Genomic DNA, 71,323 nt, shown 5'->3' on the forward strand with positions numbered 1-71,323 from the left:
CGCAGTCCTGATTCAGATCCATCACCGCCACCATAATAAGCCTATTTGACTGGTATGCCTCATTTTAAGAAATGATTAAAAACCCATTTCTCCTTTCTTGCTTTTATCTCTTGGTGCACTGTTTGGCTTCTCTTTCTTTTTTCTCATTGTTGTTGTCTTTACACTTTTTCTTTCTTTCTCTCCCAGTCAGTTTCTTCTCCCTTCTGCTCCAACTCCTCTCTTCATGTGTCATGTTTTTTAGATGGTGAGTCTGCAGGGGTTTCTATTCTTTTACAGCACCTAGCACATTTTAGGGGCTTTTATACACATTAAATGATGGCAGTGATTTCAAGAAAAACCACAGATCTCGTCCTCTCTTGCCTAGTTTGGTCCAACTAAAACAGGGAGCACAGCAGAAACAACAATTATTGTGGCATTTGAGAAAATAAGATACTCTTTATCTTGTCACAGTATTACAAAGAACGATGAACAATGTCCCGTATTTACAGATACAGATATCTATCTATAGATTAAAAAAACAAAACACCAGCATTGCAAGTACATAAGTTGGTCCAGCTCCTTCTACACAGGTGAACCTCAAGGGCTGCCTAGTCAGATTCTAGACCTGCATCAGAGTGCAGGCCTGGAGTTCCATCAGGTACAGTTACATGTACTTCATTATGCATGAGAAGAGCTGACCTCTCTCTTTCTCTTGCAGGCAAGAGCTTGCAACAGCATCAGCGTCTTCAACAAGATCAAGATTAGCTCTATTTGTCATGCTCTCCTGCAAGTATTTAAATAAATATAATTTGGGGTGGGGTGGGGGTCGGGACAAACCTGGCAAGAGGTAACTATGATCTCTCAAGTGCCCTGATAACCTCCCTCCCCTCCCCTCCCCTCCCCTCCCCCCACCTCAGCAGGGCACTCTGGGTGGGTCTGGCTTAGATCCTGTCCTGCTTCTGCTGCCTCAGAGCCTGTAGGAAGATCTCCTTCACCTGGCCCATTGTTTCCTGGTACACCCGGAAGTCTTCCTCTTTTGTTTTCATAGTAGTCTGTAAAGCGCTCTTCAGGCTTTCATTCTCCTCCACTTGGATGGCAAGCCTATGTGGACACAAGCAGTCAGTCTGGCCTTGTTGTATTAGAACAAACACACACACACACACACACACACACACACACACACACACACACACACGTGTAATGCAGCATGACCTCCTCTAAGCATTTTATGGAGGAACAAGACATACAGGTTTTCCCCAATATACAAAGCTGCATGAATTCCTGTGACATTGCATAGCAGCACACAGCTGGGAGAATTTCAGTTTTCATTGCTGTCCAGTGGAAGTCTCTAGCCCTCATGGTTGCAGGGGGAAATGGGAGATGTGCAAAAAGTGCCTACTGAAGACTCCGAAACAATGGAAGATTTGGGCTGATCCTCTAAAAGTATTTGTGCACAGTTGTGGTGGTACATGTTGGCACTACAGCCCTGCAGTCAGGCATCTATAGATCCACTTGCCAGGTCGCCAGTGACGCGTGCCCCCAGCCCTTTTTGGCACTCACACCAGGGAGCTCATTTCCATGGCCAATTCTGAAATGGCAAGAAACAGCAGGAAGCCTCTTTGAGCAGGAGGAGAGGGCTCCCAGTGTTCCCTCTAACCGGGATTCTCAGAATCCATGTTGACTCCAACTCCCAGAATCCCTAGCTGCAATGGCTTTTGCTTGGGGATTCTGGGAATTGTAGTCAAAAAAAATCTTGGAATCCCTGTGAGAGGGATCACTGGAGGGGCTCCCCCTGTTTCTTACCATCTCCATCCATTTCCCAGTACAAGTGACAGAAGACCCACTTCACTCCTAAGCCTTCTGCCGCTGTGCCAGAAAAAGGATCCAAGGGGATTAGTGGTGACCACAAATAGTGGCTGGCGAGCGAGCTAAGCCTACGTGTGTGGCTCCCCGACTGCAGTGCCCTTTTGCCACGGCCACGAGGAGCACTGGGGCTGCATGCAGGCACCTCACCTTGGCTCAAAGCAAGAGGCATCTTGCCCAACTGCCACAACATCCCCAATGGTTAGAAAGAGAGCCACTGTGCCCCATAAGGCAAGGGTAGCTGTCACAGAACGTCAACCACAGCGTGGATGGCACATGCTGCCCTGCAGGCAAAGTGACCTGGGGGTTCCTACATCACTGGCGCAATGCCACTCATTTTGCTACCACTCTGCTGCCAATGGCAGCACCAGAAAAACAAATGGCGGGCCGTGGGGGAGGAGCCAAGATGACAGCATCTGGCTCTGCTAGCTCTCTTTCGTGGAAACCTTTTCTGCTTATCTGCTTGGATTTTAAATTTTGTTTTTACTTTTCCCTTGGTCTGCCTATGTCGCTTTATGTTTGGACTCTTTTGGAAGAGGAGATACTCTGTTCTGGTCTCTCGCTCTTCAATTTTGACTTTTCTTTTCCCCATTTGCCCTTCGGAGGAGTAACTGTATTCTAATCAGCTGAAGCATTGCTTGGACAGTTGGTTGGCTGGCTGACTGGCTGGTTAGACTTTGTTCATCAGAACAGTTTTGGATAATTTTGCTGTTTTTAAATGGCAACAGATTACTTTCCTTCAGAAAACAACCAACTTAACTATAAACAATGGGATCTAAAAAAAAAAGGCAGTGTTCCAGCCCAGAAGGGCAAGGACAGGGGGAAATATCAAGGTAAATGACTTTGGACAAATTTATGACAACAAAAGAGATTGTAAATACGAGTTATTCTATTCCTACATTGAATAAATTTACACTCTTGGAGCAAGAGGAGCTTGAGCAAATTGAAGCAGCTACAGTTATTAAAGAGAGACAGTTACAAGGAGATGACACCCTGCTGAATGATAAAGAGCCTTCAATGAGCAAATCTCCAACACAAGTTGAAGGATTGAGTCCAGGTGGTTGCCCTGAATTATCTGTTGATTTGATCAAAGATCAAGGTTTGCTCACAGCACAGACAGTCATCTTCATATACATTTAATTAGTCTTAATTATGACTTCTGTTGATGCCCTTGTGCAAAAGCAGCCAATTAGCACTAGTTCTAAGGCAAAGAACATAATATACACCCAGAGTGGCGAGATACCACTGCCAAACCACATAGCACGAACATAAGAACAGCCCTGCTGGATCAGGCCCAAGGCCCATCTAGTCCAGCATCCTGTTTCACTCAGTGACCAGATGCCTCTGGAGGGCCCACAGGCAAGAGGTATACGCATGCCCTCTCTCCAGTTGTTGGTCTCCTGCAACTGGTATTGAGAGGCATCGTGCCTCTGAGGCTGGAGGCAGCCCACTGCCACCCACCATTGATGTCACCTGTCCTCCATGAATTTGTCTAAGCCCCTTTTAAAGCCATCCAAGCTAGTGCCCATCACCATATCCCATGGCAAAGAATTCCATAGATTAATTATGCACTGTGTGAAAAAGTATATTAAATGTAGCTTATCAACAAGATATTGGGCTAGCCTCTGACCAGATTACGTCACGGAGATTGACTGACTGTTTGTGCCCGGCTGATTATTTCTTTATGCTTGACGTACCTAAACACCAAAGACTATTCTCTATGGCCAGATTTAATGTGCTCCCATCAGCACTTCTGGAGCGTAAGTTTAATAAAACATCATACATCAAACATGTCTGTCCCTGTTGTGATACTGAAATTTTTACATACAACTTCACAGTAAGCTAATTAACCCATTTCTCTCACAGTTGCCAGGCCACTAATAAGAATTATGTGTCATTTTTATAACCAGTGATAACTTACTTAGTGGGAAAATTCTGCGCTATGGCTAGCCAAGTGTGTTGTGAATTATCACAGAACTCCCCCAATCTATAATCGGGTGAACTGAACAATGATAAACGACTGGATTTAAATGGTAACTGTGCATATTCTGTTTCAACTGATTATACTTCATTCTATCATTATTTTTGAGAAACATGTTCTTTACTGTTATATTGCTGGTACATATATTGTTTTATATATGGTCTATATTTTCTACTGTTACATCACATCTGGCATTATATTACCATTACCACTGTTATATTATGTAAAGTAAAGTGTGCCGTTGATTTCGGCTCCTGGTGCCCACAGATCCCTGTGGTTTTCTTTTGGTAGGAGGGGTTTACCTTTGCCTCCTTCAACACAGTATGAGATGATGCCTTTCAGCATCTTCCTATACCACTGCTGCCCGATATAGGTGTTTTCCCATAATCTGGGAAACATACCAGCGGTGATTCGAACCTGCAACCTTCTGCTTGTTAGTCAAGCATTTCCCCGCTGCGCCATTAGGTGGCTTACTGTTATATTACATCTGGTCAAATACCATAATAAAAGATGTATTTACTTACTTACTTATAAACTGGGGGCGGGGGAGCACAGAAGGGGCGAAATGCATTAATGGGTGGGTGAGCTGTGTCTTGCATATTAGATTTCTGAAACAGAAATGGCGGGGGGGGGAGGGACAGGTGTGGGGCCAAGCTACTTGTCTGGGGGTCACTTGTCCCCTCCTGTCTCCTCTCTGGAGCCACCCTTGTCTGATGCATTTTACACAACACATTTGTTGATAGAGAAACAGGTCTTTAGCAGAAGTCACCCATTCTTGTTCAGGTTTTCCTCCTCAACGCAGAACTAGAATTTTGATCTTTCACAAACTGATTAAAAAAATAATCGTGGTGGTGGTGGTGGATAGATGTGGAGGTGAGGAGTTCCTACCTTGTGGACACTTCTTCTATTTGGGACTCCAGGGGCACTTCTGAGAGAAGATCTTTCTGATCACCTGCATTCCAGCTGAGCCTGGTGTTACTGAGGGGCTGAACTGCAGATGCAGAGCCTGCTGTTAAAAGGGAAGGTTAGCACACAGGTTTACCCAAATTTCAAACCTAAGTTTCCACATTCACAATCGCTGCATCCAAAGGTTGTGGGGAAATCGCATTTTGGTCACCACCCGAGAATGCGTGTTCCCTGGCTTTCTGGTCAGTTGGCTTCTAGGTGTAGGGGAGTCCTGGAGCCAGGCTGCAAGCCCATAACAATGGAGCAAAAAGGAGGATGTAGACATTGCTCTCTGGGCTTTTCCAGATGGCAATTTATTCTAACAAGAATACAGATTTCTACAAGATTTTGTCCCACAAAGCCACATTACATCAAGGGATATCATGCTTTTTTTTAGCACCATCTGCTGACCATCAGTGAAAGAAAAACTGAAAAACCTGTCCCTTCTTAATACTACAAATGGCCAGCAGATGGACACAGTTCATCCTTTATGCTGCCATGGCTTGACACCATCCATGGACAGAAGTACAAATGCTCCATGCAAGGCCTGTGGGCAACATCCCTTTTCATGACACTCTAGACTAGGTTACCTGCTTTGCCTTTTGAGTGGATTTTCTGTGTGCTGGATGTCTTCCCTGCCTCCATTTTCAGTTTTTCAAACTGCTGTTCTAGAACAACGTATCTCTGCTGCTGATCTTGAAACTTCTTCTCAGCTTCCCAAATCTTAGTGGTGCTTTCATCCACCCTAGCATTCAAAACAGAAAGATTCTTTTAAAATACATTACTACGAAGATTTTAGTGCTGAATCTGGTGTTTTCTATTTCTAAGGCTCCCCCCAAAACTTATTAAAGTGCACACACGTACGTATACACACACACACACACACACACACCCTTCATTCCTCCTCTGTAAACTATATAGTGACTGAACTTACTGGATTGTTATGGGGTGGGGGTAGGGGACAGAAACAGACAGAAAAACAATAGAATTTCTTAGCAAGTTAAAAATGCTGCCTGACATCCAGACTAATGGTGGAGATGCTGCTAGGGAGGGAACTTGGAACCTAGATGCTCTTCCCAGAGCAGCTCCATCCCCTAAGGGGAATATCTTACAGTGCTCACACATCAAGCCTCCCATTCAAATGCAACCAGGGTGGACCCTGCTTACCTAAGGGGACAAGTCATGCTGGCTACCATTAGCTCTTGCAGCAGCCAATGCACCAGCTGGGAACACTGGTGCCTCAGCAAAGAGGTCATCTGGATGTCAGCTGCTGCGTAAACATTATAGGGTGCCCTTTTGGATGCCCCCAGCACTTTTTACACCTCACACTATCGTGCTGTGTGAAGAAGTGAGCTTTGAAACAAGCAGAAGCATGAAAACTGCTACAGAGCTTTCCTGGAATAGCCCTGAGCAAGCTCTTCCACTCGTGCTTATGCAAGGTTTTTTGGAACAGAGCAACGGGCTCTATTTTCCTGCCACTCACACAGCTCACTAGTTTCTACCCCACTGTAATGAACCAAGTACTCTCACATCCTTTCACGTGGTGCCTTGTCTCTCTCGCCTTCTCTCCATTTCCAACCACTCCTTTCAGTGGGCACAGGCTCACTGAGGACTAGTCTATTCTTCTAGATAACAAATAAGTCCCAATCTGCCCTTGTAGCAGTGCCTTATAGCTATTGGTTTCCAAAGACATGAATGGCTTGGAGAGGGGAAAGCAGAGGCCTTTTCCAAAGTAGCTCAGTGCTTAACACTCAGGAACCTTCTTCACCTTTTCTGCAGGATGCTGACCAGCTCTATCAGTCTGTCCCGCTCCACTTGAGCTGCCTGACTGAGAGCTTTGTATTCCACGATCTGGACCTTCAGGGTTTTCATGTCAGGGGTGTCAGGTTCAACAGTCCTAAAACGGAAGAACGGCGAAGAGAGCAGGTTGAACTTGCTGCCAATGAATGAATGAATGAATGAATATCTGACCAGCAAAAGAAGAGCCCTGTTGGATCAGAATAAGGGCCCACCCGATCCAGCACCCTGTTCTCACAGTGGCCAACCTGAAAACTCAAGGAAGGTTTGAAGACGACAATGCCCCGCTTGCTGTCTGTGCCCTGGAACTGGTGTCCAGGGGCATCCTGCCTCTGAACCGGGAAGCATCTCTGAGCTATCACTGTCACTCATTAATAGTGTCAACCACCCAGCGTCGGAAGTTTGGGACGGTGTACAAATACCATTCATTAAATAAATAATGAAAATTGACCCATCAGCTATCAATTTGTCTGATCATCACCACATCTTGTGGTGGAGGCAGCTGATTCCATCAATTAATGACTTGATGTGTGAAGCAAGCTAGGGCCAACAATGCATAGGGTGGCTTATTAGCCCAGGATCAAGACAAACTAGCTTGTTTACTTGTAGGATATTGTGCTTCCACTTCCTTTTAAAAGCATTTGTGCAAAGAGGACTAGCAAACAGAGCTTGGGTATGGCGCTGTAGCTCAGTGGCAGAGCATCTGCTTTGCATGCAGAAGGTCCCAGGTTCAATCCCTGGTTGCATCTCCAGGTAGGGCTGGGAGCTTCCCATGTCCCAAAGCTCTGGCTGTGTGTTTGGTTGGAAAGACAGAACTGGAGTTGGGATAGGCAGGAGGCTTAGGTAGATGGACAGAGCACCAGCACTTTTGGAGAGCACTTAGCCATCGCTGGTTGCCACCACAGGAAGGACACGGCACCTGCCAATCTAATCTAATCTAATCTATTTCTATACCGCCTGATATGTACATCTCTACTTGATCCACATTTGTTAATATGCCCGTTCGGTCCTGCAAATTGGCCTTGAGCCTCTCTGAGCCAGATCTCTCTGCCTCTCCCTCTAAGCCAAGGAAACAACGGCATGAACAAAGAAAGGAGTTCAACCATCATGATGCAGGGTGGCGTTGTGCAACACTGCTACTGTGTGAAATCCGACCCCCTGTGCCAGCCCTTTGATTGATTTATCATCACGATACCCTGCCCTATTCCCATGGGCTCAGGGGAGATCACAGCAACTTCATCAGTCTCCGAGTTCCTCAGTCTGGTGCACAGCCCTGCAAGAATCAGATGAACTTGGGAGACAGAGGAGGGAGAGGAAAAGCCATGCTAAGCTAGAAATTAAGCTTTAGCCACTGGCCTTTGGCAGACAGAGCACACATACCTCCCAAGAGAGACCGTGGCTGGAAGTGAAGTGGCTGCCGAGTCCACGAGCGTGTGCCCCATCTTAGACACCAGCCTGGGCAAAAAACAGCACGGTCATCTTCTCTGCATGAGCCTCTGTGTTTAGCCTGCCTATCCTCCAACATCTGTGCATGCTGCTTGTGGAAGGCTCTGGGGCACTCAAAATATGAGGACTAATAACTCGCCTTTACGAAAAACTGAAGCTGTCTTAAAGTGACAGATTGAGGCTGAATCCAACTGTCTAGTTCTCAGAGACGCGGCAAGTCTGTATCTGGGCTCCATCGTTAGACTGCTGGTGGGGGAGACTGAATGCTCCCCCACACACCAAAATTCCCTGCACATAGAAAACTGGTTAATCAGGGAGAAGGCTAGGCTGGAACCCTTCTCCCTGGCATGCTAGTTTCCTATACTCATGGGATTTGTATGAATAGAGGAACATTCAGTTGTGACTGAGCCACCCCGAAGTGGTAGGGCCCACACACAGGCTCACCATCCTTGATGAGGACTAGGCCAAAGACACTTGGTTGAATGGAGGCCCTTGACCAGTAGCAGTTTGTATGGGCAAATCAGGGGGTGGTGGTGGTCAATGAGCCCCACAGGTATAGCTGGTTCCCACTTACCTGTCCCCACCCCAGCTGCCTTGTTCTGCCTCACCTCCCTTGCTACTCTGTTAATCCCAGGCACATGGGCTGCTCATTCACCCAGTTCCCCAGCCCTGGCAAATGAGCAGTCCATGTGCCTGGTCAGCATATAAAATGTAAGTAAATAAATAAACACACAAACAAACAAACAAGGCAGTGGAGAGGTAGGGCAGAATGAGGCAGGCAGGGCAGGGAGGCGCCCCCCCCCCACCTGTACAGGCTATTACTGCTCTTGACTAGAGGTCGTTCTGCACTGAATGAGTTAGATCAGACACGGCATCAGACCACAAGGTTTCCAAAGAAAGCACGTCATGACTAAGCACCACTGAAATCCATGAGGCAAGTTAGTTGTGACGAACTTAAGTCCCATTAATTTCAATGGGATATCGTCAAGATTTACTGTATTTGGCTGTAACCCATGGTCTGCACTAGTTTGTTCTCTAAAATGATTTATTTCAGATGTTCAAGCAAACCATAGCTTGTGCAGGTCCCCCCTTTCCCCCATCTTCCCTGATATCCCAAACAGTGGCTTTTGAATGTGGAACAACGTCCCACACGACGGCTTCAAGCCGTGCTTTAGATCCTGGCTTGGCAGCCACCTGCAACACGTGGTTTGTGTCACAAGGTGTTGTCTCAAACATCACGGGGGGGAAAGTTCAACAGGCACATCTTTCCCCATCACGGTTATCTCCCTGCTAGAGAAACTCTGATTTCTGTCAGGCAGAGAGTACAGGAAGTTACATAGGAAGCTGCTTATATTGAGGAAGACTCTTAGTCCACCTAGTTCAGCGTTGTCTGCAATGACTGTAACTTCCTGTACTCTCTGCCTGACAGAAATCAGAGTTTCTCCAGCATGGAGATAACAGTGATGGGGAAAGATGCACCTGTTGGATTTCTGCCTGCCATTAGCTGCTAAAGGCATGGGATTAGGAAAACAGTGACAAGGGTGTATCCCTAGCGGTGTAAGCAATCCCATGGCTACCTTTGGACATCATGGGAAAACTGAGGCAAAGTCACCTCAGCTTGGCCCCCTGTGATGCCCCCCCCATGCCAAACTGCAACCATGGTTCCAATTTCTCCCCCAAACCTCCAATGGAACCCGCAGTTGCAATTATGTCTCACTCAGCTAACTGGGGGTTCAGAGGCTCCAATGTTTTGTACAGACTGGGTGCATAGCCCAATCTGGAGTTAAGGGTGGAAGTTCCACCCATGGCTTCTATTTGATTGGCTGGCAGTGGCAGCATGGGCTGGCCATCCAGGGAGCTGATAGGCTGCTTCCAGGCTGAAGGAAAACTGCATTCCTTTAATAAGTTATGGTTTTCTTACCGTGCAGAGCTGTTCTTCGCAATGCAGTCGTCCCTCCTGGACCCTGCGGCACAGTTCTCCCCTTCTAAAGACTCTGAAGACAGCGTAGAAGTGGAGTCTGAATTATTTTCTTCTGTCTGATTACGATGGTGCTGATATAAAACATCAACCAAATAAGACCGCATATATATTTGACGCAGTTGGACTGATTTTTTACTTCTTCTTGGCTAGACATATAGACCCAGGGATGCTTTAGTGAACCTTAGACATATTTGATAATACACAAGAATATCATGGCTCTGAGGGCCAAACAGGATGTGGCAGAGGGAGAGATCCATGTTCAGGATGGAGAGAAAAGGGCAATTCATACTGGGAACATGGTGCTCCTCTGGGAGGGCATTCCAAAACCAAGGGGCCACAACTGAAAAGGTCCTGTCCCTGGTCCCTGCCAACTGAATCTGAGTCAGTGGCAGGGGCAAGAACAAAGCCTCTGATGCACAATGGAGGGCCCTGGCAGATGAGTAGAGGCAACTGACAGATACCCTGGCCCAAGTAAAAGTACCTTTTACCAACTATGGCCGGTACGCCCGCTGCGACACTGTTTGGAGAAGTCGGACCTGACCTCAGTCACTCATGCATTGGTAACATACAGATTGGACTACTGCAATGCGCTCCTCGTGGGGCTGCCCTTGAGGATTGTTCGGAAGCTTCAGCTGGTTCAGAATGCTGCCATGAGGATGCTTGTGGGTGCAAGTTGCTTCACGAGTATTACACCCATCCTGCGTCAGTTTCATTGGCTGCTTCCGGTCTAGATTCAAGGTGTTGGTATTGACCTTTAAAGCCCTACACAGCTTGGGGCCGGGGTACCTATCAGACCGCATTCGCCCATATGAATCTGCCAGGGCCCTCTGCTCATCATCTCAGGCCCTGCTCATGACACTGCCACTAACAGAGATCCGGTTGGCGGGGACTAGAGACAGGGCCTTTTCAGCTGTGGCCCCTCGGCTTTGGAATGCCCTCCCTGAAGAGCTTCGCCATGCTCCCTCCCTCAGTGTTTTCAAAAAAATCTTAAAATGCACCTTTTCAAGGAGGCTTTTTAATGCTCCATTTTTTGTTTTTGGTTTTTTTGGTTATATCTGGTAGGTTCCTTCGCTTTTTATAATTTTCAGTTTTGATTTGAACCTAATAATGATTGTGGTTTTTAATCTGACAACTTTTGTTTGTTTAATTTAGTTACTTTTATTGCACTTATTGTATCCTGTGTCTATCTTATTGTTATGAGCCACCTTTAGAAGTAGTGCACTGGAGGGGTGGGGTATAAATATTTGAAATAGATAAATAATAAATAAGTTGTGTATAGCTTTAAAGGTCAAAACCAGTATTTGGAATCCAGTCTTTAAGCAAACTGGCAACCGGCAAAGCTGCCACAGGATGGGTGTAATACTTGTGAAGTGATTAGCACCCTCCAGCATCTTTGCGTCAGCATTCTCGACCAGCTGGAGCTTCTGAACCATTTTCAAGGGCAGCCCCACATAGAGTGCATTGCAGCAATCCAGTCTAGAGGTAACCAATGTGTGAGTGGCTGAGGTCAGGCCCAACTTCTCCAAGCAGGTTCGCAGCTTGTAAAAGGCACTCCTGGACATCATTGCCAGCTAAGTCTTCAAGGGCAGCACTTGGTCCAGAAGAACTCCAAAGCTGCAAACTTTGTCTTTCAGAGAGAGTGCAACCCTGCCCAAGACCAGACTTATCTCTCAGCACTTGGATAATTGGTTTTACCGACCCAGAGCACCTCTGTCTTAACTGAGTTAAGTTTCAGTTTGTTTGGCCTCATCCAACCCAGAATGGCCTCCCAATGTTGGTTCAGGACTCCACTGCCTCCTTGATATCTGTTGACTTAACAGGCAGAGCATGGTGTCATCAGCATACCAATGATACTGCAGCCCATACTCATGGATGACCTCTCCCAGCAATTTCATGTATATGAACCGCACAGGGAACAAAACAGATATCTACGGTATCCCATAGGCCAATGGCCAAGGAATAGAGCAAACGCCTCTCAACCCTCCAGGTAGGACTGAAGCCACCATATATCGGTGACTCTAATCTCAACCTAGAGAGACAACTCAGAAGGCTACCATGGTCGACAGTACTGAGAGGTGATGAGAGGTCTAAGGGGATCAATAGGGTCATACACCACTTGTCTGTCTCCCAGCACAGACCATCCACCAGGGTGACCAAGGCAGTTTCTACCTGTACTCCAATCATGCGCCAGACTGGAAAGGATTTCAGTCTAAAACTCTATCTCTCCCCCCCCACACACACACACACGTGCTTCCCCACTTGTCCTTCGTATCTTTTCCCTTTGGGGGAAACAAGCAGCATTGGTGGGGAGGTGGGAGGGGAACGGGGACAATTCTGAGCAGACAAATGGCAAAAGGGGGAAAGTTTAACAGCCCCTTCCCCTGCTTTGTATGGCTGCTTTGTATTTATAAGAGTCCTTCAGGGGGAAAGCGTGTAGTTTGCCCCTGTCATTTGTAAGGGACCCTGGGGCACAGCTCTGAAATCACACACTGGTTCATGGATGCCCCTGGAAATACTGCTTCTCCCTACCCAAGTGAAGGCTGGGTTGCTTCTGTAGTCTGGCCAGTCCTAGACCAGGTCCAGCTGCCAGTTCAGGAGGGCACTGAAGAGCTGGACTTTTACATAGGCACATTATGCTGCCTCTTCTATGACCTCCTCTCTCATGAGTATCTGTCTCATTCTAAGGAAGGGACTGGTAGGCACCATCCAAATGTTGGGGTCCCTGCCACCATGGGTATGTTGTGGGGAAAATCCTCTGGAACCAGGCCCTCTTGTTTGATTCAGCCCCTTGCGTTCATCCTTCCATCAACTTTGACAGTGAATGGGGTGTCCTGCCGAACCAAAGAAGATTAGACCAGGTTCCCACAATCGACTTGTTGCCTGACTGAAGGAAGTTCAAACAACAAGGGTGCAGTGCTCAAATAAGCTTTATTTCATGATCACGGAACGCAAAAGTGCCGGTCAGAAAGTCTGGCATGTACTCTGCGCCAAAGCTGTGCAGTTGATCAGCTTATATAGATTTCAAGCATACAGGTATATCAGTAAAGCAATTAATACATGTCATTGGTAATTAAACATACATATTCCAGAGGTGCCACCTAGAGCCTGGGAAGATGAGTTACTACCTGGCCTTTGACAACTTTACTCCCTATCGTATCTCCTGGTACCAGCAAAATCCCCTTTTCTGCTGACTGAGGAATTTGGCTAATGGCCTGTACTTGACAGGTTCTGGTACCTGTTCTCTCTCATGGGCCTCCCACCTCACATTCTTGAGATGGGCCCACATTCTTGGCTTTGGAATCCATTACCTCTTGGCTGAGAGGCCTCCCAATTCTGAACAATTCTTATTTCAGTCCTGCTGGCTCTATATTCTATTAGGGACCTGAACCAAACCAACTCTGAATCATACTTTGATACACACATTTATATACTTATTTGTAGGCCTGGTTTAAACAATCCTTTATCACGTACTCCCAAAGAGCAACTTCTCCGGCCAGCGTATCTGAGCTGGGTTACCTGCGATGCAAGTTGCCTGACTTTCTCCTCCAGCTCTCTCACTCTGGCTTCTCGTTCAGCTACCATCTGCTTGAGCTGCTCTATGAGGCAGGTTTGCTTCTGCGCCTCAATGTTCAGCTGCTGCCCCAGGCTCTGGCGGCATTCCTTGTTCCTCTTGTCCTGCTGGCTCAGGTTCTTTAGGATGATTTGCATTTCCTTCTGTTGGCTCTGGTGAAGCAGAAAAGGCATGTGAGATGCCTGGTTTAGTACACAGGAGAGAGACCAAATGTGCACAAAGACCTCATTTTCAGCCTAAAGCTACTTGCAAAGGTTTGGAGCTTTCGAGCAAAATAAGGCACGAATTATGGACTTCCAAAAAGCTTTTGACAAAGTTCCTCATCAAAGACTCTTGAGAAAACTTAGCAGTCATGGGATAAGTGGACAAGTACATGTGTGGACAAGTACATGCTAACTGGTTGAAGGACAGGAAATAGAGGGTAGGTATAAATGGAGAGTTTTCACAATGGAGGGAAGTAAGAAGTGGGGTCCCCAGGGATGTGTACTCAGACCAATGCTTTTTAATTTATTCATAAATGATCTAGAAGTAGGGGTAAGCAGCAAGGTGGCCAAATTTGCAGATGATACCAAACTCTTTCGGGTAGTGAAATCTATCCAAACTGGATGAGTGGGTGACAAAAGGATCTCTCCAAACTGGGTGAGTCGGCAACAAAATGGCAAATGCGGTTCAGTGCTGGCAAGTGTAAAGTGATGAACATTGGGATGAAAAACCCCAACTTCACATATACACTGATGGGATCTGAGCTGTCAGTGATTGACCAGGAGAGGGATCTTGGGGTTGTGGTGGATAGCTCATTGAAAGTGTTGACTCAATGTGCGGCAGCTGTGAAAAAGGCAAATTCCATGCTAGGGATCATTAGGAAGGGGATTGAAAATAAAACTGCTAATATTATAATGCCCTTATACAAAACTATGGTGCGACCACACTTGGAGTACTGCGTACAATTCTGGTCACCACGTCTTAAAAAGGACATTGTAGAACTGGAAAAAGTGCAGAAGAGGGCAACCAAGATGATCAGGGGCCTAGAGCACCTTCCTTATGAGGCAAGGCTACAACACCTGGGGCTTTTTAGTTTAGAAAAAAGATGACTGCAGGGAGACATGATAGAGGTCTATAAAATCATGCATGGTGTGGCAAAAGTGGATAGAGAGAATTTTTTCTCCCTCTCACATGAAATTGCCAGGAAATTTAGGACCAATAAATGCAAGTACTTTTTCACACAATGCATAATCAACTTGTGGAATTCTCTGCCACAAGATGTGGTGAAAGCCAAAAACCTGGATGGCTTCAAGAGGGGTTTGGATAACTTCATGGAGAAGAGGTCTATCAACGGCTACTAGTTGGAGGGCTATAGGCCACCTCCAGCCTCAGAGGCAGGATGCCTCTGAATACCAGCTGCAGGGGAGTAACAGCCGGAGAGAGGGCATGCCCTCCACTCCTGCCTGTAGGCTTCCTGCAGCATCTGGTGGGTCACTGTGTGAAACAGGATGCTGGACTAGATGGGCCTTGGGCCTGATCCAGCAGTGCTGGTCTTATGTTCTAAGGCCAAATTCTGCACTGTGGAAGGCATGCATTAGCTGGAATGGACCCCTGGGACAAGACTCTTGTAGTCAAGTGCCTTGCACCATAGATCAAACTGACTCATCATAAGCATCCAGCCTGCCTGGGGATCTCCTTAGCAGTCCAGTATTTTCAACATGTCTCCAAATGGGTTACTTTTTCCAGAGTAAAAAAAGATTCCCTCAAGGAGAAAACAAAGCAAGACTTTGTTTGGCAAACAAGGTTTACTCTGCTGCAACACATGTGCCATCAGGACAAACAAAAAGAAGAACCATTTCACAGAACACTTCATTAATTTATGACATTTGCTACCCTAAGATGTGGTGATGGCTTCTCACTGAGCTTTAAAAATGGATTAGACAAATTCCTGGAGGAGGGTCAGTCTATCAATGGCAATGAGGGCTAAACGGAGCCTCTCACACAGACTAGGGTGACTTAATACATTACTTAATCCAGGGATTCTGAACCTTGGGTCCCCAAATGTTAGCCTACAACTCCCATCATCCCTACCTGCAATGTTTCCAAGGTTAGGAACCCCTGACTTAATTTGTATTTCTGCATATTATACAAATCAAAATACAGACGGCTTTTTAAAAAACAAAAACAAAAGTGAACACTCGTTAAAAGCAGCAGGCATTTTTCATTTTTCATTATTAACACACTAAACTTGAAATAGCCGCTAAAATAAAACAAGCGTGACTTGACTTGCAAAATTAAAAAAGCAGTCTCCACTAATTAATCAACTAAAGCTTTATGTGATTACTTTATCAATTAAAATGATGAAAGTGGCAGCAGATAAACACACACACACACACACACACACACAACTGAAGTGCCAGATGATCACAACTCAAATACACAAATAAGAGGGGATGATTAAAACAATGTTTCCTGGCCTCCCACAGCTCATCAGTCCATTATCTCTCAGCTACTACTAGAGAAAATGGCACTGGTCTGTTCTAAAAGACAAATTTCTAGAAAGGTGTTACAGTTTTTGATATTTCAGCATCCAGCATGGAAGCTCTCTGGGGCAAAAAGGACTTTCACTAGCTGGATCATACCAGTAAAGCATCAATGAGCTCATCATCATGCTTCCCCTTGTCCAGCAGGGTTGAGATTTGCTCCTTCAGGGTTTTCACCTCACTGGACAACATTTTGTTCCTGGCTTTGGAGGAGTCTAACTTCTTTTTCACATCCTCCTGGTCCTTCTTGAAGGCATTGTACTCATTGGTAAGTTTCTGAGTTGAAGATATACAAAACATTAAATTGGTTGCATGCAATGGTACATAAAAACAGTCTCCCAGCCATAAACAGATGCTTCATGATCTGTGGTGGCAGAAACCATAGGGCTTTGTATTTACAGTATACTGCAAATTGTTCCTCTGCAGTTTTGTTTGTTTGTTTAACCCAAAGCAGTCCTGGGGGGTTAAATTTGATGGGAAGTAAGGTATTCAAGAACCACCTTAAGTGGCATAGCAAGGAAATGCTTGACTAACAAGCAGGAGGTTGCCGCTTCAAATCCACACTGGTACTATATCGAGCAGCAACAATACAGAAAGATGCTGAAAGGCATCATCTCATACTGCACGGGAGATGGCAATGGTCAACCGCCTTGGGGTTATCTTTTTAATGAAAGGCGGTATATAAATGCAAAAATAAATAAATAAATAAATAAATAAACCCCTCCTGTATTCTACCAAAGAAAACCACAGGGCTCTGTGGGCACCAGGAGTCAAAATCAACTTGATGGCACACTTTAACTTTACCTTAAGGTATTCAAGGGAGAGCCTGCTTAACCTTCCTCCCTTGGGCCCCTTTCCAGCTCAGAATCACACTCCGCAAACTGTAGAGGTGGGCAGAGACATGAGATTCCTCTTGCTCCTCCTATGGGTGGGGAGTGTGATTCTGAATGGAAAGGCAACAAACAGGAAGAGAAAAGGACGGGAACATAAGAACATAGGGAACTGCCTTATATTGAGTCAGACCATTGGTCCATCTAGCTCAGTACTATCTACACACAGACTGGTAGCAGCTCTCCAAGGTTTCAGGCAGGAGTTTCTCCAGTCCTAATAGGAGATGCTAGCAGGGAGTGAACCTGGGAACTTCTGCATGCAAACTGGAAGCTCTACCACTGAATCTGGCCCCATCCTCCAGCTTCAGTGCTCAAACCTCAAGGAAGAAGTTAAGTGGCTCTCTGAGATTTCATTCTCCCAGCCCTACTAGTAGATGCCAAGGGCTTAACCTGGAACCTTCTGCTCTTCCACTGAGCTATGGCCCCATCAACTAAAGAGAATATCTTACAGCAGACAGTACTCACACATAGTCACCCATCCAAATGCAAACCAGGGCAGACCCTGTTTAGCAAAGGGAACAATTCATGCTTGCTGCCTCAAGACCAGCTCTCTTTTCCCACTAAGCAACTCCTGTTGTAAGCCACCCATAGAACAACTTGTTATGGGGCAGCTAACAAACAAAGGTTTGTTTGTTTATTATTAGTAATAGTAGTAGTTGTTGTTATTTCAACATCAGACACAGCCTGCCCAGACTGCTTTGGGTTTTAAAAAAAATGCATAGAGAAAAAACATGGAGCACTGGATAACATGCAGTTTGAACCTTAGAATATAAGGCCTTATAATATAAGCCTTATTACAGGCCTGCACAACTTGTGACCTGTCAAGCAGAATGCAGCCCCCAAGGGCTCAATAATCATTGCCTGCCTGAGACTCCAAAAAGCACACAGGGAGAATGTCAAGAACCTGACAAGCTACAAAACATGACTGCTGGGTTCTGTTCGGTTTAAGGGGTCACACAATGTGCAGGCCTGCCTTGTTAAAAGAGTCATAAGCCCAGTTCTGCCATTTGATTTGACTTTATTTTAACATATTTTTATAACACCCAAAACTTACATCTCTAGGCAGTTTACAATAAAAATGACAAGTTAAAACATTAGTTAAAACAAATAAATGACAAAAGAGAAATTGAATAATTGGTTAAAATAAATGACAACAAAAAGTTAAAACACTACAATTTAAAATTTTAAAACAATATCTTAAAACAATGTTAAAACTATTAAAACAGTATTTAATTAAAAGCCTGGGTGAACAGATGTGAAAAATCTTTAAAGATTTTTTTAAAAATTGTCAGAGATTGGGGTGGAGCAGACGGGACATTCCATTTCAGAATTTTCAAATGCCACAGTCAAAATGGTCAGGAACTGCTATGTACATGCATGTACGTGCATTTCTGTGCTCCCTGTACATGAATGCTAACAGGCCAGAAAGCATGGCTTATGAGGAGAGCAGCCTGTGGTTCAACCCAAGAGCACTCTGAGCCTCTGTGTCCTTTAATCCAGCCCTGCTGGCCCAGCACTTGGACAGCTCTCCTCTGCAAAAAAGGTTAGTTCCCAACTTTTACCTCCAGTGCTTCTTTCTTTTCTTTTTCCAAAGTCCGAATGTGCTGCAGGTTTTTCTCCTGGGCAGACCTTTTCCGTGAGTTTGTATGGCTTAACACTTCCCCATCGGCACAGCTCTCAGACAACCTGCTTTTGCTATGACCCAACTGGTTCTCCAGCTCCCGGACCTGAAGGAGAATGGGGAGAACACCCAGAGTGCCAACAGCTACTTAGCTGAATACAAGCTGAACCTCTTGAATCGAAGGACCGTGTCTGACCCAGAAAGGACTAACATGCATCAGGCTGACATATGACTGGAGCAAATATAAACTGACCTATGGCATCCAGAGTCCCTTCTTTCCTGTTTGTCTCCTATGTGAGTCTGGTCCTTACTCTCAGCTAAGTCCAACTGTGTTCAATGGGGCATATGTATGCCACAGTTAGCCTAGGGCTTCAATCCTATTCACACTAACATGCACATTTAACATAGTGGGACTTACTTGAGAGTAAACATGCACAGAGCTGTGAGGCTAGGTTGCAATTCTAAGGAATGCAGAGCAGTAGGGTCACTTGGGAGGGCTGAGAGAATGAACAGAACAATACAGGAAGCTGCCTTACACTGAGTCAGGCCCTTGGTCCATCTAGCTTAGTATTGTCTTCTCTGACTGGCAGCAGCTTCTCCAAGGTTTCAGGCAGGAGTCTTTCTCAGTCCCACCTTGATATCAAGTCCGCTTTTGACTCCATCTCACAACCCAAACTATGGGGAGAACTGGAAGCCTCCTCAATTGACCGACACCTGCTATTTCTCATTCACACTCTGCATGATGACACATCCCAGAAAGTTAGATGCAACCCCCAAGGAAACGTATCTAATGCCGTCCCAACCCATAAGCGCATCAAAAAAATGTTGCATACTTGCTTGTCTCCTGTTCAACTTCTACATTAACAACATGGTGGGTCACCAACCACTTACACAACCCCAAAGTTGGCAGAGAAACATCTCTCCACCTTGCTCTATGCCGATGATGCAGCAATCCTCTCAAGGACCCCCACAGGACTTAAAAGAGCATTTAGGGCCCTCACCCAATACTGCAAGGAAGATCTACTGAAAATCAATTACCATAAAACCAAAATCATGGTCTTTGCTAGGACACACGGTCTTTGCTAGGACACACGTGTGTCATGGTCTCCACTAGGACACACTCCGGCGTATAAATTGGAATGACATCGACCAGGTCTCATGCTTCAAATACCTGGGGGTGGTTTTCCATGCTTCTGGGACGAGGAAGGCCCATGGCAGCTATGTTGTCCAAATGCCCAGGAAAGCACCACTGCCATTCTAAAACTCTTCCGATCAAAAGGGAGTCACTACATAGTATTCCCACAGCCCTTAAGCTATTTGAAGCTGCCGATAGCATAACTTCTATATGGTGCCCAGTTTGGCCCCTTTTCCCACTTTGCCCCTCTAGAGCTCATCCAATCCAAATTCCTAAGAGCAGAACTGCAAGTCCCCCGTTGTGTCTCAAATGCCGCTCTATGATTAGGAGGAGGCCTGGTGAAAGTGGAGGCCAGAGTCTGGCTGTCCATACTCAACTATTGGCTGAGACTGCCCCTCCTCCCAATGGGCCTAGCCCCCTCAACATTGCTGGACGACTTCAAATCTACACGGAAGCGATCTCTATCTAAGAAACTATCCTTACGTCAACTTTCCCTTCCCCAACTACTTCTCTTGGGTTATGAGCGGGCCAGAACACTTATCAAACAGTGCATAATGGATGCAGAATGCTGAACCGACCTAGAAAGGTCGCCAAACTCTCTTCTCTCTGAAAGTCCTGGATACCTAACTACACCTGCTGGTTACCTTACACTTACACTACAAGTATATAACCACAGAAGAGACTTTACCCTGGCTCACTGTGATGGCCTTCCCTCGGCTATCCTGAAGGAAGATACAGGAAGATCCCTCTCCTGGAATATCTGTGCCCCTGCAACTCGGGACAAGTTGAAACTATTGAGCATGTCCCCTTTCACTGCCTGTTCTACAGAGATGTACAAAAAGCCCTTATTCTCCCACTACTGTCAAGTACTGTCAACAGGACGCTCAGACGAATACAATGTCTCCCTATTACTCTCAGACTGTAATCCATCTATAACATACAGTGTTGTCAGGTTCTCTGCAGCAGCATGCAGAATTCACCGGGCCCTGACTGCAGAAGAACTAACTTCTTCAACAGTTCAGTCCTACTGCTTTTACAGTCTTGGTTTGTTTATTTAGTATTAATCATTTTTATTTTATTTTTTTATTAATTATTATTAATTACTATTACTACTACTACTAATAATAATAATAATAATACTATTACAGATTTTAGCATTGCAGCAATTTATAGCTTATAGCATGTAACTCTCAACACCATCAAATAGATTTTAGCCCTACTGTGACTTCATAGTCACATGCTACTGTTTTAGCAATATTACAACTCCTTTATCACTTTTTACAGACATTCATATTTTTTAATCTTATAGTTTCATAGTAGCCTTACAGTCTTTATGCTAATAGGCACTGATTCTAATGCTTTTGTCTGCTTTTAATTGCTTTTAATATCACCTGTTACATGCTCCTTTTACCTTGTACTTCTGAGACCATTATAAAGACTGATTGATTGATATCCAGACTAGTGTAGGTATGTTTGGAGGCACTACAGCTCCTTGGCCCAGAAGAAGCCAAAAACCAAAGACATCTTTATAGGATCAGAGCAGCAACCAATGCCAAAGCACACACACCTTGCCAAACCATTCTGGCTGCCAATTTACCTACAACGGACCAGGGTGTGACATAAAGAGAGAGGCAGGCGCACTGCAAGAGGTGCTTACAGAGTAAATGGTGGCAAGATGACTTAAGAAAAATTAGCCAAGCCACACACGGCAGGGTTGTGCAAACATTTCTCAAGGGACCCCAATCTGACTTTGGCAAAACTCCTTCCTGACTTCAACTGTGGCAATCAGTTGGACACTCAGTGTGATCCACAGAAGAGAAAGGAAACAAAGGACTTCAACTCACTTTGCCTTGCAGCACAAGAATCTGCTGAGCCCGCCCACGCCAGGTGCCCGGGGTGGACAACAGATTTTGAATGTTGACGTCTTCTCCAACCTCATTTGCAAAAAGCTGAAACAAGATGTAAATGTTTATTTATGTTTATTTATTATTACATATATTGACCATATTATTGACCATTACAAAATATGATCATATTAGACTAGATAGTTTGATCTGGGGTTATTTAAATTCAACTTATATGTATTGCTGCTGCAGTAACAACAACAGGCATTCTGTGTGGGGGTCAGCAAAAGGGCCAAAATTAGCTTCTGGCTCCCCATTTTCACAGAGGTGCTTTGGGCATGTTTGCACAAGGCCATCTGGCACTTGCTCGCCAAAAAACACAACTCAAAACAGAGTTGGGGAAGTCACTCTGGGAAAGTGTGGCACATCTACCCAGGATCATATGAACATCTGCTCTCTGTTTCTCCAGGAGCATCTGACATCAGGCCTCACTAACAAGTGCTGGCTGATTCTTTGACCTTAGTGATGGCTATTACTCCTGCTAATGGGGCTAAGAGAACATAAGAACAGCCCTGCTGGATCAGGCCCAAGGAAGCCCATCTAGTCCAGCATCCTGTTTCACACAGTGGCCCACCAGATGCCTCTGGGGAGCCCACAGGCAAGAGTTGAGGGCATCTTGCTGTTGCTCCCCTGCAACTGGTATTGAGAGGCATCGTGCTTCTGAGGCTGGAGGTGGTCCATAGCCACTAGACTAGTAGCCATTGATAGACCTGTCCTCCATGAAAGGTCTATGGAGGCAGCTTTTTAAATGGTGGCTCTCATATACTTAGCACGGGGAGAGCAACTTGACTTTTCAGCGCATTAGTCTCTCTCAAGTGGTAGTTGCTTGTGTCTCCTTTCTGTGCATATTTGTGTGTTTTTGTGATAAGCACTTCCAGAGGATTGGCATGTCTAGAGAAGGTCAACCAAAATTAAAAACCAAATTTAAAAAGAAAACCAGTCCTTTTTAGTTTAACTGCTTACAAAGTACAGAACCATACTTTGCTTATTGTTACACAGATCAAGGAACAAAGGCGTATCCTACCTTCTGTGTCATCTTAAGCTCCTGCTTTGTGGTCTGGAGCTGGTTGCGATATTCAGACACTTTCAAGTTGGCAGCGCTTAATTTTTCTTGTAAGACTTTCATCTCTGGGCTCTCAGGGTTCAAGAGAAAGGGAGAGTTGTTTGATGAGTCCTCCATTAAAACAAAATTATATAGCATAAAAGAACAAAGCTTCAAGACCTGGAGAGGGGACATACAACTTAGCAGCTGAACACATTTTTTGCATGCCAGCCATCCCAGATGGAATCCCTGACACTTGCAGTTAAAAGATCAGAGAGCAGGTGATGAGAAAGACTTTGCCTGAAATCCTACATTTGGTTTGGTGAGTCACAGGTTGCATCTGCTTGCTCTGCGACTGCTAGCCAACTCAAAGTTTCTCATTGGTTGTGAAACATGCCTCTGTTGGAGGGCATATTTCACAAATCAGAGGGCAAAAACGAATAACTGTATGCCAAGCACATAATTATTCATTTAGTTATGAAGACCACCCTGCCCAGTGGGCTTTGTGTGTATATATGTCCCTTCTCCTCCTGACAAATCATTTGAATTCCATCTTCTTGCACAAAAAAGGCTCCTTACATCCCATTATCACTTTCAAATCACAAGAGCTTTTTATAACTACTTAGGTTGTTTCTTTAGCTTTCTGAAGAACCAGCAAAAGACACAACTTAGGCAGTCTAAGGATGGATACGGGATATGGTGAGGGGACAACCAAAGAAAGAACTCCCCCTGCCTTCCATTTTACCTTTCCTACATAGAAAAAGTATCAGTCCTTACCAAAGACATATCCCCTGTTTTGCGAGCAGGTTGGTTGTTTTTATCTCCAACTGACTGGAGCTTGACTGTGGACATTTGTAACTAGAAAAAAATATATAGATGCTATTAAATAACAATAACTATATAGGAACATAAGAACAACCCTGCTGGATCAGGCCCAAGGCCCATCTAGTCCAGCATCCTGTTTCACACAGTGGCCCACCAGATGCCGCTGGAAGCCACAGACAGGTGTTGAGGGCATGCCCTCTCTCCTGCCGTTACTCCCCTGCAACTGGTACTCAGAGTACCAGTTATTCCTCAGTAGCTATTCCTCAGTAACTATTCCTCAGTAATGCAGTAACTATTCCTCAGTAGTAATAATAACCTCAATAAATGGTTTGTTTATTGCACAACTATGAAATAGATCAGGGTTTCCTAACTTTGGGTCCCCAGACACACCGCATCATCTCCAGCTACCCTGGCCTGTGGCCACTATGGCTGCAGATTATGGGAGTTGTAGTCCAACGACATCTGGAAACCCAGGGCTGGGAACCCCTGCCACAGATAACGATGACGCTGGAGGATGTTTCTGTATCAAGGAGAGGGGACTACTGCAGAAGCAGCTACAAGCAGACATGGGACCCCACAGTCAGAGCTTGGACTTCACTATATACTATCAGGCAAAGCAGAAACAGACCTGTCACCTAAGGGGCAGGAACCCTAAGCCTTTGGAGGGACACCCAGCCACACGACTGGTCATGAACTAGGAGAAGTGCTGGGAGTATTTCATTAAGCCCAGGGAACAGATCAGCTGGAAAGGCAGCTGACAAGGAAGGCAGTTTGCTCAACAGGAAAACATTTTACGCAGCTGCTAAAAAAAAAAACCCGAATGCACCTGTAGGCTGCATGAGCAGAAGCAGAGTATCTGGACTGCAAGAAGTAATTAACTGAAGCCCAGTGTCCAGATCACAGCAAGCAATCATTCCAGGCTATTCCGCACTGGCCAGGCCTCACTTGGAATACTGCGTTCAGGCTTGGGCCCCTGCAATTTAAGGGCACTGATAAACTGGAACAAGTTCAGAGGAGAGCAGCAAAGATGATGAGGGGGTCTGGAAACCAAGTCCTCTGGGGAACAGTTAAAGGAGCGGGATAGCCCGGAGAGGAGATGACTGACGGAGACATGACAGCCATCTTCAGACATAAGGAGTGCTTTCACATAGCAAGAGGAGTGGACTTGTTCTCTGCTCCTGAGGGCAGGACTAGAATCAGTGGGTTGGAATTTACAAGGGAGGAGATCAAGGCGAGACATCAGGAAGACTTTCTTAACTATAGGAGCTCAACAGTGGACTTGGTCTCCTTGAGTTTTGCCAATAATTGAATTGGTTGCTGTTTGAATAATTGTATGGGTTCTCATTGCTTTTACTGCATTGTTGTTATTAAAGGAAGACACTCAGGGCCAAACTAAATATTATGTTGGTGTTCCGACTGCAATACCTAGCATCATTTCCTCCGGGGGCCCCAGTTTGAATTAGGGCCATGGTGTGGGAGCAGGGGGGCATCTAATTGTTTGCCCCTATACAACAGCCATGACTGAAATCACTGCCACAAGCTATTACCTGTGGAAAGGCACAATAACTGCTAACAGTAGCTTGAACAGGGGATTGTTGTTAAGATGAAGAATCAGCATGGGGGAAAGTTTGGCCCTTGCAGCTAGGGATTATGGGAGTTGTAGTCCACAACATCTGGGGATCCCTGTTACAGAGAACACAGATCCAGATCAGGCCCTTCCCCTGCAGCTGCTTTTTCAATAAGGAAATTACCAACTGTGGAGATCCAACGTAATGTGTCATTTGGCCCTAAGACCGAAATCTGATGGAAGCCATTAATTAACAGCACCAGGCAGCAAAATAATGTTGTGAGCAAGAGAGGCACTTGCTGAAAAGACTCTGGCAGGATTTTACCTGCTTTCTGGGCTAAGAGATGCAAAGCAGGTGAGGCAACCCTGCTTGCACCTAGATGGCACGTCTCACTTCTCAGGGTCTACAATACCCTGGGCTGAACACGGATAATGAAGAGATGGCTCACTTCTTTGTCCAGCTCTTTGATTCTGTTGTTGAGTTGTTTGACTCTGGTTTTCTCCCTTTCAATCTCGGCAGTCAGGTGACGGTTCCGTTTGGCCAGTTCGACAATTTTAGTGGCAGCGACGTCTCCTGCCAAACCAGCCGTCCCTGCAAAAGACAACAAAACAGGAGAGATGCAACACGTGAAAAGAGGGGAACCAAGATTTCAGAACCGCAGCTCACATGCTGTCGAATGTCCTGTGAATGTAAGCATGAGGAGAGAAGCACGAGGGAGGGGAGCTGGTCAAGAATTGTCCAATTGCTAAGCAGAGTCTACCTGGTTTGCATTTGAATGTGAGACTACATGTGTGAGCACTGTAAGATATTTCCCTCAGGGAAGAGCATTTACATGCTTGTACGCAGAAGGTTCCAAGTTCCCTCCCTGACATTTCCAAGATAGGGCTGAAAAAGACTCTTGTCTGCAACCTGGGAGAAGCTGCTGCCAGTCTGTGTAGACGATACTGAGCTAGATGGACCAATAGTCTGACTCAGTAAAAGGCAGCTACCTATGTTCCTATGTTTCTTGTACACAAGGAGGAAAGGTGATTTTTGCCAGTCCTCCCCACTTCCCTCTGCTGTCCCCAGTGCCCCCCCCCATGTCCCTGAAGGTCACCCAACCCTCAAAGACATATTTTCAGGAGACAACGGGGGCAGCAGAAAAGAAGGGGGGAGTGACAAAAATCGCCCATTCCCCTTTGTGCATGGGAAACATTCTTAGACATATGCAACCTTGATCCATATAGGAGCCACAGTCAATTGTTATTAATATTATTTAAAGAATGTTTGTATTTTAAGGGTCCAGTTAGATTGGCACAAGTATTAGCATAACAGAATAAACCTGACAAGATTAGATTTTATATTAAGATGTCTAATCTGCCTTAGCAATTCTCAGTGTAAAAAAAACAACAACCCACTGTAAAGCATTAAAATAGCAACAAAGCAACTATTCTGGCAATAGGCACTGGGTAGCATCCAGGCTAGTTCTGTGCTAGCGTGAATGCTGTTGTGCTAATGTAAGTACGTAGCACACAGTTGCACAAAGAAATCCACTTCGGTTCCAGAAGAACTCTTGCACTAACACAGCCTGTTGCACAAGTTCGTATATGTGCATTGATGATGGAAAATTCCACTATCCCTTTTCACCTAGTTGTGTAACCGACATCAATCCAAAAGATCACAGGTTTCTGCACCCTGATATTACAAGAGCCCCTTTTCTTTGAAACAATACTCTGCCCTGCCTGAGTAGAGATAGACACCTGTTAACCATAGCTTACCCTGCCTGACTAGGCATAAGCACAGCTAAAAGCTGACTGGTGCATTATTGCTGGTTTCTGCCTTATAATTGGTTCAACTTGTCTACCAATGGCTAAGCTTTATTCTGCTTGTACTAGTATGATTGGTGCATACCATGGAACTTTGGCCTCTGATAGGCTCTGTACTCAGTCCTATAGCCTGTATATAATCAGTATAAACAACTCCTGCAAAAAGCTTGAGGGTATGCTCTTGGAAGAGAGACACCTGATATGATGTGATCAATAAAAGCTTGAACCTGATGGCTGGTGAGGGCCTCTGCTCATCAAACAAACCCAGAATTCCTGGAATTTCTCCATCAGCACATGGGTAGATCCTTACCATATGCTGGTGTAAAGTTCCTCTTCGGCTACCAATAGCACAACTTTGCAAACACCACAAAAAGTCCTTCCAGGAGTGCCATTGTGGATGTTACCCACTGAATTTTGCAATGCAACATTATAGTGAGAAATATAAATAAAGAATAATGAACAAGGAAGATGAAAAGAAAAGTAAAGCATAGGAAGCTGCCTTCTACCGAGAGAGACCCTTGGTCCATCTAGCTCCGTATTGTATACACAGACTGGCAGCAGCTTCTCCAAGGTGACATGCAGGAGTCTCTCTCAGCCCTATCCTGGAGATGCCAGGGAGGGAACTTGGAACCTTCTGCATGCAAACATGCAGGTGCTCTTCCCAGAGTGGAGATGATACAAGGTGATATGTTGTTTTTATTTACTGGAGACTATTCCTAACTTCTAGCCCAGTCACCACTATCTGTACTGGACAAACAGCACCACCTGCTGTGAGAAGACAGTGTTGCCTGCTTATATTGTTAGACTGCTCTTTTTCAAGATAAAAAGACTTGTTCCTGTGTTAAAGGTGCCACATAGGTCTTTGTTGTTTTTGCTGCTGCAAATTAACATGGTTATGCCTCTGGAAGTCATTTCTGTTGTTTAACCTTTTTGTTTGTTTGTTTCACATTCCTTTTTGTTCATGTCTCTCATCTTCCTTTTCTCTTTCAGTACATTTTAGGGAGTGGAGATACTAGTTAGTTGCAAGACATTGTGTGCTCAAATGGGACATTAAATCAGCTGGAAAGAGTCTCTGAGCCAGGAATTTTGCAGTGAGGGATCTAAGGGTGCACCAGGGGAGGTAAAGAAACCAATGCAGAATAGCAAGAACCAAAACACAGGTTGCCTAATGCTCTTTCAGGTCATTTAGCTGTATTAAAATTAATATTATTAAGTGCCTAATGCTTGTCTGTGTTATGCTTTTACACAATTTGGCCAGAATATAGGAAAGTTTCCTTCTTTGTGAACCATTTGTTATTGTTGTCATCACTGGGTGATTCTGGGCCAGTCACTTACCCCTCAGCCTAACCGATCTCACGAGGCTGTACTGAGGATGAACATAACCAGGTATACCCAGGGATCCACACATTTAGGCTTCGTTCAATAGCTACCTATTATCTGTGATTGCCACCAATCCCCTCCCTTCCCTTAGATCCTTCCTGGCACACCCAGAGTTCTAAGTGGGTCTTACGTAATTTGCACTGGGATGTGTAGATGGCAAGAAACAGGGGGGACCCTCTCCTACTGCTCAGAGAGGCTTCTGCTGCTTCTTACCTTTTCAGAAATGGCAGTGGAAATGAAACTTCTGGTGAGAAGCTCTTTGTGTGGTGCTGGGTGTCCTGCTTTCCAAAAGGCTGGGAGCATTTGCCACTGGCAAGTGGATTTGTATGTATGTATGTATGTATGTATGTATGTATGTATGTATGTATGTATAAATGAATAAATAAAAAATAAAACTAAACAAAACATGGATGGCACTTGACAGATAAGAAAGGGGTGATTCCTCAGATATTGTTGGACTACAACTAGCCATTGTAGCTGGGGATGATGGAAGCTGTGGTCCAGCATCATTTGGGGACCCATGTTTGAGATCCCCTGATATAAGAGGGCAGATTCCTAACCTTGTCTCAAAGAGCTTAAAGTCTAAACTTTGAGAGACAATGGGGGAGAGGAAGGCAGCAGTAGACAAGGAAAGATCATTTTGCTATTTCAGTTACAGAAACTTAGGCTTGGTTGTGGTAGGTCTGATGACTCGGTGTTAGGCTACCACAAGCCACCATCCTTTGGCTTTGGCTGGACTAGGGAAGGTTGGAGGCTTAAGCTGAAGAAGAGAGAAGATGTATGAGCCAGGGGAAAATATTTGGGTTGCAAGCAGGAAGTTGTTCAATTAGGCAGGAGAGAAGGGAAGTCATTGGCTTCAAAGCAATCTAACTATGGAATGGATGGGAGAGTTACAGAGATATGGGGAAACCACCACATACACTCCTTCAGTGGGGAGGAGGAGGGTTAAACAGACAAGACAAAGTGGGGATATTTTGTATGTTGCACCAAGTTTTTGGGTGATGTCTTAAGACATTATTTGCCGAGCTGTCCATATGCCGTATGAGTTTGAGGGTTCCTTTCCTTTCATTGTCCAAAAGAAGGGCAAGGTACTGACTAAGTGGCTTTTGAAAAGAAATTCAAGGGGGCCCTCAGAAGGACAAGCAGTTAAATGAGGCCCCAAGATGGGCTTCCTGCAGTCGAGGACAGGCATCCCAGACCCAGCACTGCTCCCCGCTTTTCCTCAATGGCCAGTAGTTGTTCCCCACTTCCTATAATATGCGGTCTTCCTCCTACAAACCACGCAAGATTCTGCCAAACTGTGCAATTAAAATACAATAGGAAAATGAAACCTGCTTATGTCGAATTGCTTGCTTTGGGCAAATTACTCAGAATATGGATCAGGGGGTGCTCTCAGCGAAGCAAAAAGGACATTTAGATGTAGAGTGTGTTGAACCTTTTTCTGTACTGAACTTCCTTAAGCTCCTAAGCAGGCATCTGTACTATGTGGTTGTAATGTGGCCGATACACCACAGAAGCTGAAGTAGCCTGCAAAGAGATCAGGAAGCAGTAGTGTCATTTCTATAAAACATTCCAGTTTACCCATCATGGCCATCCTTTCCTCTTCTATTTTCTTCTGGAGTTGTTTGATTTCGAAGTCCCTTTCCTTCAGCAGTTTGTACAGCCTGCCATTTTCATCTACAGTCTCCCGAAGCTGGTTCTGGAGCTGCTCATTTTCATCCTCGAGCAACCTAAAAAAAAGACCAAAATGGCAGACCAGACCTTGGTATCGACTCGTGTTGCTGTTTTGACCCAAGAGAATAAAAGATACGTACAGTATTGTGGACCATTGGAAGATTAGGAATTTGCTGCCACATGCAGCATGCAATAAAATATGGAATTCATTCCTACAGGATGTAGTGAGGGCCAATACCACTAACAAGGGGTGTCTACTAATCCCTCCCACTGATTCTCCTCTCCAAATGACTTCCTCCCCTTGCACAAGCACCATGAGGCAAACAGGAGGCTCGAAACCTCATGTTTATCCAAAATGCGTCATTCTGCCCAAGGTACATATAAGAGCATTTCCTCAGGCAGATTGCTTGCTACAGATGCCTCTCTCTCCTGCATCCTGTGTAAAAGTGAGACTGGGGCCAGGAACCTGTTTTGCATTTCTGTTTTGTAAAGTGCATGCACACTGATGGCACTCTATAAACAATATATGGATTTTAAAAATACTTAAGCAAAGCTTGGGAATGCTAGATCAGTCAATGGCTGTTAGCAAATCTAAAGCAGAGGCTAGAAGCATGTGATGTGGAGTGGTTCAAATCTCACCTTGGCCACAAATTCACAAAATGGCCCTAAGCAAGCCCAGTCCTCTCAACCACCGCCTGTTCCCTCCAATACGGAGATGATACTAACCTAACTTACAGGACTGCTGCAAGGATTGACTCAGATAAAATATGTGGAGTGCTTTGAACAGCTGAAATGTGCAATATAAATTCTAACTTTTAATCATTAATTTCTTTAAATATTAAAATAACTATTAATTATTTTAATTAAATAATAATAATTAATTATTTAATTATTACGATACTTATTTAATTATTCCCCTATCTGGGGAATGGTACCTCTATATTCAGAGCCAATATCCCGGGTTTCTCAAACTTGAGTCCCCAAATGTTGTTGGACTACAACCCCCATCATCCCCAGCCACAACTGCCAAAGGCCATTACCCTGCAGTATGCTATTGCTTCCCCGAAGGCGAAGAACAAGGGATGACTACATTTATATCCTACCTTTCTTCCATCATGAAGCTCAAGGTGGCTTATAGATGGTTCCAGGCCCTTGGATCTGCTGTTAGCAACACGAAAGCTTCCCAAGAGCTTTCACTGTGCTGGCCACACAGTGCTGGACTACATGACCCTTCAGTCTAATCCAGAAAAACAATTCTTAAGAATATAAGAACAGCAGAGACCCGACAGTGATACGTGAGGAAAATTTGGAGGCCAGTAGATTGAGAAGCCATAGTGAGAACAGCTAGCATCCAATTCCCTTGGACTCCCCCAAGAACAGACTTGATAATGGCAAGCCAGCATTTTTTAATGTAACTTTCTGAACTGCAAACAGAATAATGAATATCATCTCATCCTGGGAACAGGGAGAAAAGTCCTTGACCCATTTTAAGTAGCATTTATGCACTTCTATTTCTTAAGGGTTTTAGCAAATGAGGATTATAGTTATCTCTGCTTCCACACTGAGGACATACTGAGAGGGTACCTGCCCCCTAGCCCCCTAATGGCACAGCAGGGAAATGACTTGACTAGCATGCCAGAGGTTGCCAGTTCGAATCCCCGTTGGTATGTTTCCAAGACTATGGGAAACACCTAGATCGGGCAGCAGTGATATAGGAAGGTGCGGAAAGGCTTCATCTCATACTATGCGGGAGGAGGCAATGGTAAACCCCTCCTGTATTCTACCAAAGACAACTACAGGGCTCTGTGGACGCCAGGAGTTGACAATGACTTGATGGCACACTTTACCTTTAGCTGCCCTCTGCCTAGTATGAACAGTTGGACAGTGTGCCTTTTTCAAGGTAGCATCCTTCATACTCTCTTACTCAATGGCTGGGTAGCTATCTTATTTGTGTACAAAACATGTCTTTCCTTCAAGTTGTAATTTGAGTTGTAGAGGTATACTATTATTTTTTGCAATCAGGCTTCTGGCAGCAATTTCAACAGTTTATCCACCACAGGACAACCGCTTAATCCCCAAATCCTTAATCATGCAAAAACTGACAGCCAGGCAAGCTGTTTAACTAAAGCCAGTGAGAGTTTTACAGAATCAGAATTTGTATCCTTTGTTGCTGCATTTCTGGCATAGATAGAACCGGGGGAATGAGACACAGTGTGTATGCTTTGTACAAGTTAAATCTGGTGTGATGTGTTGCAAGTGACCACTTTGAAGATGACTTCAGACACTATGCCAGAGGTTCTCCACACTGAGTCCCCAGATGTTGTTGGACTACATCATACTCAGTCACAATGGTATTTAGTTATTGTGGCTGGGGATTATGGGAGTTGTAGTCCAGCAACATCTGGGGACCTAGGGTTAAAATCCCATGCACTATGTAATTACTAGCATAATGACTACGCCAGTGTGTGTATCCTGTCCTTCAGCTGCACATTGGTGCACAATCACTGTACAAAACCCTCCAGCATGGTGCAAGGTTTGCATCCACAAATCTTCTGTGTAGTTCTCCTGATAAGCAGGCAAAGCTTGCCCTTTTACCTTTTTCTGATGTCCTCCTTTAACATCGGACTATCCAGAGAGGACAAGTCAAGATTATCTTGGACTCCAAATGACTCTTCTTGGTTGTCCTTGCTGTTTGTTTTCAGGCTCTGCTGTTTTTCTTTCTTTTTCTCCATCAGATTTTGCATTCTCTTCTGCTGCTGCTCCTGGAGAGCCTTAAACTGCATTTTTAAGTTTTCATTCACTTCTTCATCTAGCTCCATTATTTACTTTTAAAAGGGGGGGGGAATGAGAAAGTAAAAATAAATATAGAATGATTACACTTCAAAAGCACTTTCCAAAATAGTCTTTTTAAACTTCTTTCTCCATCAGTTGCTGTATGTCTAGCCTGTCCATTTCCAGGCATACAACACAATTGCCAAAAGACCTAGAAGACCAAAGCAAACTCCAGTCCATCAGCAGTTCTGGTGAGCACACACAGGGTTCTTCCGGAACAGCACTGCCCTATTCTTTTCAATGCAGAAGATTCCATACACATAATCCCACTGTGCGGAGAGAGCATTTCCTGACACTGAAGAGAGTGAAGCAGTCCCTGATTCCACAGAGCTGGTCAAATAAGGTCAGGCAAGGGAGGAAGGAGCCTTGCAGCAACTTATTAAACTGGATTTAAAAAAAACAGTGAGTGAAGAGAAAACAGCTGCAAAAAACCTTTCTGCAAAACCCTTCACAATCACAAGCAGGATAGTTTGTGCTTAGCTATAATAGGTAGGTTCTGCAGGTTGTGGTCCTTGATGCAAAAACAAGTTTGTTAAAAGAAGGCCACTATTTGCATCTGTGAAAAATTTCCCCTTCCCTACCCCACTGCAAACTCTTATTTCACATTGCTGAAGGGGAGGAGACCTGCTCTTGTGGTAGCAAGCATGAATTGTCCCCTTTGCTAAGCAGGATCCACCCTAGTATGCATTTGAATGGGAGACTTCATGTGTGAGCCCTGTTAGATATTCCCCTTTGGGGATGGGGTTGCTTTGGGAAGAGCACCTTCCTACTTGCTTGCATGCAGAAGGTTCCAAATTCCCTCCCTGGCATCCCACCCCTCCCTGGCATCATCTGGATAGGGCTGAGAGCCTCTGCCTATAATCTTAGAGAAGTCGCCAGTCTGTGTACACAATTCTGAGCAAGATCGACCAATGGTCTGACTCAGTATAAGGCAACTTCCTATGTTCCTAAAGTTCTCCATGGCCTGCTGCCTCAGTTTGCTCCATAGTCCTATGCTGTCTTCTGAACAGTGAATATGTAAGGCACATATCATCTATCATTGGCTACTAGTGGGAGGGCTATAGGCCAGCTCCAGCCTCAAAGGCAGGATGCCTCTGAGTACCAGTTGCAGGGGAGTAACAGCAGGAGAGAGAGCTTGCCCTCAACTCCTGCCAGTAGGCTTCCAGCGGCATCTGGTGGGCCACTGTGTAAAACAGGATGCTGGACCAGATGGGCCTTGGGCCTGATCCAGCAGGGCTGTTCTTATGTTCTTAACTAGAAATGAGGTTGGTTGTTTTTTTTAAAGGATTTATAGTAACTACACGGGTTGCCAGAACCTAAGGGGTATACTCGTGAGTCAAATGGGCTGTAAGCCAGAATTTGGCTTTTTTAAAGCCAAATCTGGCCACCTAGCTAGGTGACTCAGACTGACGGCATGAAGATGAGGAGGATTAACCCTCCCCACCACTGACCCACTGCAGAATGAAACTTACAGATGTCATATGTGTAGCTTGAAGTTTCCCCCTGTGGAGCAAACAGAAGCTTCTGGGGGTCTACTTTAATTGGGGCAGCAGTTCAGGAGAAAGGGAAAAATCCTGCTTCTGAAATACTCCTGTCCTGTTCTGATTTGATGGCTCCAAGACTCCAGTTATTTTATTTTATTTTTTCAGGCAAACATCTGGAATCTGATCCCAGATCTTCCATGTCACGACTAATTTGGTCTGTAACAAAATCATCAAAATAGCTTCCTTTTTCTAAGATGCAAGTACGTTTAGCAGCACAATGAATTTGATTGCCCTTACAATAAAGAATGGCTGCAACCCGAAAATACTGAGCAATGTTTCACTGTCTTGATAAGGCAATTGCGATTAGACACTTTTCGCGGGCGGCACCATTCATAGAGCATAGGAAGCTGCCATATACTGAGTCAGACCATTGGTCCATCTAGCCCAGTATTGTCTACACAGACTGGCAGTGGCTTCTCCAAGGTTGAAGGCAGGAGTCTCTCTCAGCCCTATCTTGGAGGTGCTGCCAGGGAGGGAGAACTTGGAACCTTCTGCTCTTCCCAGAGCGGGAAGATCTTACAGTGCTCACACATGTAGTCTCCCATTCATATGCAACCAGGGTGGACCCTGCTTAGCTATGGGGGCAAGTCATAAGAACATAAGAAGAGCCCTGCTGGATCAGGCCCAAGGAGGCCCATCTAGTCCAGCATCCTGTTTCACACAGTGGCCCACCAGATGCCGCTGGAAGCCACAGGCAGGAGTTGAAAGGGGCATGCCCTCTCTCCTGCTGTGACTCCCCTGCAACTGGTACTCAGAGGCATCCTGCCTTTGAGGCTGGAGGCGGCCTCAAGTCCTGCTTGGCCACAAGACCAGCTCTCCTCATTCAGTCTCTGGCCGCTCGTGTGCACCCTTGCACATGACTGTCCTCCTTCAAAAGCTTACCTTCTAGACGCAGACGGAAAGAGAGTCTGAAACCGAAGGAATTGGGGAGCAGGATGTGCATGCAACTTTGCTTGCTGCCTTGTTTAAATTAAATTAAATTTAAATTAAATACATGCCCCTTCCTGCCCAAAGTAGCAAAGTGATGTGCCAGGGGTGGGATCCAGAAAACAGAGAAAAGCACAACTGGGGGTTCAGGGGATTTGGGAAGAGCAAGGAGTCCCCCTCCTCCGCCTTGATATGCTGCTGCCTGTGGAAGGGGAGGAGGGACGAGAAGCAGCCATGGCCCTGGGGGTCTCTCTGCCTGCCTGCCTGCTTGCCCTGACATCTTACAGCCCTTACAGCCTAACCTACTTCACAGGGTTGTTGTGAAAAGAAACCTCTAAGTATGTAATACAGTGCTCTGGGCTCCTTGGAGGAACAGCGGGATATAAAATGTTGTTGTTGTTATTGTTATTATTATTAATCATCATCAATCATTATCATCATCATCTTGTGGAGAGAACAGCAGCCCCCGCCCTCCCCGCTGGATTCGTCCCTTCTTGGGTCCTGGCGCTGTCCTTGCCTCCCCGCCTGCTGTAGCCCCGCTTCCCACCCCTTACCTCTCTCTCAGGGCCTAGGCCCGGCCCTGCCCAGGCAGGCAGGCCCTCTTTCCTGGGGAGGCTCAGGAGGGGCAGTGGCGGGCGGGGGGCGGGCAGTGTGGGGCAGACGCGCAAAGGCGCAGCGGAGCAGCAGCAGCAGCCGGCAGGCCTCTCCCGCCTCGGCGGGCCCGGCTCGGACGCGGTCCCCTCGGCAACCGTCGCCATGGCGACGCAACAGAGGCAAGGAGGAGGCGCAGTCCACGCGCGTTTGGAAGGGGCTCCGGGCCGATGTCGGTGATGAACTACAACTCCCAGCATCCCCAGCCACAAGTTGTGGTTGGGGCGGCTGTGGTCGGGGGCGGGCTTCCCAGGGGGCGGTGCCAAGCCCCAGGCACCTTCCTCTTCCCAGCACCCCCCCGCCCCCAAACTTTTTCTTTGTAGGGGTCGGAGCCAGCAGCTTCCCCGGAATATGTGCACAGTGCACACCCATTACTCTGGATCGCCTCACTGAGGCGGGGTGTGTTCCCATGTGCATCTTGTTGGACACATTCTGTGGGGAAACCTTTCGTGCGGTTGGGAGCGCATGGAGGTTTAATACGGAGAACCGAGTTATAGAAATAGAGGGGGGGGGAGAGAAATGTCTCAGTCCTCAACCACAGTCTAGGAAGGAAAAATAAGCTCATCAGTTCTTTGCAAAGCACCTTCTTTCTCTTATCTGCTTATCCTGCCTTTCCTCCTGCATCCCTCCCTGTCTCTTTCTCAGACATTCTCACCCCTGCCCTCGGTGGGGTTTTCCTTATTTCGGTGAAGAAAGAGGTGCTCATGCATTGGGAATGGGGTGGGGGGCTGTACCAGCATCTTGTGCAATTGGGGGGGGGGGGCTTAGTTAGAATAAGCCCTGAATCGAGCCATCCTAGCAGCCCCACCTAGCACAAGATGCTCGACTTGGCCAGCTGGCTAAGCAGGAGTCTTTCCTAACCCTGCGCGATCCAAAATCCTATGTATGTAGTACACCGCTCTGGGCTCCTTGGAGGAAGAGTGGGATATAAATGTAAAAATAATAAAAAATAAAAAATCATTCCCAGTCGCAACAAATTGCAGGTAGGGATGATGGGAGTTGCACTCCAACCACAGCTGGAGAGCCTCTGGTCACTGACCGCCCCCCCCATCTCCACCCCTTGCTACCATTACCAACTGATGCTATTCTGGGGCTCCCACCCAGACATCCCATTTTTCACACCATCAATTCACTGAAATCTCCAGGAATGTCAAGTGAAGATTGGTGTTGATTCACAGAGACTTTAAGCAAATGCTGCAAGGTTGGCAACCCAAACCACTCTGCCATTGGACTACAGTTCCTCCCCATTATTACTGAAATAAGAGCATGCTTCTGAATCAGTATTCCCTGTAATGCGGTTCCCAGCTGTTGTTGACTACAACTCCCATCATCCTCAGCTACAATGGCCTTTGTCTGGGGATTATGAGAGTTGTAGTCAAGAACATATCCCTGTGACAGGGAAGACTGCTCTGGATATAGGCAGAAACCAGACATTGGCTGGCCTCTACATGACCAGAACAAGCCTGAACCAACATGGAAACAAAGTTGGCCAAGGCTGTGCTCTATTTGAAGGGGATGCTCACACGGTCTCCCACCATTTTTGTTTTGTACAATGATTTGATCGAGGATAACCTACCTTTAAATATTCTCTACGCATAGCTACCTCTCTCTGCAGCAAGAGCAGCCAATTTCTGTGTTCTCAGAAGACTGCCCAGTGCCCAGGTTCTAGATCCATACCACCTAGCAGTATGGGTTTGAACATAACACTCAAACCCTTGCTACCAAATGGCATGGATATTATAGATGCACTCAGAACTAGGATGTTTGCAAAACTCAGAGCTACAATATTAAGTGGATTATTTTAATCTTCTACAGCTTTTCAAAACAATTCTTCCTTTCAGCTGAAATTGAGGGGGGGGGGAGGTGAGCTGGTCTTCTCATAGTAAGCAGGGTCCACCTTGGTTTGCATCTGGATTTGCACATGAGCACTGTAAGATATTCCACTTGGATGATAGAGCCAAAGATCAATGGAAGCGCATCTGCGTACTTGCAGGTCGTCCTAGGTTCCCTTCCCAGGTAGGGCTGGGAGAGACTCCTGCCTGAAACCTTGAAGAGCTGCTGCCAATCAGATAGACCATAATGAACTAGATGGACCAATGGTCTGACTCCGTATATGGCAGCTTCCTATGTTCCTGCTCTGGTTATATTTGTGCCACATCTCATTCAGTGGGCCTGACTCAGCCACCCTTGCTCCACACTGCTGCATAGCAAAGATATACCAGTACAGACATACTGGTTTTATTTAAGAACAAGGAGTATATCCAGGAGAGGTACTGCATGTTTTCTATGAATTATTTATGAAGCAAATGCTGCATTCACAAGGGAATTAGACTTTGATTAGGTCAAAACCATTATTTAATGTCCAGACCTATTCTAACTGCAAGTGTTTGAGGGTACCATACTTCTGAGCTCCATGGACCTGTATATTCTCTTTTCCCCTCACTTGCCTCAGATGTCAAGCAACCCTGATCACATTCATTTCCAGTACTGAGAATGAACTACAATTAACATACAGAGAGAGAGAGAGAGAGAAGAAAAATAATGGACTACACGGACATGCAAGAAGGTAGAAGGTTCTTATGTACACATATTTAATAAAACCAGGATTAGGTTACAGATTTACATGGCATTGATTAGCATCACTCTTGGCACTGTGATAACATGGGGGAATGCGAGCAATTGGACAATAGAATTTTACAGATTTTTAATTCCTTTGTAGCCATGGATGTGTTCCATCCCTACTAGTTTGTCAATTATGCACTAATAAACACAAATATCTCATCATTTGAGTAGGAGGATATGCTCAGTATCAGCTGAATACTGTGAAGAGCATTTTATTAATTACGACTATTTATTATAGCAAGATAATCCCCCGTCTCCCTGATTGGAGGAGGGCAGGTAAAGCAGTGGGAAATCTTGCTGCTTTCTGAGTCTTCCCGATGCTCAGTACAGCCAGGATGAACCCCACCTTCTTCAGACCCCGGTTAGAGCTGCAGAGGAGGGGAAGGGTTTGCCTTTCATTCACTTAGTCTTGTGATATTATGATGAAGCCGCCACCATAGTAAGTGGCAAATAATGTGGCTGATTATTATGGTCCATACACAAAGTGTATGGACCCATGCCCAGCAAAATCTTGTACTTCAAAGTTTTCAGCATCCTAAAGGCTTCCATCCAGTTCTAAAAACAAAACCACAATGTTGCTTTTGGCCATATTCGAAACATTTCCCAGTGCAGGGGTTCTCCCTCTTCTTCCAAGACAAACAAAAAAGCCCTTTCAAAGAAACACAACAACCAGCAAGAACGGTGCAATTACAAAAATAATCTATGAAGTTCCAATGCCTTCTTCAAAGAAGTTAAACTTCTATGATTTAATAGTGAAATAAATAAGATTTTAAATAATTTAATTCATCATTTAAGGCATATATTAAAAAAGTGATTATGCAGGGGCTAATCCACAATATATTTTGTTCATGGGAGTTTGAAGAATTCTGAGTTAGTGGGTGCCAGATTGCATCTCTTGCACAGGTATGGCATGAGTGCTGATTTGTCCCTCCATGGACGGTATTTTTTTTTTTAATTTTTGGCCTGGTTGAAACCACAGCCTAAAGGAAGCACCTCTGAAAATGAAATAATTCTGGACCTCTGAGCCAGAGAGTACCTTAGACTGCCAGGAAGGCATAATGGGGGTGAGGAGAGTAATGTGAGATAAAAGTTAAAATGCCAGTTTGTGGATTCACTCAAGACAGAAAAAGGGTGATCTGCATTATCAACAACCCAATCCAGAGTTCACACTGGCAGCAAAAGATTTTACCCCAGGCTGGGGTACAGACGCACACCCTTGTGTTTAATTGTGACACCATTTTGATGAGAAATCTATCACTAGAATACATAAGAACACCAGCACACACAGGTCTCAACTGGTTCTCCTCTATGGCTTGGGCTTGGCCCAGTATTCTCGATACATTGAATAAAGCACACCTGAAAAACAGTGGGGCGGGGGGAGAGAATAGAAATGTTGTTAGTAATGAAATCAAAACCAGTTTGTCATCTGAAAAGAAACACCATAGGGAGGTCTGTCCCGAAGAATAGTGGCTATTACAGCTGAGCAAGTCTATAATGCCTACCGAGAAAGTCACAAATGCGACAAGAGTGTCACATGTGGGGGGTGACCGCAAGACTTCAGCTCATACCTGGCCAGCCTGCTCAGACACCGTATCTGCTTTTGCACCTTGTGTAGAACTGTGCATATAAATAGCCACCCACCATAGCACAGTCAGAGAAGTTGCCAATGGGAGGTAAGGCTAGAGTGCAACACAGAAGGAGCAAATCCATGCACAAATCTAGTCAGATTCAGGAATCTCTTCATGGATGAAACCCCTACACCCTTGTCAATTGCACACAAAGCAGAGGTTCTCAAACTTGGGTCCCCAGATGTTGCTGGACGTCAACTGCTGGACTTCATCATCCCCATGGGGGATGATGGGAGTTACATGGGAACATAGGAAGCTGCCGTAGACTGAGTCTGACCATTGGTCTATCTAGCTCAGTATTGTCTGCACAGACTGGCAGCAGCTTCTCCAAGGTTGCAGGCAGGAATCTCTCTCAGCCCTGTCTTGGAGATGCTGCCAGGGAGGAAACTTGGAACCTTCTGCTTCTCCCAGAGTGGCTCCATCCCCTGAGGGGAATCTCTTCCAGTGCTCACACTTCTAGTCTCCCATTCATATGCCAGCAGGGCAGACCCTGGTTAGCTAAGCGGACAAGTCATACTTGCGACTACAAGACCAGCTCTCCTCTCCGAAGTACAACATCTGGGGACCCAAGTTTGGGGACCCTTGCAGTAAGGGATCTACTTTCAGACTATGAAAGCGCACACTGATTCCTGTTGCTTACCTAAATGATCTTCCACTGGATATCCACTGCCCGGGGCTTATTTTGCAATCATAGAAATCAATGGGTACAAATGAGAACCAGCCTGATAATTAAGGCACCCTCACCCAGGTACTTAATAAATGGCAACAACTTGCAGGAAAGACTATTATGCAGAGAGCAGCATAACAAACTGCAGAGTAGTCTCCCATTTTGGTACATACCACAGGTCATGGCGCCCACAACAAAGCCCTGAGCTGCCACACGCATATGAATCAGGTGGACAGACATCTTGGTATTCCCTCTGTGCTTCAGTTTGTAGAGCCCGTAGGCCACCACGGCTGCAAAACCTGCAATGCCTAGAAAAGACAAATCACCTCGGTCAGAACTGTACTGAAACAGGTTTGTTGATCATAAAATGTTGCAATAGCCTCCACAACTGAACTTGGTGAACGGTAGCTGTAAAAAGAAGAGGACTGGCTGGGGTCCAGAGTTGTTTAGGCTCGCACAAAGGGCTTGCACTAGCCCAATGCATTTTTCATTTTACTTCAAGACCACTCCCACCCGACATCCAATTGCTTTTCGAAATCCCTCCAGTTTCAGAAGCAACTTATTATGAGGGAGCTGAGCTTTCAGACAGACAAGTAAAGCCCACTGGAACTCATTAAATGGTTTTGACCCCCCCCCCCGCTAATTGCCAAAGAGGCACCTTTTAAATGTGGCGATTCTCTTTACTTAGGGGGAGAGTAGCTGGCCCACTCCACCCCCAGCAGTACCTCCAGTGACTCTTGCTGGTGTCTATCTTATGGTTCTGTTAAGATTGTGAGCCCTTTGGGGACAGGGAGCCATCTTATTTATTTATTAACTTCTATGTAAATCGCTTTGGAAATTTTTGTTGAAAAGTGGTATATAGGTATTTGTTGTTGTTTTGTCAGTTGCACAGGTGAGTTTTTACTCTATATTCCCTATGTATTTACTCTATATAGTTAAACTAATAATTCCACTCGTTCTGCCTACTGTCACTATACAGTGCAAGAACCAGATCTGAATCCCACCAGTTTAACACCAATGTGATGGTTTTAAACTGAGATGTTAGTTCTCAAAGTACCAGATATGTAACAACCTTTTTTTGCTTCTTTCTCTGGGCTGATCCAAATGACATTGCCCTCAGAACACAGGAGATGCCCCAACACCTTCACGACCCAACACTTGATCGCATGTTCATCTGAATGGCCCCTAAATACACATTCCAAATATGGAGAGTGATCAAGGAATTCACCTGGAGGATGTCCCAGCAGCTGCTCTCTCAGCACACCCCTTTTCTGTTCATGTGCATCATTTCAAATGGCCCTCTGTCAGAACAGCAGAAGGTCCCCAAGGTCAAACTAGCATTCCACAGTGGAGGTCACACTAAGCCCTTGAGTGATCCCCTCCCCTACTTTCCTCCAAGGAGATCAGAGCCGCTTACACATGCTTCCCAAGCAGTCTTCCATCTTGGCAGCTTATACTGTACTGCCAGACTTGCTCATCTTAGATATAGGAACTGCATCATGTGCCTTCGGATTATTATAGAGGACTTTTAGGTGGAGCCAGGCAAAGCTCAGCCTGAAGACATTAGTTCTCCCAAGTGACTGAGAGGTAGGGAAGCTTGCCACAGAGAACTAATTCATACATGCAGGCCCATCACATGACTGTATCACCATGTGTGAATGAGCCACACAACTAACATCTCCACATTCCCCAAGGCCATTTCAAGGACAATGGTCATCAATGCCAGCTGACAGTCATTAAGTTATAAGAAGTCCAACTATGTACACGCATGTATGAACCAGCCCCAAGAAACAAGTGGCAGGTACATAGGAAGCTGCCATATACTGAGTCAGACCATTGGTCTATCTAGCTCAGTACTGTCTGCAGAGACTGGTAGCAGCTTCTCCAAGGTTGCAGGCAGGAATCTCTCTCAGCCCTATATTGGAGATGCTGCCAGGGAGGGGACATGGAACCTAGATGCTCTTCCCAGAGCAGTCCCATCCCTTAAGGGGAATATCTTACAGTGCTCACACATAATCATTCATATACATATACAACCAGGGTGGATCCACAAGTCATGCTTGCTATCACAAGACCAGCTCTCCTTCTTGGCAAGGTACTTCTTGGTAAGTCAAGTTAAGTGGCTGGGGAGACAGAAGCCCACGGATTAAAAGCGTAACTGGAGAAAAGGGCAACAGAAACTAGCTGTCACAAAGTCTCCAGAGAGCATGTGTGTTTACCTTTTATTTAACAGAGCAGTAGATATGAGGAGGAAGCGGGATTTCAAGAGCATTTCCAGTTTGTAGGGTGACTAAGCCTTGATTATATTCACACCCATTGCCTATGCTCCAGGGCAATTGTATATTTTCTCTAGTTCATAAAGGCAGGCAGCTACAAAGAGTGGTTGCATAAAAGACACTTACCAGCTGGGACAAAGGGCGACTCCCTGGATTTTCTGATCAGTTTTGAGGTCTGACTGTCTTCTTGTTCATAGCTTGGCAGAGCAGGTTCCGAACTGGATGCCATGTTACCTGCAAAATTGGGGGGGGGGGAGAGCAAAAAAACCCATCGAGTAAAATAACTCTTGCTCTGACTCAGACGTCCAGAACGTTCTACACAGCACTCTTTGTGAATCGTATCACCGCCCACTGGGTTCATGCTGTGAGGATCTCTCCCACAAACAAGGAAGCAACGCTGTGAGGGAGCTCTCAAGAGAAAGCAGAGGATGAGCTGTGCTCTGCATGCCGGAGGTCCTGGGTTCAAACTCCTGCATCTCCAACTAAAAATGTCTCGGGCAGCCGCGCAGGGCAAGACTGCTGCCCAAGATCTTGGAGAGCTACTGACATTTGGAGCAGAGAACACTAGGCTGGATGGATTGATCGTTTGACTGATATCTGGGGGCCCAAGGTTAAGAAACTCTGCCTTAGTGTAATAGCAGCACTTCTCTCCGTGCCTGGTGAGGCACAGAATAGCTTCTCTGAGGGATTAAGCACTGTGTCCCTGTCCACTGTTTCCTTGCCAAGGATGTTCAGCATGGTCCTACAATGAGTTTGACGTTGATAATTGCAGGACTGCATTTGTGTACATTTTTTGCTCATTACTGTCCCCAGGGTTGTCATCCATGATGCCATGCACTTCCCAAACATTTTACTCCCAGCATGGCTGGGTGTCAAACCCACTACTGTGGACAGAAATTCAATCCCAAAATACTCAGAAGTTCATCTTGCAGTCTTTGCTACCAAGGGAAGGACATCTGGAATCACCACCACCACCCTCCTTGATAGATTGGGGCTTAACAATTCTGAGGTGCCAGATCCCTATGGCTCCTGGAATTTTAAGGGTGGTGTCTGCACCAGTTAATGAGCAATGTGACCAGAGTGAGCAAGCAAGCAAGCAAGCAAGGTGAGCACACACACACCCGCCACCGACAGCAGCATCTGTCTGGCTCTGACAGATGATTGACCAAAGCAACTAGGAGGAGGGAGCAACCCATCCTGCCTTGCTTGTCCTCTCCTGGTCCCAGTCATATCTGTCCACCACCTGCCTGAGCCAAATAGATGCAACGAGAAGGAAGAGGGAGCAAGTAAGGCAGGGGTGAGTCACTCCCTGCTACTCTCGGTCGCATCGATCCATGACCTGCCTGATCCAGATGGACATGACCAGAAAGAGTGGGGCAAAACCTGCTGCCTTGCTTGCTCACTGCTACTGGTTGCGTCCATCTATCGCCTGCCTGAGCCAGATGAACATAATCAGGAGGAAGAGGGAGCAAGCAAGGTGTAGAGTCTGTAGCCGCATGGAAAGGAGGATATTGCTGGGGGCGAGTGGCAAGTCTACCCCACCTGCCAATGGCTCAGAGGGCAGTCTGGTTCCTAAAGCCAAGGAAAATGTGCTTAGGCCTGCTAGATAACCTGCTGCCTCCCTAGTGCAAGTTAGATATCTGTACTGAGGGAAGGAGAGTCAGTGGACATCCCCACCCAGACCTGGCAGCATAACTTCTGGTCCACAGATCCCCTGCCCAGTTTTTTCAGGCCTTCAACAGCCCCTGAAAGAGACACATCTCTTACCATTTGAAAGCAACAGCTGCTTCGTCACATAGTGCAGGGATTCTCAATGCTGGGTCCCTAGACGTTATTGGACTTCAACTCCCATCATCCCCCGCCCCAATGGCTTTTGGTTGGGGATGATGGGAGTTGAAGTCCAATAACATCTGGGGACCCAACTTTGAGAATCCCTGACATAGCAGCTTCACAAACTGCATGTCCCTGGATGTGTCCCAAAAGGAGGATGCGAGAGAGAGAGTGAGTATGTATGTATGTAGAGGCAAGGAAGACAAACCTGCTGTCTGTGATGCCTCTTACTACAAGGAAATACTAGAGCGAAATGGACAGCCACATGGGTTCTTTACCTTAACAAATGAAACAGTGTGACAGACTTCATGTATGCGTGGCTGACCCTCTAGTTTGGCAATGGAGCACTAGCTAGGGAATAGGCAAGCCATTGTGCATACAGGTATATCAATACAACCGTGCTTCTAAGCCAGGGCTGCACAACATATGGCCTGTGGGCAAGATCCGGCCCGCGGGCATGGTTTTCCTAGCCTGCGGCAGAAGCAAGCTGCTACCACCACCCAACCCTCCAATGGCCAGCAGCAGGAGCAGTGTCGTGCTGTGGTACAAGCACGACTGTTCACCTCCCCTGGCTCACTTTCTCCCCACTTGCTCCTCAGCCCCCCGCCCACCCTACTGGCTCCCAACCCCCTTGGTTGCTGCCCAAGCTTCCTGGAAAGGAGGAGATTCAGGGTGCATATGTGTCCTCATTCCCAGCATGCTCCCAGCCTCGATGGAGGAAGAGGTCCTGGGAGCAGTGGTGAGGCAGTGCACTGCTTGCCTCCTCCTGCCACTTGCCTGGGCTCCCATCTCCATTGGGGCTGGAAGCATACTCGGAATGATGACACACATGCGCCCTGAATTCCCTTCAGGGTGCATGCATGCCCTCATTTCCAGGAAGATCCTCACCCCAACAACAGCTGAGGGGTCAGGAGCTTGGAGTGGGGTGGGTGGGAAACAAGTGAGGAGAAAGCAAGCTGCTTGGAGGGCTGAGGGACTAGGGGGAGGTGAGCCTCTGCCACCACCACAGCAACGTGGCATCTTGCCACTGCTCCTGCTGCTGCCCATGGTAGTTGGGTGGTGGCGATGGCTGTGGAGGTGGAAAAGAAGAGCCATGCATTTTATTGTTATGTATTTTGTACATACTGTATGTATGCATTTTATTAGAATGAATTTTAATTCAATTTATTTTAATTAAATTAATCTTGGCCTGCCAGAACTTCAAAAGTTTAATTTTAATTCATTTCAATTTGATTAAGTTAAATTAATAATAAGTATTAAATTAATAATTGGCCCTCTAAAAATTGACCTCGGCTCCCACACGCCAAGTCACAGTTGGTTTCGGCCCACCGGAGCATTTGAGTTGTGTACCCCTGTTCTAAACAGTTCAGGTTTTCTCTAAGAATGTGCTGCAAAACAACTGAGATCCCTGCATTTGGCCCAGTTATCCGAGGCTGGAGAGGAGCAGTAGAAGGAAGAATTTAGGTGCCAGGAGTGCCAGGGAATACAGGATGTGGATGCAGAAGACTAGCTGGCACAGAGGTGACTAAAAGGCAGGCAGGTTTCTGGTCTGGAAGTGGGGTGGGCAGCAGCACAGACAACCAAATGGGGCAGACAATTTCACAAGGTTTAAGACACACTGTCTCCATAGGCTAAAGCACAAAACTTGGAGGCTGTGAAATGGGGTGGAGCCAGAATAAAGCAAACTTCAAAAGTTTCCAAGAAACCTAAAGAACTTGATGACCTTCCAGCTAAGCTGAAGGTCAGAAGTCAGAGAAACTGAAATCAGGACAGAACCTGTGGCATCTGAGCTCAGACAGCAAAGCATTTCCTAGTGGTCAGAAGATAGATTGGGATTACCAGGTCTCTCCATGATTTCAACAGATCAGCAAGGGCAAGAACAACACAGCTTCCTCCACCATCACCAAAAGAAGGATTAGGCTAACAAAATGAAAATGACTTTTGGGGGAAGCCAGGGATAGATTTGTGTACGATTCTGTGGGCTCAGTTCTGCATTAGAGAGCCCTTTGGGGAACAGGGAGACATCTTATTTATTATTTCTCTTTGTAAACTTTTGTTGAAGAGTATAAATATAATAAATATTTGTTGCTGTTATAAAAACAATTCCTGAGCTGGCTTATGCTCAGGGGCACCGTGCAACTTAGTTCTCTGCCTGCCCCTGGCTCAAGTTTCTAGTAAAAAGCCTGAGCTTTGCATGCTTGAAGTTCAACCACCCCATCCTAAGAAGATGTGCATGCACAGAAGATACTCAACATCTTAGCAACTCAAAGCAATTTGGTACAATACAGTATTTCAGTATACATATCCGTAGCACACAAAACACAGCACAAATGTTCCACTTAGCATAGGTGTATGGACTGGTAACTGTATGCTATTTCTGACATTGAAATTAATCTCCACAAAGGAATTGTGTTTGAAGCACCTCCCCAAGTAAAGTGCAGGTAGGGCTAAGTCAATAATTCCTACCTTGTTAGTGACGAAGCAAATGTAAGCCCTGCTAACTGAGCAGAGAGGCACATTTTTAGCAGGGGCGAGAGAGCCACCCCACCAACCCCAGCACAGCATCCATCCAATGGTGATTGCTGGTGTCTATCCCTTTTGGAACAGGAAACCTATCTATCTATCTACCCCCACACACATATATTCCACACACACATATATTCCTTGTAAACGTATCCGTCACTAACCCTACGTATGGCAGCTCTCGTAAGTTCGTGAGCAGCTGCATGAGGGATAGTGATGGGGACAATAATGGCAGTGGCAGCCGGTCAGCTGGAGGAGATGGCAGCAGGGCGGTCCAGCCAGTGGGAGCAGGAGGTGGCGGCGGGTTACTCAGCCACCGGTAGGAGGTGGTGGGCCAGCTTGGACCAGCCGGCAGGAGCAGGAGGCGGGCCAGGCTGGCCGCTGGCAGCCACTACCAAGAGTGGGCGGGCGGGAGGAGGTGGTGGGCCAGCTTTTCCGCCAGCCAGAAAGCTCAGGGGTGGGGCGGAGAAGAAGTGGCCCGCCCACTCAAAACTGCAGGGTGGGGGTGAGAAGCAGGCAGGGTGGAAGCGGTCCATCCCGCCCACCAGAAAGAATGGGGGGGGGGGCGGCACGAAAAACAGGCGGTTGGGGGGGGAAGTGGCCAGTCAGCCAGACGTGCCGGGGCGGGGGGAGCAGCAGCGGTGGGTGGGGCAGGCCAGATGCGCAGATGCTCTGCGCCCAGCTAGTTTTAATTATTTATGTTTCTATGGAAACACTGCTGAGAACCTTTGTTGAAAAGCAGCATATAAGGTACTTCTAGTAACAGTGTGAAATGGGAAAATGGCTGAGCAGCAATAACATTTTTAAAAGGTAACTCTCCGGTCACCTCAAAATACCAGCCCACAGAGGAGGTTGGCTGCAATGTCTCTGCATGATTCTCTGATCTGATCTTGCCCTCCTTCACAGGGAACAATAGGTTCTGCTGTGTTGAGTGAAATCAGAGCACTCAAATCACTCCCAATGAAGAGACACGCAGCAAAATTACCTGTCCTTATGACAGTCACTTGTGCAGAGACACAGCTTGAGGGGGAAAGGAGGGAAGAGGCTTCCCTTTGGGGGCAAGTAATTCACTCTTTTGCAGAATCTAGAAATCAGCCTATGAGAGCATACAAGTACGTTGGACCACCAATTTTGGTTAGTTAGTTAGTTAGTTAGTTTTAAAGCAATAGGAAACTCGAGAACTCTGTGCTAGGTCTTACACTTCTAACTTTAAAGTGGGTTTTATCGCAACACACAAGACGTTCCCCCACTTCCTGCTTGCCCTCTGCAAGTTGAATTACTATGCTTCAGCATCTACCAGCATCTGGCTCCTGTTGCATCAGAGCTTCACTTTGCATACTTCCAATTGCATCATCAACCAGTTGCTGGCTTTCCTGTCCATGCATTCCATCCTCCATGCTGCCGGCCTCCCAGTGACACTGAATGAATCCACATGCCCAGTCAACCTCTGTACACACATCCTGGTGGATCAACGACCTTAACTGTCACTCTCATATGCCTCTCCTGCCCTTGACCTAGCCTCTCCTCCTTTCTTCTGTGCCAGGTACCCCCTATGTCCAGCAACTATTCCTTTGTCTCAGCGGGTGTGTGGGATGCAAGATTTTTCACCTGGAAACCCTTCCTCATCCTTTCCAGGATGGAAACCTCAAGCAACCCTTCAACCCCCATTTAAGGAGTGGAGAAGAAAATGGAGAAGGGCATGGTATGAGGAGCAGAAGACCTCAATGCCAGGGCACCAGATATCCCCCCCACCCCCACCCCAAGTCACAGCTACCGTGACCTCATCACTCACTATGACTCCTCTCTTCAGTGACCCAGAGGGGAAAGAGGACAGATGAAACTCTGCATTGGCCTGCCCTAGACCCCATCCCTATGTTCTTTGTTTCCAATACACATACTATTCAAAGCAGTATTTTCTTACACATGCCCATCATGCACATGCACACACACTCTGAGACACATTAGGACATGCACAGCCAACACTTCAGATATACAAAGTTAAAGCAGACAGACATAAAAAGGAGTTCACAGGAGGTGGAAAGGAGTAAAAGGAGTGAAACTTCCATCCCCAGAGTGAGAGAATGAGGGAGAATATGTGAGATATACAAATTGAAAGCATAGGAACATAGGAAACTGCCCTATACCGAGTCAGACCATTGGTCTATCTAGCTCAGTATTGTCTACCCAGACCGGCAGCGGCTTCTCCAAGGTTGCAGGCAGGAATCTCTCTCAGCCCTCTCTTGGTGAAGCCAGGGAGGGAACTAGGAACCTAGATTGCTCTTCTCAGAGCAGCTCCATCCCCTGAGGAGGGGAAGATCTTGCAGTTATCACACTTCTAGTCTCCCATCCATATGCAGCCAGGGTGGACCCTGCTTAGCTATAAGGGGACAAGTCATGCTTGCTACCACAAGACCAGCTCTCCTCTCCAACACGCAGTACCCCTGACACATTCAGAGTGGAGAGGCTTAACCGCCCACAGGGAAGAGAATGCTTCTGACCCACAGCTGGGGAAGGGAGGGGCATCCACTGAGCAGAGGCAGGGGTACCCTCGTGAGAGCAGCGCCACACCTCCGCTTCCCCCCACCCCGCCCAACCATCAGCACTGCACAGCCACTCTGGGCAGCAAGATCCACGTGGCCGCATCCGGATGGGAACGGTTGCTCCACAGACCCCCTCCAAGCCCTCCCTTGCTCATCACCCCACAGAAGGGCACCTTTCGCTCCACAGGACACCCAGCAGAGCCCTGTGGAACCAAGTCAAGGCAAGTCCACCTATCCCAGCATCCTGTTTCCAACAGGGGACAGCCGGACACCCCTGCTCCCTGGATCTGACAGCCCTCCCCACAAACCTCCAACCCGGCCAGACAAATGTCATCTTGGAATGAAACGCGATTCATGCCTCTCCAGCCTCCAGAGCATCTCCTAACAAAGCAGCCAAGGATCTGGGGAGGAGAGGCACATGTTTGCGCCGTGAGTGGGCAGCGGGATACACATACAAAGTCGAGGGATACTTATATGCCACTTTTCAACAGAAGTCCCCAAAGCAGCTTACATATAAATAAATGCATAAGTAAATAAAATGGCTCCCTGTCCACAACCCCACCGGAGGGATGCTGTGCTGGGGATGGATAGGGCCAGTTGCTCCCTGCACTGCTCAATACAAGGAGAATCGCCACTTCTAAAAGGAGCCGCTTTGCCCTTTTAGCTGGTGAGGGGAGCCTGGTCTCCTTGGAAACTTGAGGGACTGTCTATGGAAGAAGCCACTTCCAGGCAAAAGCAGGGAGAAGGCAGGGCAGGACACACACACAAACACACACCCCCCTCTGCCCAGGCAAAACTGCCCAGAGCTTTATCTGCCCTTCTCGTGTAAAGCAACTTTACACACACACAGGCACACACCAGCCAGCCAACAAAATAAAGAGCCATATTAGGACAGGCCAACCTTCCAGTTATATAAAAATAAAGTAGACCGATCAAATGGGTAGGCCAGGTTATATAATCTATTTAGCTGGTCAATCTCACTGGAGATGGAAAAAGAGAAGCGAGTGTGACGCCTCCTCCTACCTACGGCGGGGGGGGCCGTGCAGACTATTGTGGAACTACAACTCCCATCATCCCCAGCCATAACGAGTTGTGCGAGGTGACCCACTAGGAATGCAGTTCAACAAGGCCAAGTTTGCCCAGCCTTGACCCGCGGTTTGGAGGAGGACGCGGAGGCCTGGGGCCCCTCCTGGTTCCCATGTGCTGGGGGGGGGGGAGGGTGAGAGCACACACCGGCCTAGGGCGGTCTCCAGGCAACCCCTTGGGGGAGGCGGAGCGCCCCCTCCCTCCTTTGCGGGCCCGTCCAGCCTGGGTCGGGGGCCCCCAGGCGGCCCGACTTTCTCCGTCTCCTCTCCAGCTCACCTTTTGTTCCGCCGGGTCCTGTGAAGAGGAGGCTGCGTCACGCGCTCTGACCGAAGCCGGCTGCAGCTGGACGGAAGCGGGCGGTGACTCCTCCCCTTCTTCCGGCTCCGCCCCATCTCTCGAGATCGTTCTAAACCGTTGGTGATAGAGAGGGGGGAGCTAGAGTGGCACGCCTCCCCCGCCCGCAGCTCGGTGCTTCCGGCACAGACGGGAAGCGTGCGCTTGCTTGGGCCGGGGTGGTCCATGAGGGCCGTAGGCTCCGTTCCGCGTCTCTCCTTTCGCACGCGCCAGAAGGAGGAGTTGGTCAGGAAGACAGAGCCGGAATCCCGCTCTTTTTCTCCTGGTTCTGGGCGGGGGGTCCGCGGTTGCCTGCCCAGGCAGGGCTGCGTTGAAATCCCGGATTCCGCCGCTGATCTCCAAGGGGCAGCGCAGCAGCAGCAGCGCTCCCTTTTGCTCCGAGGAGATTAAAAAAAAACAACAGATTGACGGGCCGTGGGTGGGGGCGGGGCATGTAAAGTCGGAGCTTCTCTGCAGAAACCTCGGGAGAAGTTGTGTTTTCTTTGTCACGGGGGTTCGCAAACTTCGTCCCCTCCCCACTCACCCTGATGGTGAACTAGCAGGGTAGCCCCTGCTAACTTAGCAAAGAGGCACCTTTTTAACGTGGTGATTCTCTTTATTTAGCAGGGGGAGAGTAACTTACCCTCTCCACCCCCAGCACAGGACTCCTCCAGTGACTGTTGCTGGTGTCTGTCTTGTGTTTCTTTTTAGATTGTGAGCCCTTTGGGGACAGGGAGCCAGCTTATCTTATTTATTTGTTATTTCTCTGTGTAAACCGCTCTGAGCCATTTTTGGAAGGGCGATATAGAAATTGAATAATAAAAAACAAAAATACAAATCCCATCATCCCCTGCCACAATGGCGGTTGTGGCAGGGGGTGATAGGCTTTGTAGTCCAGCATAATGGGGGAGGGACCCCTGGTTTGAGAACCCCTGCCTTAACTCCTTGTTCTAAAGCGTGTTTGCAATATAAGGCTCAATATGTTCACTCAGGCTTTCCAAATTTGATTTTTAAAACTGACTTTTAAAAAAGCTTTTAAATGGTTTCGTAATGCATTTTGTATTTTGGGGTGTGTTGTGAATTTATGCATTCTGTGTGTTTTTACTTGATGTTTTGTGAGCTGCCCCGAGAACAGTTTGTTATGGAGTGGTTAATAAAGTTGTGTATTGTTATTTTATTAATTATCTATTAAGGCAAAACTACATTTCACAGAAGGCACCGTGCCTCCAAATCTTTTGGTTGGTTGGCCAAGCTGGGGTTTCCCATCTTCCTCTTCCCCCACATAGAGATAAGAAGATGCCAAATGCACACAGAGCCTGGAAAGCTCATTGAAGAGAGAGCACCAATAGGAAATGTATTTGGCGAGTGGGGGGCTTGTGGGGGGCAGCCTGAGTTTCTTCAGCTGTTGTTAAACTACAACTTTCATCATTTCCAGCTGCAATTAGGGGGCCTTCAGGGTTGAAAAGAAGCTCCCACTCGCATTGCAAAGGGAAATCCATCCTCCGCTGTTTTGAAGCTGTGCTGTATTTATATACTGCCCTTCCTCTGGAGATCCCCAGGGCAACGAAGAACAAATTAGCGAGTATCAAGCCAATTGAATTAAATTTGTTTAAGAAAAATCAGCTCAAAACCAAACAAGCACAGCTACAACATAAGCTAAAAGGAAGTCCAAGGACAAGCAGCTGAAGGCCATAGTGAAAAGACCAGTCTCCAGGGACCTCCAAAAGATTAGGAGTGGGGGAGCCAGGTGGATGTCACCTGGGAGCAAGTTCTAGAGCTTGGGAGCAACCATCCAGACTTTATATAAACATCAGAAATATCTGTATATATACTTTAATAACAGCCTCAAAACTGTGACATTAGGTGAACTTGCTTTCACAGGCGCAGTATCTCAGATTTTGGCCAGTTTTGAATGAACCTCTGATCTGAATGCACCTGGGTCACACAAATGGCCAGTACGTATGTGCGGTGGCCCAAAAAATGGCCACTGTTTGTGCAGAGGGCCGAAGCAGCCCTGAAAAGAACCAAACTGGCCCAGGGAGACTTGATGGGAGGCCGATGGGAGGGGGAGCCACTGGAGGACCACCCACCCACCCCATAGGTTGCCGTGGCTCTCAGCAGCAGTAAGTTATTACTTTTTAAACTCTAGTTCTCTCCCACTGACACTCTCAAACTGGCTTGAATTCAAACCGAACCAGGCCGGCAGGCCCAGCTCGAGGGGGTGCCAAAACTGAACATGCCTGGTCTGGTTTGAATTCAAACCAAACTGGGCAAAGTGGGTTTATGCATATCCCTAATCTCCAGCTATGTTGTGGCTGGGAGTAATGGGAGTTGTAGTTCAATAGCAGCTGGAGGGCCACGTTTGCCCACCCCTGGGATATAGGGCTTGGCATGTCAGCCCTTTCCCACCGCACCTGCAAACCCTCTATTTCCCACCCCTCCACCAGCCGGAGTTACATCGACAGTGTAATGGTTTAGCATTCTGTTAGCTTAGTGGTGGCCTTGTGTCAAAGTAGCAGACCTCAAAGGCATTCCTTGAATTCTGCTGACAGAATGGTCCCTGCTAACTGAGTTAACCCCTGCTAACTGAGCAAAGAGACACCTTTTAAAGTGGCGATTCTCTTCTACTTGGCATGGGGAGAGCAACTGGCCCTATCCATCCCCAGCACAGCACACTTGGAGTACTGCGTACAATTCTGGTCACATCTTTAAAAGGACATTGTAGAACTGGAAAAGGTGCAGAAGAGGGCAACCAAGACGATCAAGGGCCTAGAGCACCTTTCTTATGAAGCAAGGCTACAACACCTGGAGCTTTTTAGTTTAGAAAAAAGATGACTGCGGGGAGACATGATAGAGGTCTATAAAATCATGCATGGTGTGGAGAAAGTGGATTGAGAGAAATTCTTCTCCCTTTCCCATAACACTAGAACCAGGGGTCATCCCATGAAATTGATTGCCAGGACGTCTAGGACCAACACACAGAAGTACTGTACTGTAGTGTAATTTTATTTACAGTCATTGACCAAACAGACAGAAGTACTTTTTCACACAACGCGTGATCCACTTGTGGAACTCTCTGCCACAGGATGTGGTGACAGCCAACAGCCTGGATGGCTTTAAGAGGCGTTTGGATGACTTCATGGAGGAGCGGTCTATCAATGGCTACCAGTCAGAAGGCTGTGGGCCACCTCCAGCCTCAAAGGCAGGATGCCTCTGAGTACCAGTTGCAGGGGAGTAGCAGCAGGAGAGGGGGCACGCCCTCAACTCCTGCCTGTGGCTTCCAGCGGCATCTGGTGGGCCACTGTGCGAAACAGAATGCTGGACTAGATGGGCCTTGGGCCTGATCCAGTAGGGCTGTTCTTATGTTCTTATGCTTTATGCATTACTAGAACTAGGAAAAATACCCGAGACTGTTGGATCTTTCTTCCTGCTGACCCTTCGAATTTTAGGTTTCCCACGATCTCACAAATAACCTTGGCCCACTTTCTGGAAAAGAAGAGAATTCTGCTTCCTTTGTGTCCTCCGAGAGGCCTTCATCCCAGCTCTGCTGTTGTGGCTGGGTTGGGACAGTGCCTGATGAACTCTGGACAGATGCCATGTTGTCACAGTTCTCTTTCTTCTGTCCCATTCTCAGAAGTCATTGGTCTTCCTAGAGCATTGTGTGTTGGCAACTGTCCAGAACAGCAGGAAGGCCATAGCTGCAATTCTCCCTGATCATTTCTATCTCATGACATCTTTTCTTCAGCAAACAATTATGCTTCTGGGGAAATCAATGAAGTTGGGAAAGGGTGTGTTTGCCAAAGCAGATCTCGATGGCTTTGGGCTTGTTCTTGCTTCATTCTGACATTAGCAAAAAGCTTTGCATCAAGAATTTTGTGTGCTTAAGGGGACCAAAGGACCTTTTCAGAGAAAGGGGCCATAACCACCCAGGATTTTATTTTTAGTGCCAAAGCAGGACCACAATATCTCAAGTCAAGTCAATCTTTATTACTGTCATTGACCAGAAACAAGACAAAAATACAAGCAGAAGAAATTTAGGAGTAAGCAATAAGTAAAGTAAGATAAAATTCATGAACAAATACTTATAATAAAATAGCAATTAACATTAATAAAAGCAGCTGACTAATTATAGCACAACTACTAAGTCCATTAGCCACAAAACAATGTTGCAATCACATCAGCTATAACACAATTATCATTCTCATTATTATGCATACCCTCCTGTGAACTATGTATTTTTAATAACTTCCAGTCGAATCCTGCCAACAGTATAACAGAATTTGGCAACCTTGTATAATCTGACTTCATACTGATCAGCTAAAAGAAGGGTTAAATAGGAATTATCATCAAGGTCTGGATATTTATTTATTTATTTAACATATTTTTATACTGCCCAAAACTTCCATCTCTGGGAGGCTTACAACAAAATAAAAACAGAAAGTGAAACATTAGTTAGAACAAAAACAAAAAGTTTAAAACATTACAAGAATTTAAAAATCTTTAAACAATATTTTAAAACAGCATCAAAACCATTAAAACAATATTAATTAAAAGCCTGGGTGAACAGATGCGTCTTTAAAGACTTTTAAAAAGCTGACAGAGTTGGGGAGGCTCTTATTTCACTAGGGAGTGCATTCCAAAGCCTCGGGGCAGCAACGGAGAAGGTCCGTCCCTGAGTGGCCACCAGATGAGCCGGTGGCAAATGCAAACGAACCTCTCCAGATGAGCTCAATGGGCGGTGGGGTTCATGACGAAGAAGACGTTCTCTAAAATACCCAGGTCCCAAGCTGTTTAGGGCCTTATAGGTTATAACCAACACCTTGTATTTTGCCCGGAAATGTATCGGCAGCCAGTGTAGCTCCTTAAATACGGGAGTTATATGGTCTTGCCGAGATGACCCAGAGACCAACCTGGCTGCTGCATTCTGGACCAACTGTAGTTTCCAGACTACATACAAGGGCAGCCCCACATAGAGCTCATTGCAGTAATCCAGTCTGGAGGTTACCAGCAGATGTACCACTGTTTTGAGGTAGTTTATCTCAAGAAACGGACGCAGCTGGCGTATCAGCCGAAGCTGATAGAAGGAACTTCTGGCCACTGCCTCAACCTGGGACACCAAGGAGATACTTGGATCCAGAAGCACCCCTAGACTGCGTACCTGTTCCTTCTGGGGAAATGTGACCCCATCCAGAACAGGCAGATCAAAATAGTTTCTTAAGTTCCGATCCCGCACAATGAATACTTCCATCTTATCTGGATTCAGTCTTAGTTTGTTATCCCTCATCCACCCCATCATCGACTCCAGGCAGGCATTTAAGGAGGTTATGCCATCTCCTGATGATGCTGACATGGAGAAATAGATTTGGGTGTCATCAGCATACTGATAGCACCCTGCACCAAATCTCCTGATGATCTCTCCCCGCGGTTTCATGTAGATGTTAAACAATGTCGGAGACAATATGGAGCCCTGAGGCACACCATATAAACATTCAGATTTTGAAGAAGAGCAGTCTCCAAGGGACACCATCTGGAACCTGCCCGAGAGGTAGGAGCTGAACCACCACATAGCAGTGCCTCCAACTCCAAACCCCCTCAGACGTTCCAGAAGGATACTATGGTCGATAGTATCGAAAGCTGCCAAGAGGTCCAAAAGGACCAACAGAGTCACATTTCCTCTGTCCATTTCCAATTGGAGATCATCCATCAGGCCGACCATGGCAGTCTCCACCCCATAGCCAGCCTGAAAGCCAGTTTGAAATGGGTCTAGATAATCAGTTTCCTCCAAAACTGTCTGGAGCTGGGAGGCCACCACCATCTCAATTACCTTGCCCAGCCACGGAAGGTTGGAGACAGGCCTGTAGTTGCTCAACTCTGAGGGATCCAAGTTAGGCTTCTTCAGAAGCGGTCTAATAATTGCCCCCTTAAGACAAGGAAGCATCTTACCTTCCCTCAGAGAAGCATTTATAATCTCTACCAGGCCTTCTACAACAACCCGCTGCCAGATAATATAAGCCATGTTGGACAAGGGTCAAGAGAACAGGTGGTAGGCTGCACCGTTCCAATCAGCTTGTCCACATCCTCAGGAGTCACAAACTGGAACTGATCCAACCTAATCACACAAAAGGAGTCGCTGGATACCCCCACATCAGACACTGAAGTAATTGTGGAGATGGAGTCTATGTTGGCCCGAATACAAGAGATTCCCCCACAAAGAATTCATTAAACACATCACAGTGGGTAATCAATGGTTCCAGATTCTGATTCAGGGGAGGAGGGGCACATACTAGCCCTCTCACAACCCTGAACAACTCCGCCAGACATGAACTTGTGGATGCAATACGGGCACAAAATAATCGCTTCTTTGCCGCACGTATCGCCTGAGCATAGGTCTTCAAATGAGGTCTATGTTGCGATCTGTCAGATTCAAGCCGAGTCTTTCTCCACTTGCACTCCAGTCGTCAACCTCGCCACTTCAGAACTTGATATAAAACAAGTTCTGAGGAAATAAGCTTAGATCTGCTATCTCTGTAAAGTTGACAATATAAGAGAACATGAGCCGTATCTTCGATCTCCCCCGTTCCACAGGGACATACATGATCTTCCCGAGGGATACCATTTTATCTGCCTTCTAGCATTGCCGTGAGCACAATATCTCATTTCAGTGCAATGTGTTTGTATGTTGCATTGCTGGAAGACTACCATAAATGTTTAAAACAAAAAACCCCAGCAAGTTAGATTAATGATCTTGTGCTCCAGGACATTTAAGAGTTCTATCCTACATTGACTTCTGGTCAATTGTAGAAATTTGTCCTTGGGGTTGGGTTATCCTTTCATCTAAATGGCACTCCCAGCTTTCTTTATAACTGTCTTTATTCTTTCATAGGTCAATATACAGATAATAAAAGAATAGAGATGAGAGGGCAGATTTTTACTGTGACATAGTTCATTCTGTAAATCCTCGTGATGTGTTCCAACAACTTTATAATCCAAGCAAGATGTTATTTGCAGTCTCACGTATCTTTCCCCTGATATTTGTTTTTAATCAAACTCAGCTTTAGGATGTTATGAGTTTGAGTGGGGAAATAATGAGAAGCATAGACCATCAGAATGGAGGAAGAGGCGAGCTGGTCTTGTGGTAGCAAGCATGACTTGTCCCCCTAGCTAAGCAGGGTCCACCCTGGTTGCATTTGAATGGGAGACCACATGTGAGCACTGTAAGATATTCCCCTCAGGAAATGGAGCCACTCTGGGAGGAGCAGAACATTCCAAGTTCTTTCCCTGGCATCTCCAAGACAGGGCTGAAAGAGATTCCTGCCTGCAACCTTGGAGAAACCACTGCCAGTCTGTGTAGACAATATTATTTTTATTTTTATTTACACAGTCAGACAGGTGTTATTGACTGGTTTGTTTTATCCAGACATCGAGTCCTTCCCAAGGACCTGGGATGGCTGAATTTTATTGTCAGTTGTTATAGATATCGTCGCAGAATATAGGCTGTTCCCAGTAAAGCTGCTTTTTGTAATTGGCTGATGGTGATTTCTGTGGCCCCTCTGGTGTTGAGGTGCTCTTCAAGGTCTTTTGGAACTGCACCCAGGGCACCAATGACCACTGGGATTATTTTGGTCTTTTTCTGCCACAGCCTTTCACTTTCAATGTGTAGATCTTTGTATTTTGTGATTTTTTTTCTATTTCTTTTTCTTCTATTCTGCTATCCGCTGGTATTGCTATGTTGATTATTTTAACTTGTTTTTCTTTCTTCTCGACTACAGTTATATCTGGTGTATTGTGTGGCAGATGTAAGATATTAACATATAAGATAACCTTGGAGAAACCACTGCCAGTCTGTGTAGACAATATTATCTATCTATCTATCTATCTATCTATCTATCTATCTATTTGATTTATATACCACCCTTCCAAAATGGCTCAGGGCAGTTTACAATTAAAACAAACCACTAAAACAATAAAAAGCTAAAACAATTTAAGAACAATATAACAACAATTAACAATTTAAAAACATTTTAAAACAACAATTAAACAATTACAGTGATTAAAAGCCCCCAAAACGGGTTAGAATATTAAAACAGATTTAAAAACCCTGGAAAGTCAGGCCAAACAAATACGTTTTAATATTGAGCTAGATAGACCAATGGTCTGACTCGGTATATGGCAGCTTCCTATGTTCCTATGTAAGAGGCCAGTTATGCTGGATCAGACCATAGTGGCAAATCAGATGTTACCAGGTTTGCCCAGAAATGTGGTTGTTAGCACAATTTGTGACTAAGTTTTGGGCTCAAGTTGGACAAATTAATTCAAGTTGGGTGCAAACCTACATGCAACCAAATTATTAAATAAGCTTGCCAGGAAAGCTGGCCTCAGGCAGAGACAAAGGATATTAGGGTACCTGGGAGGTAACAAATAGAGTCAAAGTTCTTTGAAAACAAAGACTTTGGAGCAGAAATTTACAAGACAAAGCAATATTTGAAGAATATCTGAAAAATCACTGACAGGTTTTTCTTCAAGAGACTAGGGCTGCCTTCGGACATAATGCCAAACTGGAGGCAAATGTTCCAGAGGTTTAGGTCTGTGGTCATCTGAATGCCACTGAACCAAGGATCAGTTTTCAGCCTCAAACCTGAATTGGAACCCTCAGTTTCCTTTTAAGTTTTGCCACCAAAACCTCAGGTCCAGAAGTGGCATTGTGTCGTCCGCACATTGTCCAAACAGAGTTGAGGGTAGGAAGCTCCTCCCTCTCTCCTTTGCAATTGGTTGCCATGGATGTCCTTCATGTGAAGGAGGAAGCCCATGCTGCCAGTTCCTCCCTACTTGCATTCTCCCAGATGGCAGATCAGGACCATCAGGGAGCGCTGTGGGGGGAATGGGGACAAACCGCAGATTGGCTGGACCCGCGGTTTCTCGTTATGTGCTACGGCAGCCTTGAGCTCTGAGAATGGCTCCTAATTGCCTCCAATGCACTTCCCGGAGTTAAGTGTTGAGAGATGGGAAACAGAGTTCAGGCTGATAGGTAGGGATGGCAGAGAGAGACAGAGACATGATCGTATACCTATCCTAAATCTGCGAGGCTTGAGAGCGAGGGTCACAAAGATGCTGGCTTCCTTCTTGGGGAGGAGTTGTAGTCCTTTCGTTGCAGGGAGGGAATTCATTCAGAGAGGTGGCCGGTTGTGAGGGAAGGCAGCGTTCCCCCAGTGGCCAGAATCTGCTGTGGGGGTACACCTGAGATATAAGAACATAAGAACAGCCCTGCTGGATCAGAACCAAGGCCTGTCTAGTCCAGCATCCTGTTTCCCACCAGATGCCTCTAGGACGCTCACAGGCAAGACTGGGGGACAAGCCCTCCCTCCTGCTGTTGCTCCCCTGCAACTGGTATTTAGAGGCATCTTGCCTCTGAGGCTGGAGGTGGCCCACAACCACCAGATTAGTAGCCATTGATAGACCTGTCCCCCGTGAATGTATCTAAACCTTTCTTAAAGCCATCCAGGCTGTTGGCTGTCACCACATCTTGTGGCAGAGAATTCTATAGGATAATTATGCATTGTATGGAAAAAATACTTCCTTTTGTCAGACTTAAATTTCTTGGCAATCAGTTTCATGGGATGACCCCTGGTTCTAGTGTTACACAAGCAGGAGAAAATTTTCTCTCTATCTCCAGGGAAAAGGCGGGGGCAAGCAATTCACTAGTCTCTGTTATGCGCAGGTGTAGATGAAGTATCTTTGGAGCTTCATAGGAACAGAGGAAGCTGCCATATACCAAGTCAGACCATTGGTCCATCTCGCTCATTATTGTCTACACAGTCTGGCAGCGGCTTCTCCAAGGCTGCAGGCAGGAATCTCTCTCAGCTCTGCGTGAAGATGCCCAGGAGGGAACTTGGAACCTTCTGCATGCAAGTATGCAGGTGTTCATCCCAGAGCGGCCCCCTCTGCTGAGTGGAATATCTTACAGTGCTCACACATGTAGTTTCCCATTCAAATGCTACCAGGGTGGACCCTGCTTAGCAAAGGTGACAGTTTAGGCTTGCTACCACAAGACCAGCTCTCCTCCAGCTTTAGCAAACCAGGGGAAAGGGGCCATGGGAAAAGTAAATGCACAATACCACTGAGTACTCATACAATGAGTGGCGACCTGGTACTTTTCCCGCTGGTGGGATGCTGGTGGGTCACAACCCCCCCCTTTTATTTGTGGCCAGTGGCTTCCCCATATGCTGTTGCTACCGCTGCCACCCGCCCACGCCCCGAGAGCTCAGATGGCCTCCACACATGTGTGAATTCTGCGTGGAAGCCATCTGAATCCAGGGGGCGGAGCAGCTTGGGCCTGACCAAGGCGTGTGCCAGACTGGGTGAACCTCACTGCGCCACTGCCTGGAAGAAGTGGGGAAGCAACAAGAGAGGGACGCCCTTCTGTCGCCTCTCCAGGACTGTGGGGGCAGCCCATGTGGAGGAGACGGTGGATGGAGGTCCAATGGTGGTGCAGTAGGTCTATGTGGCCTACGGGTTTGGTTGCAGAGAGGCAATTCAGAGGGGGAGAGAGAACCTCAGCTTGCCACATCTGCAAGTGTCGAACCACTGTGCCTGCTTGCCCACAAAAGCTCCATCTCACACCTCCCAGCTGGTGCGCATCCATGTGCAATTTCCCTCGGCACTGGCTGGAATCTGGATGGCGAGGGGAGAGAGAGTGCTCTGGCTCCAGTCACTCACTGTCAGAGTTGTAGACCAACTGGCAATTAAGTGGAGGACTCAGAGAGGAGTACAAGCACGGCACCCAGTGTAGGGAAAGAATGGCAGATCAGTCCCCAAATAGCAAAGCAAAACCAGTTGGGCGAGAAAGCAGCAAAGCAAGAGGTCTCGAGACCGTTCTTTAGGATTGAAGAACTACAAGAATATATTTAAGAAAAGGTTATAAATGAATGTGGGAAAGCTTGCAGCATAATTTCAGCTGTAGCTCATGGCTGAAGAGAGAGACCAAAACAAACAGCCATATCTGGAGAGACAAAATGGAGACTAACACTGGGAGAACAAAGAGGGGAGGAGTCCAGCACTTTTATCCATGACCCTAAAGCGCCCCCCCAGTGGTCACTATGAGACATTGCAGCTGAGAGCTGATGCTGCCATGGTCCTAGCTCCAGCGCACAGTGTGCAGTTGCTCTCTCTCTTTGCCTTCCCCGAATCTCTCTGCATGTTGGCTGGCCCAGACTGGAGCCTGTGAATGGGGGTCTTGAGACGGAGTCAAGTATTTCCAGAAGCGTTGGCTGGAGTCCAGATGGGGTAGAGCAAGAGAGGGACTCATTCTCCCCTCAGTCTCCATGGATTGGAGGTAAGCCAAGTGGCAGCTCCTTTTCCTCGGTGGCGCAGGGAAGGACAGACCATGAGCAGTGCAGAAGTTGGTAACTGGAAGGAGAGCTCCTCATGGATTCTTCTCCTTTACTTTACTGTAAGTTGCTCTTTGGGCTATACAAAATAATAACATGTTAAACTTAAGAACTGCACAATGACATAAATGTCTTCAGGGTCACAGTGTGCTCCTGATATTATACATTCAGTTCTCATCGCAGCCCTTGATTGCTGTTACTGTTAGAAAGTCTAATGTGTGCATTAATGTTTCCTCATGGGAAGCAGCCTTATACCAAGTCACACCATTGGTCCATGGAGCTAGAAGGAGAGTATCCTTCCTGGAACTTGGTTTCAGCCAGGTCTGAGCCTCCTAGTGCCTTTTTAAAAATGCTGATGTGTCTCTGAGCACATGAAGAGTGCTTTTTCTCCTAACACCAGCAGGTAAGCTCACAGTGATGCTGCCTAAAGCATTATTATTAAAATACTTTTCAAGTCCTTCAAGTCATCAGGATTGCTTTCCACTGAGAAAGATGGAGGGTGATTCCTGGGAATTCCAGCCCAATTCTGGAAGACGGACAATTCTAGATAGGCAGGGTTCATCTCAACACTGCACTGCTGATTTCTTGCATATGTTTGTGGCTATATTGCCTCTGCTTTTATTGTGGCTTTAATAAAGCTTGGTAGGTTTGATGTCCTATCTAAAATAGGAATTCTTGCCCTTGGGAAAGAATGGGGAAGATTACTCCCTGTCTGAGAGAGTTAGAAACAACAGGAAATGATCTGAAGTAAAGGAAGGAAGGAAGGAAGGTGGTGACAATGCATTGGTTTTAACGAGGCTGTTCTGAAGTGAATTGGGCCTAGAGCACCTTTCTTATGAGGCAAGGCTACAACACCTGAGGCTATTTAGTTTAGAAAAAAGATGACTGCGGGGAGACATGATAGAGGTCTATAAAATCATGCAGGGTGTGGAGAAAGTGGACAGAGAGAAATTCTTCCCCCTCTCCCATAACACTAGAACCAGGGGTCATCCCATGAAATTGTTTGCCAGGAAATTTAGGACCAGCCAACAAAAGTATTTTTTCACACAATGCATAATCAACTTGTGGAATTATCTGCCACAAAATGTAGTGACAGCCAACAACCTGGATGGTTTTAAGAGGGGTTTGGATGACTTCATGGAGGAGAGGTCTATCAATGGCTACTAGTCGGAGGGCTGTGGGCCACCTCCAGCCTCAAAGGCAGGACGCCTCTGAGTACCAGTTGCAGGGGAGAAACAGCAAGAGAGAGGGCATGCCTTCAGCTCTTGCCTGTAGTCTTCCAGAGGCATCTGGTGGCCACTGTGTGGTACAGCATGCTGGACTAGATGGGCCTTGGGCTGTTCTTATGTTCTTGCTTTTGTTTAAGCCTTTGGGCTGGGCCCAGGAGTGGCTCTTTCAGTGAGATTATGAGGGTAGGTGAAATACCTACCCTCATCTCTGGGTTTGTGGTGAATGATCAATAAGGCGCGTGGATCCATTGAGGGTAGTGCAGTTATTTCCCTGGAAATGCTGTGACCTGCACTTGGAGTGTGTGGATGGTCCAGACGGTGTGTAATATAAGAGAAATTTCTCTCTCTCCACTCTCTCTATACTATGCATAATTGTATATAGCTCTGTCATGTCTTTCCTTAATCTTTGAAGAAAAGGGGCAAATTGGGGCAGGTTTGTTTTCAGAAGGTTTTTTTTTTTTTTTTTTAAGGGAAGAGAAGCCACCTAATGGCACAGCGGGGACATGCTTGACTAACAATCAGAAGGTTGCCGGTTCGAATCCCCACTGCTACTATACTGGGCAGCAGCGATCTAGGAAGATGCTGAAAGGCATCATCTCATACTGCATGGGAGGAGGCAATGGTGAACCCCTCCTGTATTCTACCAAAGAAAACCACAGGGCTCTGTGGGCACCAGGAGTTGAAATCGACTTGATGGCACACTTAACCTTTATTAGGAACAAGAGCTGGTCTTGTAATAGCAAGCATGACTTGTCCCCCTTATCTAAGCAGGGTCTGCCCTGTTTGCATACGAAAGGGAGACTAGCACTGTAAGATATTCCCCTGAGGGGATGGAGCTGCTCTGGGAAAAGCAGAAGGTTCCAAGTTCCCTCCCTGGCAGCATCTCCAAGATAGGGCTGAGAGAAATTCCTGCCTCCAACCTTGGGGAAGCCACTGCTAGCCTGTGTAGACAATACTGAGCTAGATGGACCTATGGTTGGACTCAGTATATGGCAGCTTCCTATGTTCCTATGTTTGCTCACAAAACAATAAAACTGCATTAAAATGCAAATGTAATGGTATTGTATATTGGGGATGTGGCTTTTGGGGTGGTCATGGCTGTGGGGGCTCTCGTGGAGAGCGTCTCCACTTCTGAATTTGCAACTACACCACTGGTCTTAGGAGGACACCTCAAGCCTGACTTTTGGGGACAGCTTAAGGTAATCGGTAAGATCCTGAATTAAGACGAAGCTCCTTGCAATTGCTTAACTTTGCTTTATGTTTCATAATGCTCTGTTTCATAATGGAATATTAAAAAGGCACATTTTTAAAGTGGTGATTCTCTTCTGTTTAGCAGAGGGAGAGCAACTGGCCCAATCTAGCCCCAGCACAGCATCCCTCCAGTGGCTGTTGCTGGTGTCTGCCTCATGTTTCTTTTTTAGATTGTGAGCCCTTTGGGGACAGGGGACCACCTTACCTATGATGCGATCCTCATGATCGCACGAGGAGGCTACCCCCTTCTGTGGGGAGGAAGCCCCAAAGTGCTTACCTCCCTGCAGACGATCACGGCCGGGCCTCTGCGAGGGTGGATTGGTGGCACAGGAATGCGGCGATTCTCCTGCTGTCCACCCATGCCTTGCCCAGTAGCTCCGGTGGTCCGGTCAAGGGAAGTGCTGCCACGCAACGCCGCACCCACCGGAGCCCCAGTAATGCACCGCGTTCTGGGAGCTCCTTCCCTCCCCCCGAGTGTGTCCAGTGCGGCTGCAGAAGACACACCACCATTCAACCCATTTTTTGACCACGCCTGCGCCCCAAACCCAGGTTAAGTGGTGGGCTCCCTAAGCGGCCTTGCTGCTGAGCCGCCACCGAGAACTGTGCGGCTCCCATCGGTTCTCACGACCAGCAGGAACCGGGCTGGGCTCCCGTAGCCAAGTTCCTGCTGGTCATGAGAATAGCTTCTATCTATCTATCTATCTATCTATCGATCTATCTATCTATCTATCTATCTGAACTCCTTTGGGAACTTTTTGTTGAAAAGCGGTATATAAATATTTGTCAAATTCGTATTCTATCTGGTAGGTTCCTTAGTTTTTATAATTCTCAATTTTTAGCTTTTTAAATAACTTTTAACTTGAGTAATTCTCATTGTGGTTTTAGCCTGGACTTTTGTTTACTTAATTCGGTTAATTTTATTAGTTTTATTTTATATTGTAACTATTTTATTGTTGTGAGCCGCCCCAAGCAGTAGTGTACTGGAGGGACGGGATGTAAATATTTTAAATAAATAAATAAATAAATAAATAAATAAATAAGAAATAAAATTTGCATTAGGACGTGTATGAGTAAACTAAGATCTTAATAGGAACTTTCTCTCTCGAGTTCCTATTATTTTTAATCGTTATTACAGTGTCCCAGGAACAAGGGCCTGGTGGCAGAATCTCTGGGGTGGAAGCTTGCACACAACAGTCTCCTGATGTCATTTAAGGCTAGTCTAAATACTGAGGTGTGAGAGGTCATCTCTAATTAGGGGCAATCGATCTGCAACACCTTGATGATCCTAAATAAAAGAGACTGATGGGTGTCAGGACACCACCCCCTGCCCGCTGCCACTCACTGAGACTGCTGGAGCAGTCCACAAGGAGGGAGCAGGCTCCAGCGGAGAACCTGGGGCAGACAGGCAGCTTCAGACTCTGCCGAGGCAGATCAAAAACTGGCACTTGTCTATGCCGCTGAGGGCTGGAGTGGTGAAGCTGAATAGGATGTGGTGCCGAGTGCTGACGTCGGTTGGCCAACCGGTGGAAAAACGGTGGAGCCTGCAAGACAAAGGGGAAAGGGTGGTGGGGATTGGGCCAAAGGAAGGCAATAAAGGCTCAGGAAGGCAGGGATGTGGGGCAGCAGCAGGAAGTCCGTCCTGCAACCACTCCATATTTTAGGAGGGGCCAGTGATGAAGGGAGGTGGAACCAAGGAACAACTGGGGCCTCCGGAGCAGGGCCAGTCACAAAGATGATGAACCCACTGCCAGGGGGATGTGAACCCCCTCCTCTAAGTCAGAGGCCAACCATGAGGACTTTGTCAGGCTGTGACATTAGAATAGCTGGTGGCCCGTATCGCCACAATGAGCTTTTGGCCCAGCTTTTCCCTGGTGCTTCTCTAGGTGTTTTCCTAAAGACAAAGGGAATTGAAGAAGGTTCTCTAAACAGGTGGCTTGAGCAATGGAGACGTTATTCCCAGCACGATTCATCGAGGCGTCGTTGAGGGAGCTCTTTTCTATAGAGCCGAAGTTACCTTGAAGGCGTTGTCATTTCAAAGCCCTGGCTCATTAGGAAGTCTTCCTCCAAGCCTCATGGGTGGGGAAATCAGTCTACCCTGATGACTTCTATTTATGCCTGAAGGCAGCCAGTAATTAAAATGGGATTTCCCAGTCCATTGTGAAATAATGGTATTCGATGGCAATGGGCTCCTTCACAGATCTTCGCTGAGAAGTGGGTTTGTGGTACGTTTTTTTGGTCTGAATTGCATTGGATCTGCTGCTGCTACCAGGCCCTGCTGCTGCTGCACCCAAGTACACATATACAGGAGTGTTCCTATTATACTATGTGAAATGTTGGAAGGTAACATTTCACATAATAAATATGGTACTTGCATATTTATGAAGTACCATATTTACCTGAATAGAAGATGAATACTGGCCACATTTGCATGTAACACAGACCTGGAGGTTGTCAAAAAGGAAAGGAAAGGTTGTGCCGTTGAGTTGGTGTCGACCCTTGGCGATCACAGAGCCATGCAGTTTTCTTGGCAGAATACAGGAGTAGTTTACCATTGCCTCCTCCCGCGCAGTATGAGATGACGCCTTTCAGCACCTGCCTATATCGCTGCCACCCAATATAGGAGTTCCCCATATTCTGGGAAACACACCAGCAGGGTGTGTTTCGAACCAACAGCCTCTTGCTCTCTAGGCAGGTTGCTTCCCCACTGTGCCATTCGGTGGCTGGAGGTTGCTGAACCCGTGGTTAATTTTTGAAACTGTGGATCGCATTGCAGACGTTCACCCAACTGTGGTTTCTGGGCAGGGGTGCCCCTCCATCTTCCTAGCCCACCGGGCCAGCATCCAAGTAAACTCCACAACACTTGCATCGCCAGACTCCGGGCAAGGTGTCAGCACATCATCAGGACTGCAGGCACTGGCCGCAATCTTGAAGGGCTCTGCAGTGTGGTGATCGTGTGTTTTCAGCAGGGACCACTTGCCTTCAGCTGGGGGAGGGCATTTAAATCCTTTAAAATGGCATTTAAACCCTTCTCACACCACTTGCCCCGTGGCCTGTGCAAGAGGCCCACAGACAAGCAGTCTTGCACAGGCACATACAATTAACTAATTACTATTTTAATTATTTTTCACATTTATAGCCCGCTCTTCCTCCAAGGAGCCCGGAGCGGGGTACATGGTCATGTTTGTCCTCACAACAACCCTGTGAGGTAGATTAGATCAGGGATTCTCAAACTTGGGTCCTCAGGTGTTATTGGACTTCAACTCCCATAATCCCCAGCCTCAGTGGCCTTTGGTTGGGGATTATGGGAGTTGAAGTCCAATAACACCTGAGGACCCAAGTTTGAGAATCACTGGATTAGATAAAATGTGAAAGGGAGGGGGGTGTAGAGGGGCACTGTTTTCCTGCAACCCCAGGATGGGGTCATGATGATTGTGAGCCCTTTGGGGACAGGGACCCATCTTATTTATTTTTTATTTCTCTGTGTAAACCGCCCTGAGCCATTTTTTGGAAGGGTGGTATAGAAACTGAATGAATGAATCAATCAATCAATCAATGGTGACTTCCTAGGAGGGAATATGTATACAAGGGCAGGAAAAGGATCCTGGAATATGGTCCATCGTAACAAGGGAAGATGCTGCGATGGCAAACCAGGAACCCCTGACACACTCCCGCCCCAAGCGTTGCTGGCTTGGGATTAGCCAGCCCAGTGAGGAGGACCAGGGTCCCAGTGGGCCTCGGTTCTCCACCCGACTGCACCTTCATGAGTTAGGCTATTCACACCTCTGGGGCCCCGCTCGTGTGGGGCCCCCATTCTCAGTGGCTAATAATAAAGCTTCATTATCTGTACCTTCCGCTCGCCACTAAACTCTTACGTGTTCCAGTGCCTTGCCAGCTGCTCCATGGCAGTCCCAGTGGGGAAGTGCTGGGGATAAATCCCTCTCCCCATTCAAACTTCCCAGGTTCTGATCGGTGGAGCGGTGTGTGCAAATCGGCCGCTGCAGGGAATCGCGGGTGGCATCTCTTATCTTCAGTGATCCCTGCTGAGCCAGCTGGCTGTACTGCACAAGTGTCAACATGCATATATGCCAAGACTGGCAGAGGGGGCGTTTGGACTGCTTCTTGGAGCCATTCACCAAGAGAGGGGATAGTTAGTGCTGTCAGGGTGCCCTTCCCGAAAATGGGCCAAACAGCCCAGAAAAGATTGGGAGGAGGCGTGCAGAGGAAGCTTCAGAGACAACACTCCCCACCCCTCTCCCCGTGGCTGCGGCAGAACCCCCTGGAGGCAGCAGAATGACCCGGACCTGGAAGTGAATTAAAAAAAAAAATTGTTTATACATTCCGAATCCGGATTGGCTCCAAGTCGGCCTGGGAGGTTCGGCTTGAAGTTGAGCCGAACCACGCCCAGTTCGATGGTGAACTGGATTGACCTCAAACCAGTTCAATTATCCCCACTCCGGCTAGCATTAGCCATCCTCATCACATAGGAAGACTCTTACTAGCGGTGGGATGCAGTAATGCTCCAGGTGGACGGCCCTTCTCATGAGTTGCGCAAGAGTGTCTCCATGGCCTTTCACTCTCGTGAGGGCGTTGTCCACTGCCGAGCAGAATCCATCATCCTCACACTTGGAAAAATCTCTCCTGTGAAAGGATGGAATACTGCTCCAGAGGGACATGCCTTCTCATGAGTAATGCCAGAGACGGCATGTTTGCACACAAGGGGAAGCGGCTACACCCCTCCTTCCCCAACCTATTTGTAAATACAAAGAGAATGGAGGCCATCAGGAATGACGGGGGCTGCCTTTTGGCAAAGACACAAAGCACAACTGATCATGGGTTATCTGTACTGGGGCCGCCTTTCCATGAAAACACTGGGCCCTACTACTGGGGCCTTGGCATGGGTCATCTGAGTTGGGGCGGGGGGAAGGATTGCCCAGCTTATGGCGCCATCAGCACTCTGGCTGCTTTTTCTAAGACTTCTTAATTGCCTGAGTTGCAGGGTCCTCTCCACAAAGTGGCCGCCCTGTCATACCATCGCCCTTCTTCTGCATATTGCCCAAGGGGTTAGCATGAGACAAAACACAAGCTGAGACACCCAGCATTGCTGCTGTTCACTTTGGCGTCCTTTAAAGACCGAGGTGCAGCAGCGTGGTGTCCCTGTTGCCAGGCAACAGCTGGAGGAATGCGGGGACAGGTGGGGGCAAGTTCTCTGAAAGACGGCCAGCGAGTAGCGTGGCTGGCATAGAGTTGGTGCATTTCAGGGCTGGTCTGCGCTGCCCTCTCTATGGTTTCTGGAGCAGAAACAGTGCAAAACCCAGGCCACAATGCCATCTGCATTCAGACATAACGTAGCCGTCCTGAAACCTCAAGTTGCAGCAGCGAAACTCACTACAAAACTGAAGGTTCAAATTAGAGTTTGGCGAGGGAAACCTCAGGTTGTGTTTTTGGCCATGAAACCACAGTTTCACACATTCGGCTGTACACGGAATCCAACCTCTGCCCTCTTTAACTCCGGTTCCGTGTTACATGTGAATGCGGCCTGAGTTTAAGATAACCCCGTTAACAAATACAAGTTAAATAAAGGTTATATCTGTATTTACCTGAAAAGAGGAGGGCTCTGAATTTAAGACCCCCCAATTTCTAGCAGCAAATAACTTGGAAAAAAACTAGTCTTGGATTCAGGTAAATACAGTATTGTCTATCTGATAAATTGGTGGGCAATATGCAAACTTTGGTTTACTATCTGGGAAGTGTCTGCACCAGTGTTCCCTCTAAGGTGTGCATGTGTGTGCGCGCTCATAGGTTTTTTTCATGTCCACTCAGTTAATTTTAGATCCCAGTCAGGGTGAATAAGGAAGGTTCCACTCTGAATGCACGTGCACAAAACAATGCCTTGATACTGCCGCCCAGAACAAAACTCATTCCACACAGAGATGAAAAAAGTTAGAGAGAGCATGGGACTTCCCAGCAGCAATTTTAATCAGTAGAGGGCAGTGTTACTTTATACTTGCCTGATTTGCAGCTGAAAATGTGGTTCTTCGAATGCTTCCAGTAGTTCAGCTTGTTTTAAC

The 71,323-nt window shown here is 46.6% G+C and overlaps 2 protein-coding genes across 9 annotated transcripts; both read right to left on the reverse strand.

The window, feature by feature from the left end:
- Positions 1–415: 415 nt before the first annotated feature.
- On the reverse strand, positions 416–35,990 carry CCDC13 (coiled-coil domain containing 13). 7 transcript variants are annotated; one of them, XM_053265500.1, is made up of 16 exons: positions 35,790–35,990; positions 32,528–32,757; positions 29,840–29,988; positions 25,522–25,664; positions 23,458–23,538; positions 22,663–22,812; positions 21,579–21,683; positions 18,541–18,705; positions 16,188–16,364; positions 13,509–13,715; positions 9,933–10,063; positions 7,946–8,020; positions 6,537–6,665; positions 5,359–5,513; positions 4,712–4,829; positions 416–1,080 (listed from the first exon to the last, which is right to left on the reverse strand). In XM_053265500.1, exons 2-16 carry the CDS (start codon positions 32,749–32,751, stop codon positions 921–923), a joined length of 2,169 nt encoding a protein of 722 aa, XP_053121475.1. In that variant the 5' UTR covers positions 32,752–32,757; positions 35,790–35,990; the 3' UTR covers positions 416–920. The 7 variants fall into 7 exon arrangements, with proteins under 7 accessions (XP_053121475.1, XP_053121473.1, XP_053121478.1 ...); XM_053265498.1 differs by having other exon boundaries at positions 4,712–4,832; XM_053265503.1 differs by having other exon boundaries at positions 4,712–4,832; positions 22,663–22,773; positions 35,790–35,989.
- Positions 35,991–38,453: 2,463 nt separating this feature from the next.
- On the reverse strand, positions 38,454–51,487 carry HIGD1A (HIG1 hypoxia inducible domain family member 1A). 2 transcript variants are annotated; one of them, XM_053265342.1, is made up of 4 exons: positions 51,335–51,487; positions 43,206–43,313; positions 40,977–41,111; positions 38,454–39,864 (listed from the first exon to the last, which is right to left on the reverse strand). In XM_053265342.1, the coding sequence occupies exons 2-4, from the start codon at positions 43,306–43,308 to the stop codon at positions 39,815–39,817; spliced, it is 288 nt and encodes a 95-aa protein (XP_053121317.1). In that variant the 5' UTR covers positions 43,309–43,313; positions 51,335–51,487; the 3' UTR covers positions 38,454–39,814. The 2 variants fall into 2 exon arrangements, with proteins under 2 accessions (XP_053121317.1, XP_053121318.1); XM_053265343.1 differs by lacking the exon at positions 51,335–51,487 and adding an exon at positions 51,206–51,327.
- Between the last annotated feature and the right edge of the window lie 19,836 nt (positions 51,488–71,323).

This window comes from Hemicordylus capensis, chromosome 6 (assembly GCF_027244095.1).
Source record: "Hemicordylus capensis ecotype Gifberg chromosome 6, rHemCap1.1.pri, whole genome shotgun sequence".
Classification (NCBI taxonomy): Eukaryota; Metazoa; Chordata; class Lepidosauria; order Squamata; family Cordylidae; genus Hemicordylus; species Hemicordylus capensis.

Coding starts and splice junctions, on each gene's coding strand:
- CCDC13 (XM_053265498.1), bottom strand. CDS start 32,751: ATGGAGCTAGATGAAGAAGTGAATGAAAACTTAAAAATGCAGTTTAAG. Junction 23,539..25,521: donor TCAAAGAGCTGGACAAAGAA/GTGAGCCATCTC, acceptor ATTTTTTTCTAG/TTACAAATGTCCACAGTCAA. Junction 18,706..21,578: donor TTCTTGTGCTGCAAGGCAAA/GTGAGTTGAAGT, acceptor ATTCTCCTTCAG/GTCCGGGAGCTGGAGAACCA.
- HIGD1A (XM_053265342.1), bottom strand. CDS start 43,308: ATGGCATCCAGTTCGGAACCTGCTCTGCCAAGCTATGAACAAGAAGAC. Junction 41,112..43,205: donor GTCGCCCTTTGTCCCAGCTG/GTAAGTGTCTTT, acceptor TGTCTTTTCTAG/GCATTGCAGGTTTTGCAGCC. Junction 39,865..40,976: donor TGTGGGCGCCATGACCTGTG/GTATGTACCAAA, acceptor ACTGTTTTTCAG/GTGTGCTTTATTCAATGTAT.